Source organism: Capra hircus, chromosome 18, assembly GCF_001704415.2.
Source record: "Capra hircus breed San Clemente chromosome 18, ASM170441v1, whole genome shotgun sequence".
Taxonomy (NCBI): Eukaryota; Metazoa; Chordata; class Mammalia; order Artiodactyla; family Bovidae; genus Capra; species Capra hircus.
The window spans coordinates 59,529,961-59,602,049 of record NC_030825.1 but is presented as its reverse complement, the minus strand read 5'-3'; the positions used below and the strand labels follow the sequence as shown (position 1 = coordinate 59,602,049).

Sequence of the window (72,089 nt, the reverse complement as noted above, 5' to 3'; positions counted from 1 at the left end):
TGAGGCCTCATGCACACAGAAGCAGGGGGCACCTCCACTGACCCCACGATCCCCTTCAGGTCACACAGCAGGTCCTGATCCAGCCCCACTCAGAGCAGAGTGCCCTCCCCTCCCCCAGGGCTTGATCTCCACCTCAGAAGTAGAGGCTAAGAGCCCTGGTGCTCAATGCAGGATCCAGATCAGAATCATCCGCGGCCTGTGCACATTCCTGGGCCGAGGCCCAACGCGAGATCTTGAGGGGGCGTGACTTTTGGGGGAGGGGTACAAAACATGTCCTGGCAAAATGCCTCATGATCTCATTTGAAGTCTGGGTTGATCACTAGTGAAGGATTAAGGCCAGGCCACGTCCCACTTTCTTCTTTTAAAGCTTTACTGAGACTAACGAGAAGGGTTATGTGTACATATACCATACACCGTGTGATCATGTGACATGTGTACCCTGTGAAATATTTATCACAATCCACGAACCAACACATCCATCACCTCCAAACGCCCATGTTCTGTGTGTGGTGAAAACACTGACGACGGACTCTCTTGACAAATTCCTAGCATGCAGTAACAGAACAGGATTAACTACAGTCAGCATGCTGCACACACCTCCCCAGGACGCACTCATTTTACAACTCAAAATCTGTACCACCCTTCCACCAACCTCCCCAGCTCCCAGCCCCAGATAACCACCATCCCACTATCTGGTACTAGTGAGTTTCACTTTTTTACATTCTCCCAACCTCCCCAGCTCCCAGCCCCAGATAACCACCATCCCACTGTCTGGTACTAGTGAGTTTCACTTTTTTACATTCTACATATAAGCAAGCACATACAATATCAGTCTCACCCTGTCTGTTCTAATTCACTTAGCATAATATTCTCTACATTCATCCAAGCTGTCCCAAATGACAAAAATCTCCAACTACACGGGAAGGGATAAGAAAACCCTCCTCAGTGATCAATGCGAAGAAATAGAGGAAAACAATAGAATGGGATAGACTAGAGATCTCCTGAAGAAAATTAGAGATACCAAGGGAACATTTCATGCAAAGATGGGCACAATAAAGGACAGAAATGGTGTGGACCTAGCAGAAGCAGATGATATTAAGACATGGTGAGAATACACAGGAGAACTGTACAAAAAAGATCTTCACAACCTAGATAACCATGATGGTGTGATCACTCACCCAGAGTGAGAAACCCTGCAATGCAAATTCAAGTGGGCCTTAGGAAGCACCACTATGAACAAAGCTAGTGGAGGTGATGGAATTCCAGCTGAGTTATTCCAAATTCTAAAAGATGATGCTGTGGAAGTGTTGCACTCAATACGACAGCCAATCTGGAAAACTCAGCACTGGCCACAGGACTGGAAAAGGTCAGTTTTCATTGAATCCCAAAGAAAGGCAATGCCAAAGAATGTTCAAACTACCACACAATTGCACTCAGCTCACATGCTAGCAAAGTAATGCTTAAAGTTCTCCAAGCCAGGCTTCAACGGTATGTGAACTGTGAACTTCCAGATGTTCACGTTGGATTCAGAAAAGGCAGAGGAACCAGATATCAAATTGCCAACATCCACTGGATCATCAAAAAAGCAAGAGAGTTCCACAAAAACATCTACTTCTGCTTTATGAATAGACCAAACCCTTTGACTCTGTGGATCACAACAAACTGTGAAAAAATCTTAAAGAGATGGGAATACCAGACCACCTGACCTGCCTCCTGAGAAATCGGCATGCAGGTCAAGAGGCAACAGTTAGAACTGGACATAGAATAACAGACTGGTTCCAAATTGGGAAAGGAGTTCATCAAGGCTGTATACTATTACCCTGCTTACTTAATTTACATGCAGAGCACATCATGTGAAATGCTGGGCTGGATGAAGCACAGACTGGAATCCAGATTGCCAGGAAAAATATCAGTAACCTCAGACATGCATATGACACCACTCTTATGGCAGAAATTGAAGAAGAATTAAAGAGCCTCTTGATGAAAGAGAGAGAGTGAAAAAGTGGGCTTAAAACCCAACATTCACAAAACTAAGATCATGGCATCCGGTCCCATCACTTCATGGCAAATAACTGGGGAAACAGTGGAAACAGTGACAGACTTTATTTTGGGGGGCTCCAAGGTTACTGCTTACAATGACTGCACAAATGAAATTAAAAGACACTTGCTCCTTGAAAGAAAAGCTATGTCTATGACCAACATAGACAGCATATTAAAAAGCAGAGCATTACTTTACCAACAAAGATCTGTCTAGTCAAAGCTATGGTTTTTCCAGTAGTCATGTATGGATGTGAGAGTTGGAGTATAAAGAAAGCTGAGTAGTGAAGAATTGATACTTTTGAACCGTGGTGTTGGAGAAGACTCTTGAGAGTCCCTTGGACAGCAAAGAAATCCAACCAGTCAATCCTAAATGAAAGCATTCCGGACTATTCATTGGAAGTATTGATGCTGAAGTTGAAACTTCAATACTTTGGCCACCTGATGCAAAGAACTGAGTCACTGGCAAAAACCCAGATGCTCGGAAAGATTGAAGGTGGGAGAAGGGAATGACAGAGGATAAGATGGTTGTTGGCATCACCGATGCGATGGACATGAGTTTGAGTAAGTTCCGGGAGTTGGTGATGGACAGGGAAGCCTGGCATGCTGCAGTCCATGAGCTGACAAAGAGTCAGACATGGCTGAGCAGCTAAACTGAAGTTCATATGCCGTTACAAATATGTGTGTATATTTGCCTGGGTTACCAATGAGGACTTTCTTGGGAGCTCAGAAGGTAAAGAATCTGCCAGCAATGCAGAAGACCCAGATTTGATCCCTTGGTTGGAAAGATCCCCTGGAGAAGAGAATGGCAACCCACTCCAGTACTCTTGCCTAGAGAATTCCATGGACAGAGGAGCCTGGCAGGGTACAGTCCCTGGGGTCACAAAGAGTGTGACATGACTGAGTGACTAACACTTACACTTACATGTTTTCAACCTGGATCCTGGGGCTCTTTAATCAATAGAAATAGTTATGAGACCAGAGGGGAATTTCAAGAAAAGCTTTACTGGGACTCTTGCTGCAGAAGGAGAGACAGAAAAAGAAGTGTGTGCCCTTGCTCCTCTCAAAAACGGGGGTGAGCTGATCCCTTTGGTTAAGGCTGGAAGAAAGCTGAGGTGATCTGCCCCGCCTCGGTCCCCCTGGTGGTGCTGTGAGGAGGGGTCACGGGAAGTGACCTGATTTTGCTTCTGGAGCCTCAGAAATCAAGCTTAGTTTGTGGTCCTTTTACTTATTGTTCAGAATTGCTGCCCGCTCATGAATGTGGGTATAGTTTCTTTGTTCAGTTACACTTTCTTTGTGGCCTGTTGCCCGAGAAGATGTTCATCCAGCTGCAACAACTGCAGTAAAAGGTCCCAGGACCCAGCCTGTCTCATACACACATCACGGTTTCATCATCAACTCGGCTGAGAACAGACATTCAGGTTCTTTCTACAACACATGGCTGTTGTGAATCATACAGTATGGGTTACGGGAGTGCAGGTTACTCCTTCAAAATACTGATTTTTGCACAGGATTTCCCTGGTGGTCCAGTGGTGAAGAACCTGCCTAGCTCTGTGGGGGATGTGGGTCCAATCGCCGGTGGGGGAACTAAGATCCCATAGGCAGCGGAGTGACTAAGCCCGAGCACCACACTAGAATTTCAGTGCACTGAAACCAAAGATCCTGCAGGACGCAGGTGAAGCCAAATACATAAACAGTTTTTAAAAATTTTCCTTTTCTTAGCTACATAATTAGAAGTGAGATTGCGCGATCCTATGCATGTTCTATTTTTAATCTTTGGGTAACTCTGTACTGTTTTCCATGTACCATTGACATTGCCTTCAACCGTTTACAATCATTAACTGTACTGTGCATGACGCACGAGATCTGTAAAGACGATGAGAGAACAGTAGAGGAATCCACTGGGCTGGCAGCAACAAGTAGCAGCTGCGTCATCTCCAGAATAAGCCTCTGTACTACAGGTTGCTGTGGAGCTGATAATCCTCAGATTCTAAGAACAAGCCTTCACAGCATCATGCAAAACTTCTGCCATCAAAGCTGAGGCCAAATCATTACCCTCTGAGGCTGAAAGAAAATTCCAAACCTGCATCTGGGCCAACACACTCCCCAGAGACCTAGTAATAATCCACCCATCCTGTTATGCAATCCCCAGAAGGTTCCAAGCCTTAACAACTCCTGTGTTAATGATGGAATAATATACACGAAGACAGCCAAACACCAACCAGACTCAAGACACCTTATCAGTCACAGTGACCCCAGCAGCCCCAAACTATCATCACCAAAATCTAATAATACAAGATAGATGTGTAGGCTGATGCACACGCCCCAGTGCAGCTTCACCATCTTCCAAGGAACACGCCAACTTCTCTTTTTTTACATTCCATCTGAAATCTTCATTAGCAACTCAACCTAACAGAAAAAGTATAGGTAATCCGCAAAGTGATCTCTGGAATTTTAATGACAGTTATTCTATGGGCCTGATTCTAGCCCTCCCTAAAGACCCCACAGAATCCACTGTGTGGAGGGGGTGCTGTGGGGCACCTCCTGGATCCCAACACCCTTCTCTGCGACCACTGTGCCCATCCCCCTGCACCCACACCTCCCTGTGGGCTCAGCTCAGGTCTTGATTCTAACACACTGCAGGGTAAGAGTCCTCAACCCAATTCCACTTCCTTCCTTCCTCCACAGGTGTGATCATGCGTTTCCCAATGAAACCCAGTCATGCAAACCTCAGTCACAGCATCTGTGTCCCAGGGAAACTGAGCTAAGACACTATGGCATGCCCACCATTCCACGCAGCCCACAATTGGCCATGAGCCCACATCCAGGTCTTCCAGGTAGAACTGAGACCACCTTTGTCAACAGTTCCACACACCCCGTGATCCCACAAGTATCAATATCTTTCTCTTTCTCTCTCACACACACACATACGCACACACACACACCCATTCACTGGGTTCATCCAGAGCCCTACTCTTGCTGCCACAGCCCTCCTGGAGACTCTGACAAGCTCCCCTTCACTTTCCCCCAGTTTTCTACCCCTTCATGCATGGTTGACAAGAGGGCTAAACAGCAGAGACCAAGGGCATGAGCATCGCAACAGAGTGGCACACAAGCTGCAAATCCAAGGACACTCGGCACTCAGTACAGAGACCAAGAAGCTGGCCTTCCTGGGAAAACCTGCCAGCAACTTGGGACATCCGAAAATTTTACAGGCCCTTGAGATTTGGTTGGATTGAACTCATTGAAGAATTAACAAAGATAGAGAGACCCCAGTCTCACTGACCCCTGTTCTCCCCAGTAAGAGCTAACTGGAAGATATCCCAGATCTTAAAGGACAGGTGAGGGGAACTCCCTCATATTCCCTTGGATTCCAAACCTTCTGGCCACTCTAACCACAGTAAACTCAGAATCCCCTGATCTGAGCAGATAAACTGCTGGAAGGCAGAGCTGCTGTCTAAGATGGCAACCAGTCCCTGGGTGGACAGAACTTAGAAGACCTGGGGGCTGCAGTGAGCAGTGACACAGCAGACTAAAACATGGAGACACCTCAAGACACTACATCTATCGGGCTCATCAGGACTCCCCATATCTTTTTGCTTTTCAGTGATTAAGTGTCCACATGGGATAAAGATCAATTAGAGTTGAAATGTTCAGAACAGATACAGAAACCATCATCACCTACCCTGTCCCCTCTGTCTTCCCTGAGAATTTTTCAGCCCAACCCACATTCCCAGTCCTCACCCCCAGAGTGAGATGCTGTGAATATCCAGGGAGGAAGAGGAACACGGTGCATCCTTCAGTGGAGGAAAAAAAGCAAAGACTCCAAAGAGTCAAAGGACAAGGGCATTTCTGATGAAGGTGATTAATATAGAGGCAGGAAACCTGGTTAATGTGACAGAGAATATGGGAAGGCGACGGGGAGACCTGCTGGCCTAGACCTGAAGGAACAGAAAGAGCAAGGGCCACGGTGATTAATGACCAAACGCAGGTGTAGAAACTAAGATCCGAGACAGAGAAGGTTTTGTTGTCTATGAACAAGGACTAAGTGAATGTGACCAGGACAGACCATAAGAACGGGGTCAGCTCTCAGGAGGAGACACTGGCAGCGACCTGAGGGTGACAAAGGGCTGTGGAGCCACCTGAGGAGTCAGGATGCTGCCTTGAGGACACTGGGAAGCCAGTGAGGGTGGGAGTCCTCCCTGCAGATTGACCGTTATTCATAGAAGACATCTGCTGATAATCTATCTCACTCTAAGCATATGTTCCCGCCTCCATCCTACTGTTGTCCTTTTTCATTTTGCAAAACTGGGACCCATTTCAAATTCTAGTAACAACTGGGCTCTCCCTCCAAGAAGAACTGCCACACAGAGTCACACACCCAATTTGGCCAATCGTTTCAGCGGTCACTGGTGCTCAGATTCTGGACCCGAGGGAAACAGCATCAGATCACCTCATTGCTCACTAGTTACCAGATCACATAAAAGAGAGGAAAATGGAGAATCAGACAAACTGCTTAAATTAGGCCGTGACTCTTAATATGAAAGATCACTGACATTCTTCCTAAGTACTCATCAAAACAGTCTACATCTCTTTACTAGTTACCAGAAGAAAGCTTCGAACATATAACATCAAGAAGAAACAGCAAATGGGACTCAAACAGGAAACAAACCTAACGTGAATCAGCTTGTTAAAAAATTTTCCACTGAAGAATTAAGGTGTCAAGTGAAAAAAACACTTCTGAGAACACAGCATACTTAGAAAACAATGACATGAATTAACTACAGGAGGGCAACAAATCTTATTTCAGAAGCGAATAATTCTTTACGTCGGTATTGAATGACCTAATCTATCCCAAGCTACAAAAAGAATTACATGTAAAGAAAGGAGAAAGCAAAAAGGAAAATGATCACCAAGAACATATTTAATGTTCCTGGAAAAGGTGCTATGTAGTAAGAGAGTCAGTCAGTTCTGCACATGGATGTTATCTTTTAATACAAATAATTACAAAAGGCACAAGCCTTACAGACAGAACTTTAGCAATTCTCATCTGTATAATGTAAAGAAACAAGTTTTAAATTTATTAGATCCTAAAGCCAAAAATCAATGTGATGGTTTTGTCAGTAAGTCGTGTCAGACTCTTGCGATCCCATGGACTGTAGGCTGCCAAGGTCTTCAGTCCATGGGATTCTCCAGGCAAGAATACTGGAGTGGGTTGCCATTTCCTTCTCCAGGGGATCTTCTCCACCCGGAAATTGAATTCGGGTCTTCTGCATTGCAGGCAGATTCTTTACCGACTGAGCTATGAGGTAAAGCAAAAATCAATGCATCACGACTTCATAATCCTTATCCAACCAATTCAGCACTCTCCTGGATCCAGTCCCCTCCCTCACCTGCACACTACTTGTTTCCACCTCACTTAGTTCATCTGCTTCCCTACTTCTTTCTCCATCTCCCTTTCTCTTCCCCTCTGCTCTCCGGCTGTCCTCCTCTCTGCTTCTTCCCTGACTCCCATCTGACCTCTCACTGCCATCTGTTCCCTGTAAAATGCTTCTAATCCAGCCTCCTTGATGATCCTAAATCTCCTATGAATTTCTGCCTTTTCCTCCATCTCTGCCCTCCCTTCCTCCCAACTCTCTGGCACCCCCAAGTGGCTATGCTTCCTTTCACCTTGCTTGCTTTCTCAGCTCCTCCAATTACCGGATGAGTCAAAGTCTCTCAGTCCTGATGACTCTTGCGACCCCATGGCTGTAGTCCGTGGAATTCTCCAGGTCAGAATACTGGAGTGGGTATCTGTTCCCTTCTCCAGGGGATCTTCCCAACCCAGGGATCAAACCCAGGTCTCCCGCATTGCCAGCGGATTCTTTACTAGCTGAGCCACGAGGGAGGCTCGATCACTAGGAGTCCCCTTTCTCTCCTGCAAGGTTCCAACTCTTGTATCCCCTTTGCGGGCTCTGTGTGAACCGCCTCTCCACTGTCGCCCTCTTTGGGACCCCTGATTTACAGCCCCTCTACTTGAAGGCTATAGAAGGGGTCGGCAGAGGATCAGATGGTTAGATAGCATCCCTGGACTCAATGAACATGAATTTGAGCAAACTCTGAGAGATACAGGGGTCGCCAAGACTCGGACTGAACAACACCTTCCTATTTTGCTCACCTTTAACTCTCCGGAGATTGTGCTTTTCTCTAAACTTCTCTCCTTGCCTACCCGCAACCTTCAAGACTTCCTCTCTTTCATGTTGCCTTCTCTTGGCGAGTTCCTAACCAATTCTCTTGTCATCGATTCTTCCTCAGGCTTTTTTCAGTTTTCTTTTTCTCTCGAAGTTGATGTCTTTGCTTCTAATGACACCACACCCCACCCCACCCCACCCCACCCCCACTATTTACGGAAATGGCGGCTGAATAAGAAGCCCTCTTTCTGCAAGAGCCAAATTCCGGAATTTGGCAGGGAAGAACCATAGGGGTCAAGTGGCTGGCCTAGGTCACCCACCCCGACACAGGATCAGGGGGAAGGTCATTATGAAGACAAGGCCGAGGAGACACGGGCGCTGAGAGGGAGTGGGTCTCAGGAGCGGGGTGCGCTCCCCAGAATCCCAGGACCTGGGAGAGGACGTGGCCTCCAGGGGCCGAGAAGGCGAGGCTGAGGACCGCGGAGCTTAAATACCCACCTCGTGGAAGAGAATTTTATGGGGTGCAGGAAGAGCAGAGGGGACAGTAAATGGTTTTAAGAAGGAAGGAGATGCGAAATGCAGCGTTTCGGAGTTCCAAAAGCAGAAACCGGCTTCAGTGCAGACTTTAAACCAAAAGGGAGGCGCCCCTTCGCCGCTCACGGAGGCGTCTGAATTTGCTGGGGTTGGTGGGGCGGGCGCGGGGATGTAGAGGCAGCAGAGACCCTCAGACCCGGGGTACCGAGGGAAGCCGAGTGAGAGCGGCACGTGTGACTAAGAAGGAGAGAAACTCACGCCGCGCTGCTGAGACAGCTGCACCGACAGCTCTCTGCTTCCGGATGTGGGAAGCTGTACGGTCCGGCAGGGAAATGGCGGGGCGGCCTGGGGAAGCCGCCTAAAGGGAGACAAGCTGTCAGGGTGCGGGTGGTGGAGGGAAGCCGGGTCTGCCCTGCACCTTGGGAAGGTGAGGCGGGCGGGGCCGAACAATTCAATAGTGTAATCTCTGAGGAAGGGGACTGCAGGAAACTTCCTGGAAGGAAAGTTAAAAAGCAAAGGCATCACGCTGACAACAAAGGTCCCTATACTCAAAATAACGTAATGTCAGTCGCTCAGTTGTCTCCGACTCTTCGCGACCCCATGGAGTCGGACTCCTCTGTCCTCCAGGCTCCTCTGTCCCGGGAATTCTCCAGGCAAGAATACTGGAGTGCGTGCCTATTTCCTTCTCCAGCGGATCTTCCTGATCTACGGATCAAGCCATGTCTCCTGCAATGCAGGCACATTCTTTACTGCCTGAGCCACCAGGGAAGCTCAGATATAATGTAAGTGCGATGGAAGTAGTTGAGATGAGTGGCAAATTCAACTTGTCGTTTTTGGAATATCATGTAATTTTTTCCCCCAATATTTTCCATGCTTCAGTTGAATCCATGGATATACTGATAGGAAGGGTCGACTGTACTTTCTTCTCTCCAAATATCAAATTCCTAGCAAATATGTAATATCATATAGAGTTTCAAATTAAATTCACGGGTTTTTGTTTGATTTTGCTTTAACCTGTCACGAAACATACTGCCATTGAGTCTTTGGATGTGGCATCTAACCAAAAGCAGCTACATATGGTAACCCTCTGTACGAGAGGTGTAAATAGGTAAGAAGACATTTTTGTAGACTATTTTAAAAACATGATAAATGGCATTATCAACATTATTCACGACTTAAATATTATGTATACATTACTGATCATCTCCATTTCAACACTTATGTAAGGGGAACACTAGAAAATAAAAATTTTATCATGTTCTTATGCAGTGCTTAAGCAACTGAATGTTTTATCTGAAGAACCTATGATATAAAAATTAGAATCAAAGTTTTGCGGTTTGAATGCTGGTCCATAAAGAAGGCTGAACATACAAGAATTCATGTTTTTGGACTGTGGTGCTGAAGATGACTCTCGAGAGTCCCTTGGACAGCAAAGCGAGTCGTCTAGGACCATCAGTCTCTTGGAGTTGCTTTGAGGAGGACAGGAAGAACTCCATCTTGAGGCCTGTCAGCCATCTTAAGACAGCAGCTGAACTGGGCCTGAACTTTGCCCAAGAATGAGGAAACCATCCTTAAAGTAAAACCAGGTCTCCTTGGAGACCTCTCTCCCCACACATGGCAAAGATTGGAGTTAAGGTCAGGCTGCCCCGGTTAGATTAACAATGAAGATATCCCCCTTGAAGTAGAATTACTGTTCCCCTTTAACCTTGTTAGTTTTCTCTACACCTACATATTCTAAAACTAAGTCATACACATCAAAAAAAGTTGTGAACATGTGAACACTCACTTAGTGAGGGGTATAAAACCGAGTCTCTTGAAAATGTTGGGGTCCTTGTTCGGAACTGATTCCCCTGGGACGTACTGGGGTAATAAACTGTTGTCCACTGTCTTGAGTGTCCTCTGAGGTGTGCTTTGCGACTCTGGATTCTCATTTTTCCATAACAAATCCTAAAGGAAATCAACCCTGAATATTCCCTGGAAGGACTGATGCTGAATCTGAAGTTCCAATACTTTGGTTACCTGATGTGAAGAGCCAACTCACTGAAAAAGACCCTGATGCTGGGAAAGATGGAAGGCAAGCGGAAAAGAGGATGGGATGGTTGGATGTCATCACGGACTCGATGTACAGGAGTTTGAGCAAGTTCCAGAGATGGTGAAGGGCAGGGAACCCTGCCTGGTACAGTCCATAGGGTTTCCAAGAGTCCGACAGGACTGAGTGACTTAACAACGACCCACTCCAGTATTCTTGCCTGGGATCCCATGGACACAGGAGCCTGGCAGGCTACAGTCCCTGGGGATCTCAAAGAGCTCTGACTGAGCACTGCGACCATTTTATCTTTCTCTTTGATTCTAATGCTCATACAAGTAACCAGCATCCCTGAAAATAATCTCCTAAAATGAAGTCTTTGTAGTCAATTTACTACCACGCTCATATAAAACAGAAAAGGACAGTAATACGCCTCCCTAACACTCGAGAAAGAATTTCAGCTCAAGTACCAGTCCCAAAGCTGAAATTCTAAACTAGTTCCTGAACACGTGATTTGATATTCATAAAATTATCAAGTGCCACGTCATAATTAAAATGACTTTTTCCTTATAAATTACTACGTATTTCATGCTCTGTATTGTTAGGGACCAAACGACGGTCTCTAGGACCTGAGTCATGTTTACCAGAAAGAGACAGGATGTGCACTCATCCTGCCTGGCCAATCATGTAACGCCAGCTACTCCTGTAACTGAGACAAAGAACTGCCTGTATATAAGCCACCATACTCCTTTGTTCGCGGCTCTTGTCAGATTCCCTTGTGTGGGATGAGACTTGGGCCCTAGCGCACTAGGAATAAACAAACTCCCTTCTTGCATTTGCAATACTGTGGTGGACTTGCTCTCTCGGTCGGTTCGGAGATATGGGCTCGGAGCATAACATCTGGGGGCTCGTCCGGGATCTCCGTCCCACCGGGGAGGACAACTCTCCTGGTAGAAGGGAGTAACCTCGTTAGGAGATAAGAGCTCTGAGCACCGGTGCTAACATTGCAGAAACCCAGATTAAGTCCGGGGCCTAGTATCTTACTGGGGAGGCATCTGGCTGTAAAGTGCAGAGGCAAGTCAGCGTAAGGCCGGGGCCTAGTTTCGTGCTGGGGAGGCAGCTGGCTCTGTGAACATCCTGCAGGTAAGATTGAGTGCATTGTCGGTGGCCACCTTGTGTTTGTTATCTGTTTGTCTATTTGCGGTGTCTGCGCTGCTCTTTGTGTGCTCTGTTGGCTCCCAGTGTACTTTTCTGTGATCATGGGACAAACAACTTCTACTCCTTTATCTCTTATGATTAACCACTTCTCTGATTTCAAGTCTAGAGCTCAGAATCTTTCGTTACTGGTAAAGAAGAGCAAACTGGTGACTTTCTGTTCTGTCGAGTGGCCCACCTTTGACGTCGGATGGCCACAAGAGGGAACCTTCAATCCCCAAATTATCCAGGCAGTTAAAGAGAGGGTGCTTATTCCTAGTCCTGCCGGGCACCCAGATCAGACTCCCTACATTCTGGTCTGGCAGGATCTAGTGAGGAACCCGCCAGAATGGCTTAAACCCTTTGTTCTCGCTCCTCCTAAACCTCCCCGTCCCTCTTCCCCAACTCCAACCTCACCAAGCCCACAGGTGTTAGTAATGAAGGCTTCCGAAGAAAAAGAAGAAAAAAAGGATGAAAATCGACCAAAGCCGGTATTCCAGGAATCTTCTCTGTATCCTAATCTGATAGATCTGGAGACCGAATTGTTCCCACCCCCGTATGCGGATCCACATCCACCCTTGCTTTCACAGGTTTCACTGGGATAAGCCAGGAGGAGAACCGAGCCTTCAGCTCATCCCAGAGAAGGGGGCCCCGCCCAGGGAACTCGGGGAAAAACAAGAGAAATGGCCAACGTAGCGGAAGAAGACCCAGAAGTCCCCTTCTCCACTGTTCACGCATTTCCGGTCCGGGCGGGACCAGCCAGAGAGGGTGGAGAGCGGACATATCAGTATTGGCCCTTTTCCACTAGTGATTTGTACAATTGGAAAACCCAGACTCCCTCCTTCTCTGAAAAACCGCAGGGTCTTATTGATCTGTTAGAGTCTATCCTTTTTCTCATAATCCCACTTGGGATGATTGTCAGCAACTGTTACAGGTGCTTTTCACTACAGAAGAGCGAGAGCGGATCCTGACAGAAGCTCGAAAAAATGTGCCAGGGGTGGATGGGAGGCCCACAATACAGCCTAACCTCATGGAGGAGGGGTTCCCCTTGGTGCGACTCAACTGGGACTTCAAACGCGCTGAAGGTAAGGAGCATCTCCGGGTATACTGTCAGACTCTTATGGCCGGCCTTAGAGTGGCCGCCAGAAAGCCAGCTAATTTGGCCAAAATAAATTCAGTGAGGCAGGAACCAAATGAGAGCCCAGCAGCCTTCCTTGAAAGGATAATGGAAGCTTTTAGACAGTATACCCCTATGGACCCACAGGCAGATGAGTCACGAGCGGCAGTTATGTTAGCATTTGTAAATCAAGCAGCCCCCGATATTAGAAAAAAATTACAAAAGATAGAGAGGTTAAATGAACAATCCTTGCAAGATCTAGTGAGGGCAGCCGAGAGAGTTTTTAATCATAGAGAGACCCCAGAAGAGAGAGAGGACTGCATTAGAAGAGAAGAAAGAGAATTTAGAGCTGAAGAAAACCGTAAAAATCAAAAAGAGCTGGCCCAGATATTTTTTGCTGGGGTTAAAAACAAAAACAGGTTCCAGAAAGGGAAAAAAATTGGACTCAAAAACTGAAGAAAAAACAACAAGGCGTAAGCTTGAGAAAAAGCAATGTGCGTTTTGTAAAGAGTTTGGACATTGGAAAAATAAATGCCCCAAGAAAAATCTAAAAGAGGAGCCCAAGAACCCCAAAAACGAGACTCCCTCTCCAGACAGTCATATCCTCTACGCGGGTGAGGATAGCAACTAGGGGGGTCAGGGCTCGAAGCCCCTCCCCGAGTCCTGGGTAACTATAAATGTGGAGGGGAAACCAGTTGGCTTCATGGTGGACACGGGAGCCCAATACTCAGTCTTAAACCAAAAAGATGGACCCATGTCAAAAAAAGTAGCTGGGTGCAGGGAGCAACCGGGACTAAACGATATGGATGGACTACACAACAGCATGTGAACTTGGGGGCCCACCAGGTGACCCATTCTTTTCTGGTGATACCTGAGTGTCCAGCGCCCTTGTTGGGAAGGGATTTACTGTCTAAAGTAAATGCCCAAATTCATTTTGACCACGGACAAGTGTCAGTTTTAGATGGGACCGGGCATCCTCCTCAGGTCTTTTCTCTGACATTAAAAGATGAATACAGACTCTACTTGCCAGAGGCCCCAGCGACAATAAGCCCTGAAGTACAACCATGGGTTCAAAGATACCCTCAGGCCTGGGCTGAAACTGCAGGAATGGGACTAGACAAACAGAGGCCCCCTATCATTGTGGAACTGAAAGCCAGTGCTTCCCCGGTGAGGGTACGACAGTATCCCATGAGTCAGGAGGCTTGACAAGGAATTACTCCTCATATACAATGCCTCATAGACGCTGGGGTCCTGAAAAGGTGCCAGTCCCCATGGAACACTCCCCTGTTGCCTGTGAAAAAGCCTGGGGGAACTGATTTTAGACCGGTTCAAGATCTACGAGAAGTCAACAAACGGGTGAATGACATTCATCCTATGGTTCCTAACCCTTATACATTGCTAAGCAACTTGCCTCCAAACTACATTTGGTACACTGTTTTAGATTTAAAAGATGCCTTTTTTAGTTTGCCTCTTGCCCCCGCAAGCCAAGAGATCTTTGCCTTCGAATGGCAGGAAGATGGTGGTCAGACCCCTGTGCAGCTGACATGGACTCGCTTACCACAGGGTTTCAAAAACTCGCCCATGTTATTTAATGAGGCCCTGGACGAAGACCTCCGTGAGTATTGGGTTGAACACCCTACCATTGTTTTATTACAATATGTTGATGACCTTATGCTGGCGGCGGCTACAGAAAAAGAGTGCCAAAAGGCAACAGGTGACCTTCTCCAAACCTTGGGGACTTTAGGTTACCGGGCTAGTGCCAAAAAGGCCCAGATTGCCAAGCAAGAGGTTACATACCTCGGTTATAAGATAAAACAAGCCAGAGGTGGCTAACACAGGCTATGAAAGAAACCATCCTCCAGATCCCTGAGCTGGCTAACCCTAGGCAAGTGAGAAAATTTCTGGGAACGGTGGGATATTGCTGGCTATGGATCTTGGGGTTTGCAGAAAAGGCCAGGCCCCTATATGAGGGGAACAAAGAAAACAAGGACTGGAAATGGATGAGCCAATGAAAGAGGCCTTCCAAGAGCTCAGGCAAGCCTTGCTAGAGGCTCCTGCCCTTGCCCTCCCTGATCCATCTAAGCCTTTCCAATTATTTGTAGATGAAAAGCGGGGGATAGGAAAAGGGGTACTAACACAGAGATGGGGACCATGGAAGCGACCTGTAGCTTACCTTTCCAAGAGACTGGACCCAGTGGCAGCCGGATGGCCAACTTGCCTCCGTATCATCGCGGCCACCGCGCTCTTAGCCCACGATGCTGATAAACTGACTTATGGAGAGAGACTCTTGGTCTACACTCCTCATGCCATAGAGAGAGTTTTAAAGCAACCCCCAGGTAAATGGATTTCTAATGCCTGCTTGATGCACTACCAGGCCTTGCTACTTGACACCCCACGGATTCATTTCCAAACACCCTGCACTCTAAATCCGGCCACTCTTTTGCCCAATCTGGGGGAAAATAGCCCCCTCCATGATTGTGATGAGATACTGGCCGGAGTAACAGCAATGTGAAAGGACTTAACCGATACTCCACTGGATAACAGTGAGCTAAGATGGTTCACAGACGGCAGCAGTTATGTAAAAGATGGACAGAGACGGGCGGGAGCCGCAGTAGTAGATGACTCTGGACGGACGATATGGGCAGAGGCCCTTCCCCCGGATACCTCAGCACAAAAGGCAGAGTTAATTGCCCTGAGTCAAGCATTAGAGAGAGCCAAAGGAAAAAGAATAACTATTTTCACTGACAGTCGCTATGCTTTTGGCACGGTACACATCCAGGGCCCGATATATCAGGAACGGGGGTTTTTGACAGCTGAAGGAAAAGAAATTAAAAACTTGCCTGAAATCCGTAGACTTTTAGAGGCTGTACAGATGCCTCAGGCTGTGTCAATAGTACACGTACCTGGACATCAGAAGGGTGACAGCCCCACCGCACGAGGGAATCGTGCCGCAGACCTGGCAGCTCGAAAAGTAGCTGATAAAGATTTCATCACCCCTGTGTTGGCGATCGGACTTCCACCTCCAGGTATGGGAACTCTGCCCCCAACCCCTGAGTATTCATCCACAGACTTTGCTTGGATCCAAAAACACACCAACCTTCAAAAAGATAAAGATGGATGGTACCGAGACTCAGACGGCTACTTGATACTCCCTGCTCAGTTGGGACGGCAACTATGTGAGCATTTGCACTTGTCTACTCATCTGGGAGAAAAGAAGACTCTGATGCTCTTTCAAACTGGGTGCCTGTGATTTCCCCGGCACCAGACAACTGTAAAGAACATAATGCATGCTTGTAAGGCGTGTCAACAGATGAGGCCAGGAAAAGGACTACATGCAGGACTGAGATATCAGGGAGAAGGACCAGGGCAACACTGGGAAATAGATTTCACCGAGGTAAGGCCAGGCAAGTATGGTTACCGGTACTTGTTAGTGTTGGTGGATACCTTCTCAGGGTGGGTAAAAGCTTTTCCTCCAAAGGGAGAAACCGCGATGATGGTGGCAAAAAAAGATTTTAGAAAAAATAGTTCCCAGGTTTGGCCTGCCAGTGACCATCGGCTCTGATAATGGACCTGCCTTTGTGAGTCAAATAGTTCAGAGCCTTGCCCTAGCCCTGGGGACTAAATGGAAGTTACATTGTGAATACAGTCCACAGAGCTCAGGGCAAGTAGAAAGAATGAATCGGACTCTAAGAGAAACTTTAACTAAATTGGCTATAGAGACTGGCGGGGACTGGGTGACCCTCCTTCCCTTCGCCCTCTTCCGTGCACGTAATACTCCTTATCAACTTAATCTGACCCCATTTGAGATTCTGTATGGGAGACCTCCCCCTGTATGTCCAATATTTAAAGGAAAGAAACTACCGCCTCCCACGTTGGGGCAACTCCAAGAGGCCTTGATGGCCTTAAGCAAGGTGCACTCTCATGTCTGGAAACTGCTCCGGGAAATACATGTGGGTCAAAATAAGGGAACTATTCCCTCACATGACATTGGCCCAGGAGACTGGGTGTGGGTCAAAAGGCACCAAACCAAGGCACTAGAACCCAAATGGAAGGGTCCTTATGTTGTTCTTCTTACCACCCCAACTGCCCTAAAGGTTGACGGTAGCAGGCCTTGGGCGCATTGCAACCACGTACACCCAGCTGCTTCAGCAGAGCAAGAAGGCGCTAAGAAACAATGGGAAGCATCTCTGCACCCGTCCAACCCCTTGAGGCTAAAGCTTCGAAGGCGCCAACAGGACCAGGACAACTCGGCTGGGCCCTCTTGTGGATGACCCAGTTACTCTGCTCCGGAGTTGCCAGCGTGAACCTGCATCAACCCATCAAAATCACCTGGAAGCTGCAAAATGGACTAACACGAGAGGTGCTAAACTCCACTACCGCAATACATCCACCGAACACATGGTGGCCAGACTTGTACTTTGACCTTAAGCTGATGGTAAATGTGCCTTGGGCTAGGGGTTATCTCCGAGAACAAGGGTTCTGGGCATGCCCAGGCGCACCCAGGCATGACTGGAAGACCTGTGGGGGGGCACAAGACTCTTATTGTAAAACTTGGGATTGTGTTACTTTTAATGATGGACCTCGGCGCTGGGAAGTAGGAAATCGAGATTTACTTAATTTTCCATTCGCCAAGCCCCTCCCTAGGGTCCTTGGAGATCCAACTTTTAGCTGTGAAAGTTGCAATTATGCACAAGGCAAAATAAGGTCCAATCCAGAAAAAAGCAAAAAAGAGGGGACCTGGATCTCTGGCCTATCTTGGGGGCTACAGACGAGGGAATCAGGAGGGTTTGGGGTTGATGGGAATGGGATTATAGTAGTGAGCCAGGTCTTAGAGCCAATTCTTGTACACAGTATCGGGCCCAACAAAGTAGAAAAGCTGGCTGTAACCCCCCCGCCTAAAGACTTCCATGCCAACATCTTTGGCAGTGAGTCCCGAAGCAGAAGCGCTCACTGAAATAGATCCCCTATGGAAGCTGATTAGGGCAGCTTATGCCACCCTGAATCAGACCCATCCTGAGGCAACTAAATCTTGTTGGTTATGTTACAACTTAATTCCCCCTTATTACGAAGCAGTAGGCCTCAATGCCTCTTATGACTTGGCCAACAGCACCGATCCTCCTCAGTGTCATTGGGGGGACCAAAAGGTGGGTCTGACAATAAAAGAGGTATGGGAAAAGGGCTTATGCATGGGCACGGTGTTACCAGCAAAGTCTCCACTTTGTGTGCATGTCGTTGAGCCTGATGATTTGCCTGTAGCTCAACGGTTAATACCTCAAATGGGGGGATGGTGGGTCTGTTCACACACGGGGCTAACTCCATGCCTGCATAGCTCAATCTTTGACCCCAAAGAAGAATTCTGTGTTATGGTGGCTGTCATGCCAAAGATTCTGTACCGACCAGAGAAAGCAATATATGATTATTGGGCCCAGAAATTAACTCTAAATCCTCCAAAAAGAACTTATAAAGTTAAGAGGGAACCTCTTACCGCCATAACCATAGCAACTATGTTCGGTCTTGGAATAGCCGGGGCTGGAACCGGAATAACAGCTCTGTCCCTGCAAGGCCAAGGATTTAACTCCCTGAGAGCAGCCATAGATGAAGACATTACCCATATAGAGCAGTCTGTCAGTCATTTAGAATCGTCTCTAACTTCTCTATCTGAAGTAGTTCTGCAAAACAGGAGGGGATTAGATCTGCTCTTTCTGCAACAAGGGGGACTCTGTGCTACCCTAGGAGAAGAGTGCTGTTTCTATGCGGATCATACAGGAATAGTTAGAGAATCTATGGCCAAAGTGAGAGAAGGACTAGCCCAACGTAAACGAGAATGTGAGGCTCAATAGGGATGGTTTGAATCTTGGTTTCAACAATCCCCTTGGCTGACTACCTTAATCTCCACCTTGCTAGGACCCCTGCTAGTACTTTTACTAATGCTTACCTTTGGCCCATGCATTATCAATAGACTTGTAGCCTTTATAAAGGAATGCATAAATACTGTACAGCTGTTTGTGCTTCGACAACTATATCAAACTGTGTCTCAGGACCGAGAGGAAGATTCCTCTATATGATCTAAGGACAGGGGGGAATGTTAGGGACCAAACGATGGTCTCTAGGACCTGAGTCATGTTTACCAGAAAGAGACAGGATATGCGCTCATCCTGCCTGGCCAATCATGTAACTAGCCAGCTACTCCTGTAACTGAGACAAAGAACTGCCTGTATATAAGCCTCCATACTCCTTTGTTCACGGCTCTTGTCAGATTCCCTTGTGTGGGATGAGACTTGGGCCCTAGCGCACTAGGAATAAACAAACTCCCTTCTTGCGTTTGCAATACTGTGGTGGACTTGCTCTCTCGGTCAGTTCGGAGATACGGGCTCGGAGCATAACAAAAAGCAAAGGAGAAAAGGAAAGTTATACCCATTTGAATGCAGAATTCCAAAGCATAGCAAGGAGAGATAAGAAAGCCTACTTCAGTGATCAGTGCAAAGAAATAGAGAAAAACAATAGAATGGGAAAGACTAAAGATCTCTTCAAGAAAATTAGAGGTACCAAGGGAACATTTCATGCAAAGATGGGCTCAATAATGATTGGACTTGAAGCAGTGGATCAAATGTATAGCCCAATATGTGATCAGTGATTGTAATGATGTTACTCTAGATATAGGAGTAACTTCCCCTTCCAGATGTTCAAGCTGGGTTTAGAAAAGACAGAGGAACCAGAGATCAAAATGCCAACATCTGCTAGATCATCAAAAAAGCAAGTGTTCCAGAAAGACATCTACTTCTCCATTATTGACTATGCCAAAGCCTTTGATTGTGTGGATCACAACAGACTGAGGAAAATTCTTAAAAAGATGGGAATACCAGATCACCTGACCTGCCTCCTGAGAAATCTGTATGCAGGTCAAGAAGCAACAGTTAGAATTGGACATGAAACAACAGACTGGTTCCAAACTGGGAAGGGAGTACATCAAGGCTGTGTATTGTCACCCTGCTTATTTAACTGATATGCAGAGTACATCATGCAAAATGCAGGGCTGCAGGAAGCACAAGCTGGACTCAAGATTGCTGGGAGAAATATCAATAACCTCAGATATGCAGATGACACCAGCCTTATGGTAGAAAGCGAAGAAGAACTAGAGACTTTTGATGAAAGTGAAAGAGGAGAGTGAAAGGCTGGCTTAAAAGTCAACATTCAGAAAACGAGGATCTTAGCATCCAGACCCATCATTTCATGGCAAATAGTTGGGGAAACAATGGAAACAGTGAGAGACTTTTTTTTTGAGGGTGGAGTGCTCCAAAATCACTGCAGATGGTGATTGCAGCCATGAAATGAAAAGACATTTGCTCCTTGGAATAAAAGCTGTGACATATCAGAAAGCAGAGACATTACTTTATTTAAAAAGGTCCATGTAGTCAAAGCTATGGTTTTTTCCAGTAGTCATGTATGGATGTGAGAGTTGGAGTATAAAGAAAGCTGAGCACTGAAGAATTGATGCTTTTGAACTGTAGTGTTGGACAAGACTCTCGAGAGTCCCTTGAGCTGCAAGGAGATCCAACGAATCCATCCTGAAGGAAATCAGTCCTGAATATTTATTGGAAGGACTGATGCTGAAGCTAAAATTCCAATACTTTGGCCACCTGATGTGAAGAACTGACTCATTGGAAAAGGCCCTGATGCTGGGAAAGAATGAAGGCGGGAGGAGAAGGGGACGACAGAGGATGAGACGGTTGGATTGATCACCGACCTGATAGACATGAGTTTGAGTAAGCTCTGGGAGTTGGGGATGGACAGGGAGGCCTAGCGTCCTGCAGTCCATAGGGTTGCAAGGTCTGACACGACTGAGTGACTGAATTGAACTGAGACATGGGAAGATGCAACAAGAAGGAATACTTTTCTGGACCATAACTAGAAGAGAGGTCTGCAGAGATCTTTGACTATGGAGACCTAGTCCAGTAATAGCACATTGAGGACTTGTCAGCAAAGCCTTCTTCAGAACTGGGAAGGAGCCTTCCCAGCAACGTGAGACAAAATGTTCATGAAATGCCCCTCAAAACATGATCAGATGTATAGCCACAAGAGGGCCATGTTATCTACAAATTGGCACTTACCAAGGGCATGCTAATGAGTGAACGGCAGAGGCATTTACCCTATGCCTCCATGGAGACTGAACCCCATTCTGCTAAAGCTGTTGACTTTCAACAGCCCTGGAGGGACTTCAGAGTGGAGCGAGGCACTCTGCTCCAGGGACTCTGGTGGGACTGGCCTGTAGATAGTTGGATGTTTTTAGGAACAGACTTTATGGTCTCAATCCTTGCACCTCCTCCTATCTAGAGAAGTACTAATTCCCTTCATGGTGACATCAGATCCTCATGACTAACAAAAAACCATTTGTGAAATGAGTACTTCATGGTATTGAACTTCCCCTTCACCAAAACCTTATATATTGAACTTCCCCCACTGCTACTTTGGAGCAGTCTCTCACAGTGCTCAGACTATTCTCCTGATATGACCGTTTAGCAAATATCACTCTACTTTGGAGGGCATTTCATGACCATTTTGTCCCACATTGCTGGGAAGGCTCATTCCTAGATCTGAAGAAGGTTTTTGCTGATACACCACTCAATGTGCTATTACTGGACTAGGTCTTAATAGTCAAAGATCTCTGGACACCTGTCAGAGCTATCTGAGATGCTGCCTCCCTGGCTGCAGTCCTTATTTTCCCCAAATAAAACTTTACTTGCAACTCTCAAGTTGTACATCTTTTTGAGTTGACACACCCTCTTCCGACAACACGAGATGACTCTACACAAGGACATCACCAGATGCTCAATACCGAAATCAGATTGATTATATTCCTTGCAGCTGAAGATGGGGAAGCTCTATACAGTCAGCAAAAACAAGACCAGGAGCTGACTGTGACTCAGATCATGAACTCCTTACTGCCAAATTCAGACTGAAATTGAAGAAAGTAGGGAAAACCACTAGACACCATTCAGGTATGACCTAAATCAAATCTCTTATGATTACACGGTGGAAGTGACAAATAGATTTAAGGGATTAGATCTGATAGACAGAATGCCTGAAGAACTATGGACAGAGGTTCATGACATTGTACAGGAGGCAGTGATCAAGACCATCACAAGGAAAAAGAAATGCAAAAAGGCAAAATGGTTGTCTGAGGAGGCCTTACAAATCGCCGAGAAAAGAAGAGACATGAAAGGCAAAAGAGAAAAGGAAAGATAAACCCATTTGAATGAAATGCTCCAAGGAATAGCCAGGAGAAATAAGAAAGCCTTCTTAAGTGAACAATGCAAAGAAAGAGAGGAAAGCAATAGAATGGGAAAGACTAGAGATCTCTTCAAGAAAATTAGAGGTACAGAGGACAGAAACGGCATGGACCTAACAGAAGCAGAAGAGATTAAGAAAAGGTGGCAAGAATACACAGAAGAACTATACAAAAAGGATCTTAATGAGCCAGGTAACCATGATGGTGTGATCACTCACCTAGAGGCAGATATCTTGGAATGTGAAGTCAAGTGGGCTTTAGGAAGCATTACTGTGAACAAAGCTAGTGGAGGTGATGGAATTCCAGCTGAGCTATTTCAAATCCTGAAAGATAATGCTGTGAAAGTGCTGCGCTCAATATGCCAGCAAATTTGGAAAACCCAGCAGTGGTCACAAGACTGGAAAATGTGAGTTTTCACTCCAATCCCAAAGAAAGGCAATGCCAAAGAATGTTCAAACTACCAAACAATTGCACTCATCTCACCCGCTAGCAAAGTTAAGTTCAAACATCTTGATTAGAAGTCAGCTTCCATCGTCAGCTCCTTCTCCTCATTCGGCAGGGGAATTTTCTTGTCCTTACATGGTCAAGCTTGGACTCTTATGGCTCAATGGAAATGGACAAAAATTTGGTAAATCATCTCAGGTTTCATCATAATGTCACCCTTTCCTTTTATTTCTGTTTTTAGTGCACACAAAGAAGCATGTCCTTGGGGGTCATTAACTTACTGAGCCCACTGGGCAGGATGTGAAACTCATGCCACAGATGTTTTATTGTTTGCAGGTCCCATGCCTTTGCCACACAGTTTTGTTGTTGAGCAAACTTACTTTCTTGAGTGATCCTTTAACTTACAGAGTCTCCCATACTTTTTTCTTTACTTACAATCCCCTAGTGGGATTAACTATTTAATCACCCACTCTGTCTCTTTTCTCTATCCTTATCCACTTGATTTACCTTAGTCTATTTGCCAGTTTGGACGACCCAGGTTCCTGTGTTGGGTCCCCATGTGGGGAGGTCTGACAGCAGTCTTTATTTTTTAGCATGAATCATGCAAGTTTGAGGGGCTTGCTGGATGGTCTTCCATAGGTTAGGGTCCATTATGAACTTGTGAATCCATTGTGGCATCTCTCCTGGTGTGGGTGCTGTTACAGTGTGGTGTGGCACGGTGTGAAACAGGGCCTCAGGAGTCAGGACATTTCCACATGCACACATCTCCCCCGGGTGTGGTGTGGTCCAGAGTGAATCCTCACTCCTTTTCTGGATACACCACCTGGTATTTTGACAAATTGATCTGCAGTGACCCTCTCATGGCTTGAGAATCGCCTGCCTTTGCAGCTTGGTCAGGTGAGAGACATACACAATGGTGGGTTGCCCCAGGGTGAACTGCTAGGTTTCCTGAAGTCTGGCACAAGGAGTTACCACAGCTCGAAGGCTAGGGGGCAACCCTGAACACTCTGTTTTAGTTGAGAAGTAAGTAGTGGGCTGAGGAATGTTCCACGGAGCTTGAATTAATATGTGAGGCTCAGGCCTTGTCCCTCAGGGACCTACAGTATGCAAGGTTTAAGTCTGCTAGTTCCAAAGCTGGAGCCGAGACTAACCTTGTTTTTATCATTTCCCAGGCTGTTTGGTGCTCTTTTGTCGAAGTAAGAGCTGAAGATATGTTCTTTTAAAGCCTGAATTCGAGATCCTAATTCGACAGAATCCTGCCTTTCCCAGAAGCCCCTCAGCTCTGCGTGTCTTGGGTGTTCCCAAGCTGGCAGTTGACTATTTTCTGTCCGGCAGAGGATGAAACCCAGGTATGTGACTTGTTACTTACATACTTGAGCCTTCTGGGAGCCGTTCCATCCACAATTGGCCGAGTTCAGGGTTCTTATGGTATTTTTTAGACACTTTGCTTGTTGTGAGCAAGTCATCCACACACATTGCAGTAAGAGCCCGAGCCAACATTTCCCCAAACAAGGTAGGGGAAATCTTCAGTCCCTGAGGCAACACTGTCCAGCAGTACTGTTGGACTCCCTGTGTTTCTGGGTCCTGCCACCAGAAAGCAGACAGCTGCAGTGGTTCTTCTGCAGTAGGAATGCAGGGGAAAGTGTGCTTCAAGTCCAGAACTGAGCACCAGCAGTATTGTCCCACAGTAGCTGTGAGCACAACATATATGGATTACTTACTACAGGCTGCCAATCTTGGGCTGTCTCACAAATGGCCCTCACGTCTTGGACAATGATTCATACACTGCTGAGTTCACCTCTTTGGGAGGATAGGAGTTTTATATAGGAATCTACAAGGTTTAATTAGTCCCAGTTAAGCCAACTTTTCAAGAATTGTCTGAATTATCTTTGGGGTCTCTTGCCTCAGAAGGTATTGTTTTAAATTTGGTGTCCCAGTGTCCCTTTTTTTGTTTTATTTTGGCTGTCCTGCACAGTTTGCAGGATCCTAAGTTCCCTCACCAGGAACTGAACCCAGGCCACTGCAGCAAAAGTGCCAACTTTAACCACTGACCCACCAGGGAATCCCTCCAGTGTCCCTAATAACAGGATTTGTATTGGCCACGTGTTTGTCGGCCTTCCCTGGGGTGCTGTCAGTCCACACTTCCTGCCTTACCTTTTTGTATACCTGGGGAGGGGGAATCAGTCTCCTTCTCCAGAGTGTCCACAAATGTCATCTGCCTGCTTACCAGGTGCCCTGACAGGATGCAGAGGTCAAGCTGTTCTGGTGAAAAAATCATTTGTGCATTTAATTTACAGAAGAGGGATTGGACATGTTGGCATATATGAGAAATTGTGTTTCAGGTTGAGGTCCCCTAATCAGCATTGCAGAGGTTGTAAGAAAGAACAGCTTTGCACTTCTCCAGAAACTCCTGTGACCGGGATGGACTGAGTCGTTCTCTGTGCCATCTTGGTATCTACCACAGTATGCCGCACTGTAGCTATCAGAAGGTCAGTCAGCTTGTCCCCACTGTCACAGGTACCCAGGGCTCCTGGGGCATCATCAGAGTGTTCATCTCTTTCTACTACAGTGACAGGCTCCTGTCTGTTACTGCTTTCCTTCTTACTCCTTAGTCAAGGACAGTCTGTTTTCCAGTGCCTTCCTTACACTAAGCATGTTGTTCCCTTCCCCACGGTGGCTCACCTCTCCTCAGGTTACTCGTGCTCTGGGAATCCACTGCTGCCACCAGGTAATGTGGCTTTCAGTCTTGCATCTTCTTGCTTCTTTTGTTGTTCCCTGTTGTTGAACACTTTTAAAGCAACATCTGGCAGTTGAAAAGGGGTCATTCCAAGTGGACCATCTAACTTCTGTGATTTTCTTATGTCTGGGGAGCTTTGTCCAATAAAAGTTATGTTTACCATTCTCATTATTTTCAGAGGACTCAGGGTTTGCATCAAAGCAGTGCCTATAAGTATGATAAATTCTTTCTAGAAACTCTGATGGATCGTCATTGGGTTTTTGGTGTATCTCTTGAATTTATCTAAGCTCTTTTGCCTGGGTACTCCTTTCCAAAGACCTGCTCAGATACACTTACTGAAATGCTCTCAGTTCAGTTCAGTCTCTCAGTCATGTCTGACTGTCTGCGACCCCATGGACTACAGCATGCCAGGCTTCCCAGTCCATCACCAGCTCCCGGAGCTTACTCAAACTCACGTCCATTGAGTCAGTGATTTCATCCAACCATCTCATCCTCTGTCGTCCCCTTCTCCTCTCATCTTCAATCTTTCCCCGCATCAGGGTCTTTTCCAATGAGTCAGTTCTTTGCATCAGGTGGCCAAAGCATTGGAGTTTCAGCTTCAGCATCAGTCCTTCCAATGAACACCCAGGACTGATTTCCTTTAGGATGGACTGGTTGGATCTCCTTGCAGCCCAAGGGACTCTCAAGAGTCATCTCCAACATCACAGTTCAAAAGCATCAATTCTTCAGCACTTAGCTTTCTTTATAGTCCAACTCTCACATCCATACATGACTACTGGAACAACCATAGCCTTGACTAGATGGACCTTTGTCGGCAAAGTAATGTCTCTGCTTTTTAATATGTTGTCTAGGTTGGTCATAGCTTTTCTTCCAAGGAGCAAGTGTCTTTTAATTTCATGGCTGCCGTCACCATCTTCAGTGATTTTGGAGCCCCCAAAATAGTGTCTCACTGTTTCCATTGTTTCCGCAAGTATTTGACATGAAGTGATGGGACAGAATGCCATGATCTTAGTTTTCTAAATGTTGAGTTTAAGCCAGCTTTTTCACTGTCCTCTTTCACATTCATCAAGAGACTCTTTAGTTCTTTACTTTATGCCATAAGGGTGGTGTCATCTGCATATCTGAGGTTATTGATATTTCTCCTGGCAATCTTGATTGCAGCTTGTGTTTCATCCAGCCCGGCATTTCGAATGATGTACCCTTCATATAAGTTAGATAAGCAGGGTGACAATATACAGCCTTGATGTACTCCTTTCCTATTTGGAACCAATCTGTTGTTCCATGTCCAGTTCTAACTGTTGCTTCCTGACCTACATACAGATTTCTCAGGAGGCATGTTAGGTGGTCTGGTATTCCCATCTCTTGAAGAATTTTTCATAGTTTGTTGTGATCCACACAGTCAAGACTATTCAATGAAGCAGAAGTAGATGGGAGGACTATTCTATTTAAGGGGCAGGGTTTCTGGGAATTGGGCCTCTGCCTGCCTTTTGGCCTTTTATGGTTACCCTGTGAACTATCATTGTGCCTGTGCGTGTGTCGTTTAGGTGATGTGTTAGAGTGGGAGTGTAATGAGGCTTAAGGTCAACTGGAAGTACTCTTCCGCCATCTTGTGCCTAGTTTTTATCCTTTTTTTCCGCAATGACTGTGTCATCCCGTCCCCCCACTTCTTTTAATGGTTGTGCCCTGACCCCTTCCTTCTGTCTCATTGTGATCCTTTAGAATATTGAGAATGTTGTCTTCTAAGGAGTGATGTGGCTTGGTGCCAGAGGAAGAAAAATTGATCTTTATGGTTGAACAGGTTCTTCCATCGAGGTCCGGTTAACAGAGGGCTCATGCGAGAGGAGGGAGGGGGCCAAAATGGGCAGAGGAAAAGTTTGCATTTAATTTTTCTGTCTTGCCTAAACTGTTGAGTTTTTATTTCATCAGTGCTCTCTCAGGAGGCAGACATCTTAGTGTGTCCCACCTACTCTGAATGTGTGGGCAACAGGGATCAGGAGACAGAGTGACTGAGAGAAATAGAAACGTGAGGAGAACAGAAGAGTGGGTGAGATGAGAGGGCAGTGTGGAGGATGGGTGTTTCACAAAGAGATGGTAAGAATGAAAGAATAAAGAGTGAAAGTAGCAGATGGCAAAAAACAAAATGAAAGAAAGTTGGGATCTCTTGGGACATGAAGGAGTAAAGACAGAATAGGAGAGGAGCTCCTGATCAATATGAAAAGGGAAGGTTAGTCCCTTAGTCGTGTCTGACTTTTTGTGATTCCCATGGACTGTAGTCCACTAGGCTCCTGTGTCCATGGAATTCTCCAGGCGAGAATACTGGAGTGGGTTGCCATTTCCTGCTCCAGGGCTGATCAGTATAGTGAGGGTATAAAAGGGTGGAAGACATGACCTAGGGAGAGACTTGATGCTGGGAGAGAAGGGCTGGAGTGGGGACAAAGTGAGCAGAGGAAGAGAGGGTGGAAAGGTAGTTCAGCCACCAGAGGCGGGACAGAGTGGGGATGAAGGGCGTGTCACAGATTCAATGGTGGTAACCTGGAGGACTGAAAGAGAGGGACACAAGGAAAACAAGTCAGAAAGGTTGAGGGGGAACAACGTGGAGAGAGGCAGGACAGCAGAGGGGACCAGAGAGACAAACCAAATGAAAGGGAAAGACGTGGAAGTGAGGGGGTGCAGATCTGGACCCAGATGAGTGCTGAGCTGTTTGCTTATGCATGATTAAGTTGTGATGTATTTGATTTGTGGCTTTGGACTCCAAAAAATACCTTTTAAAATTATTCTGATAAGGATGAGAATTGAAAATGTCCTGTCTGTATGTGTGCATCTTGTAACTATTAGTATCATAATAGAGCTTCCATCTGCCATCCTGTTCAGCCCAGGGGACAGTGACTTGACTCAGACAGCTGTGGGTCACCCCTTCTGTTTCCTGGTGTGGAGTAGAGGACGGGGAGACTAGTGGAGCCAGAAATGACATCTGTCACCATGTGGTGCCTCTCTGAAGGAATGTTGCTGCTGCTACTGCTAAGTCACTTCAGTCGTGTCCAACTCTGCGACCCATAGATGGCAGCCCACCAGGCTCCCCCATCCCTGGGATTCTCTAGGCAAGAACACTGGAGTGGGTTGCCATTTCCTTCTCCAATGCATGAAAGGGAAAAGTGAATGGACTGTAGCCCTCCAGGCTCCACCATCCGTGGGATTTTCCAGGCTAGAGTACTAGAGTAGGGTGCCATTGAAAGGTGCTTTTATTCCTTCTGGTGACGGTTTTGCTTTTTGCTTTACATTGAATTGTTTCCTATAAAGAATTATTCTGAAATGTACTTTGCTGGCTTCCTATAATCCACTCATATTCTTATGCTATATTCTAAAAGCTTTTAAAATAGTTGGCTATGCTGGGTCTTAGTTGTAGCATGTAGGATCTTAGCCACTGGACCCCTAGGGTAGAAGGAACATGTCATCAGACATTTTTTAAATTAGAAAAAACTGTATTTTTTTTGTTCATTTAAGGTTAAATCAGGACTTGTATGCTTTCTCCTGTTTATGTTACATGTTGAAAAAGTTCGTTAGTAATAACTTAATAATTTTACACTTTTGATGAGTACCTGGTGAGAAGCATTACTAAGTAATACCAAGTACTTGGACTATAGTCTGCCAGGCTCCTCCATCCATGGGATTTCCCAGGCAAGAATACTGGAGTGGGTTGCCATGCCCTCCTCCAGGGGATCTTCTGGACCCAGGGATAGAACCAGGGTCTCCGAATTGCAGACAGACTGTTTACCATCTGAGCCACCAGGAAAGCCCAGTAAAGAAAGTTGATGATCATTTAACAGTCTCTTTTCTTCCCTTTTTTATAATGTAAAACAGTGAGCTGTGAGGTACTAAATAGACATTCACCTAAGTCCGTTCTCTGTAAATGAGAATCTGTCTATTCATGATGAGATAAATAGACATGTCTGTTCAGCATATTTCTAACCTAACTCCATTTCAGTGTTTTCCTGAAGAGTAGCTATGTTTTTGCAACTCAGTATTTTTTTTAAGTATTTTATATAGATTTTTCTGGCAAAGAGGAATTACATGGTTGTTATCTATGTGACTAGGGATTCCTTCTTTGCTCAGTGGTAAAGATGCCACCTGCCATGCAGGATACGCGGAAAGACCCTCTAGAGAAGGAAATGGCAACCCACTCCAGTGTTCTTGCCTGAAGAATTCCATGCACAGAGGCGCCTGGCAGACTATATAGTCCATGGGGTTGCAAAGTTGGACACTGAGCAACTAAACCACCACCAGTGTGATCAGATCTTGAAAGAGAGCTTTCATTTGGGCTTATGGACACAGAAGATGGCCCCAGTGTTTTTAAGTGGGATGCACACTAAGGACAAACTGCCCACTGACTAGCCCATCATGCAACCTCTCCAGAATTCAGTTATACCTGGTTCTTTCACTCAACTCAAGACAGTTTCAGAAATGTCTCCCTGGTGGGCCTCAGGGAGATTGAGAGACCCCTGAAGTGATTGGCTCAGTTGGGTGTGTGTCTGTTTGTTCACAAGGGTAGTGCCTACTTGTAATTCAAATTTTGAATGGATCCCAACAAATTCTCTGGCGCTCCAGTGGTTAGGATTCAGTATTTTCACTGCCTCTGGCAGGGACTTGAGGAACTAAGATGCACAAGTCATGTGGAATGCCAGTCCTTTCAGAATGAAAAACAAAAAATGCCAGAGTGCAGGCTGGTGGACTCATATGTCTTTCTCTGCATTAGGATAAACATGAAAAATTATGTGCTCCACGGGCTTCTAGCTGTCTGTCCTCTGGACATGTAGTCACAACCCCGCCCTAGGCACCAACCGTTTTCTCATGGTTCACTCTGCTCTGGTCACTTTCACCTTTTCTTTCTCAAAGTTGAGGTTCCTGTTCCTCTCCTTTGTCTCTCAGATCTTCAGGTCTAGGCTCAAAGATATCTTCCCATCCATCATGCAATTTTCCCATGGTTTTATGGCCTCCCTATCAACAACCACATCAGAACTGCCCATCTCCTTTGATTGAGTTTTCCTTCCTTTCTCTTCATCGACAGGCACACAATGTTTATTTTCTTCCCCGAATGCCTGCAACATGTCACTCTGGGGATGTCTGTAGGGATGTGAGTAGGGGTTAAGATTGAGTAATCCTTAGGAAAGAGCAAGGGATCAGGGCAGGTCTGGATGGTTCCATCTTTGTTCTGCAAAGTTCAAATGAACAACCAATTCTTGGATTTGCAGCTTATGTGCATTCCTGTTGAGACACCAGTGCCTGGAGGGAGGAGAGAGTGGAGCTCTAGAGGCACCCAGTGAATGGTGTGCATCCCAGGTGATTGTGGGATCAAGCAGTGTGTGGAACTGCTGGACATCTCACGTCTGATTGGAAGCCTGAGCCTGAGTGTATGGGTAGTTTCAGGATCAAGGAATGGGTGTGAGGTGCCTCAGTGGGTGGTGAAACTCAGATTTGCATGCCTGGGGTTTTAACTCGGTAATTGATAATCATATCTGGCACAGAAAGGAAGGAAGTGGAATTAGGCAGAGAGAATATTATCAGAAACCAGCCTTGAGCTGAGCTTACATGTTGTGTGCTCAGTGAAGAACAGGGACCTTGGCCCTGCAGTATTTATTCTTTTTGATATGGCAGAGTGGGAGTTAAGGAAAACTCCCATTTGCCTGCCATTCCTTAATTTCTTTCTGACTTTTGGTGTACAGAAAATGCAACAGATTTCTGTATGTTTAATATCCTGCAACTTTTATCAAGTTCACTGATGTGGGCTATAATTTTTGTTTTGGTGATATATATCCATAATGTCCCCAGACAGTGACAGTTTTACTTGAATTAAAGCGGTATTGGGCATCCTTGCCTTATTTTTTGATCTTAGAATGTTTTTAGCTTTTCAGTCTCAACTGTGATGTTAGATGTGAATTTTATGAAAAGGTCTTTTTTTGCATGTAACATTTACTTGACTGGAATCTTTTCTTACGAATGCCACACGTGTTAGTTCATTTCCGCAAAAATCCCACAATCAAAATGTTAATATGGTCTGGTATCACATGGATGAATTTACACTTATTGACTGTTTCCTTGTGCCCATGGCAGATCCACTTCCTCATGGTGCTGATTCCTTTTAACCATTTCTTTTACCAAGGTGTTTGGTGGAGGCCTTGTTGAAGAAGTTTTAGAAGCATCCTTCTCTCCAATTTTTTGGAATAGCTTGAGAAGAATCAGTGAAGTCTGATTTAGAAATCACCCTGTAAGCTGATCTGGTATTTTCTTTGTGGTTCATATTTTTCCATTTCATTGGCCTAGAGTTTTTTTATTCTTATGTATTTTGTGGTGTTGATTGTAATTTCTTTATCATTTTATTGATTTTGACCATGTTTTTTCTTGACTTCATCGATCTTTTTTATTATCTTCTAAAATTTACTTTCTGTCTATTCTGATCTCTTTGGGTTTTCTTCTTTTTCTAGGTATAAAGATTCTTTGAGATTTTCCTTATTTCCTGAGGTAGGTGGTAGGTATAATTTTCCCACATGTAAATTGTGTTTTCCTTTCATTTTTGTCTCAGTTCAGTTCAGTTCAGTTGCTCAGTTGTGTCCGACTCTTTGCAACCCCATGAATCGCAGCACGCCAGGCCTCCCTGTCCATCACCAACTCCCAGAGTTTACTCAGACTCGCATTCATCGAGTCAGTGATGCCATCCAGCCCTCTCATCCTCGGTCGTCCCCTTCTCCTCCTGCCCCCAGTCCCTCCCAGCATCAGAGTCTTTTCCAATGAGTCAACTCTTCACGAGGTGGCCAAAGTACTGGAGTTTCAGCTGTAGCATCATTCCCTCCAAAGAAATTCCAGGGCTGATCTCCTTCAGAATGGACTGGATGGATCTTCTTGCCGTCCAAGGGACTCTAAAGAGTCTTCTCCAACACCACAGTTCAAAAGCATCAATTCTTCAGCACTCAGCTTTCTTCACAGTCCAACTCTCACATCCTTACATGACTACAGGAGAAACCATAGCCTTGACTAGACGGACCTTTGTTGGCCTATAATGTCTCTGCTTTTCAATATGCTATCTAGGTTATTCCTTCCAAGGAGTAAGCTTGTTTTAATTTCATGGCTGCAGTCACCATCTGCAGTGATTTTGGAGCCCCCCAAAATGAAGTCTCACACTGTTTCCACTGTTTCCCCATCTGTTTGCCATGAAGTGATGGGACCAGATGCCATGATCTTCGTTTTCTGAATGTTGAGCTTTAAGCCAACTCTTTCACTCTCCTCTTTCACTTTCATCAAGAGGCTCTTCAGTTCTCTTCACTTTCTGCCATATGGGTGGTGTCATCTGCATATCTGTGGTTATTGATATTTCTCCCGGCAATTTTGATTCCAGCTTGTGCTTCTTCCAGCCCAGCGTTTCTCATGATGTACTCTGCATAAAAGTTAAATAAGCAGGGTGACAATATACAGCCTTGACGTTCTCTTTTTCCTATTTGCAACCAGTCTGTTGTTCCATGTCCAGTTCTAACTGTTCCTTCCTGAACTGCATATAGGTTCCTCAAGAGTCAGGTCAGGTGGTCTGGTATTTCCATCTCTTTCAGAATTTTCCACAGTTTATTGTGATCCACACACTCAAAGCCTTTGGCATAGTCAATAAAGCAGAAATAGATGTTTTTCTGGAACTCTCTTGCTTTTTCCATGATCCAGCAGAAGTTGGCAGTTTGATCTCTGGTTCCTCTATCTTTTCTAAAACCAGCTTGAACATCTGGAAGTTCACGGTTCACGTACTCCTGAAGCCTGGTTTGGAGAATTTTGAGCATTACTTTACTAGTGTGTGAGGTGAGTGCAATTGTGTGGTAGTTTGAGCATTCTTTGGGATTGAAATGAAAACTGACCTTTTCCAGTCCTGTGGCCACTTCTGAGGTTTCCAAATTTGCTGGCATTTTTTGTGCAGCTTTAAAAATTTATATATCTTGTCTTTGCACTTTTTCCCCTTGTAGTTTGATTCTCCCTCTCATAGCAGTCAGAGAAGATTCTTGATATGGTTTCACTTCAATTTACTGAGACTATAATGTTCTATGTGCAGTAATGTGTAATGAGCATTTTTAAGAACACCATGTGATGACAGAAATTCTTCCCTGTTCCTGACAAATCACAAAAGCCATATATTGTTTGGCTGTTGAGAAATCCTTTATGGTTGGTCAGCTACCAGAATGGCATGACTCGTAGATTGGAGGGCCATGGGTTAAAGGATACCAGACACAGAATAGGTACAGAGTTTGATGATGGCTAACTTCCCTGGTGGCTCAGATGGGAAAGCATCTGTCTACAATGTGGGAGACCTGGGTTCAATCCCTGGGTTGGGAAGATACCCTGGAGAAGGAAATGGCAATCCACTCCAGTACTATTGCCTGGAAAATCCCATGGAAAGAGGACCCTGGTAGGCTACAGTTCATGGGGTCCCAAGGAGTCAGACACGACTGAGTGACTTCACTTTGACAAACCTTATACTGAGCATCTCAAATATAAACCTTATTCCTCGACAAATCAGATCATGTACTTGTGGAAGCTAATTTACCTGTTGTGTAATTTTATCTAGGTGGGTGTGGCATATAAATTACATATTTCACATTGGGGGTAAGAGAAAGATTTCTTACAGGTGCTCCCCTACCAAGAGTCTGCTATGACTTTCATTATACTCGTCATTAAACTTTGCAGAGAAAGCAATGCCTGGAGAAAGATTAAAAGGTAGTATGTCAAAGTCAAGCATTCATGTTTAGCAAACAGGTCACACATCCCTGAGGAATCCCAGCCATGGAAGAAGCCAGATCTCTCGAGTATACCTCTTTTGGGATTAAATGAAGGACATAGATAATGTGGAAGGAGAACATGGTAGATAGACTAGGTTACATATCAATTAGGTGTTCAGTTCAGTTCACTCGCTCAGTCATGTTCAATTCTTTGCAACCCCATGAACTGGAGCACACCAGGCCTCCCTGTCCATCACCAACTCCCGGAGTCCACCCAAACCCATATCCATTGAGTCGGTGAGCCATCCAACCATCTCATCCTCTGTCATCCCCTTCTCCCCCTGCTCTCAATCTTTCCCAGCATCAGTGTCTTTCCAATGAGTCAGCTCTTTGCCTCAGGTGGCCAAAGTATTAGAGTTTCAGCTTCAACTTCATTCCTTCCAATGTACACTCAGGACTACTCTCCTTTAGGATGGACTGGTTGGACCTCCTTGCAGTCCAAGGGACTCTCAAGAGTCTTCTCCAACACCACCGTTCAAAAGCATCAATTCTTTGGTGCTCAGCTTTCTTCACAGTCCAACTCTCACATCCATACATGACCACTGGAAAAACCATAGCCTTGACTAGACAGACCTTTGTTGACAACGTAATGTCTCTGTTTCTTAATATTCTGTCCAGGTTGGTTATAACTTTCCTTCCAAGGAGTAAGCGTTTTTTAATTTCATGGCTACAATTACCATTTGCAGTGGTTTTAGAGCCCAGAAAAATAAAGTAAGCCACTGTTTCCACTGGTTCCCCATCTGTTTGCATGAAGTGATGGGACCAGATGCCATTATCTTCGTTTTCTGAATGTTGAGCTTTAAGCCAACTGCTTCACGCTCCTCTTTCACTTTCATCAAGAGGCTCTTTAGTTCCTCTTCACTTTCTGCCATAAGGGTGGTGTCATCTGCATATCTGAGGTTATTGATATTTCCCAGCAATCTTGATTCCAGCTTGTGCTTCTTCCAGCCCATGATTCTCATGATGTACTCTGCATAAAAGTTAAATAAGCAGGGTGACAATATACAGCCTTAACATACTCCTTTTCCTATTTGGAACCAGTCTGTTGTTCCACGTCCAGTTCTAAGTGTTGCTTCCTGATCTGCATATAGTTTTCTCAGGAGGCAGGTCAGGTGGTCTGGTATTCCCATCTCTTTCAGAATTTTCCACAGTTTACTGTGATCCACACAGTCATAGGCTTCGGCATAGTCAATAAAGCAGAAATAGATGTTTTTCTGGAACTCTCTTGTTGACTTCACAAGCTAAACAGTTTTATCACTTACTCGATCTGAAAATGCCGCACTCCAGTGTACCACTAACAGAGAATTCAGCTTGTTTTGTGAGGCCTTTAACAAGCATGACCAAGAGGAGCTGCCCCACGTCCAAGGTCAGGGGCAGCAGCTGAGAGGACCTATACCACGTCCAAGGTCAGGGGCGGCCGTGGAGAAGAGCTACCCCATGTCCAAGGTCAGGGGTGGTGGCCGAGAGGAGCTACCCATGTCCAAGGTAAGGAGCAGCGGCTGTGCTTTGTTGGAGCAGTCATCAAGAAATACCCCACGTCCAAGGTAAGAGAAACCCAAATAAGATGGTAGGCACTGAGAGAGGGTATCAGAGGGCAGACAGACTGAAACCACAGTCACAGATAACTATCCAGTCTGATCACACGGACCACAGACAGCCTTGTCTAATTCAGTGAAACTAAGCCATGCTGTGTGGGGCCACCCAAGAGGACGGGTCACGGTGGAGAGGTCAGACAGAATGTGGTCCACTGGAGAAGAGAATGGCAAACCACTTCAGTATTCCTGCCTTCAGAACCCTATGAACAGTATGAAAAGGCAAAAAGATAGGATACTGAAAGATGAACTCCCCAGGTTGATAGGTGCCCAATATGGTACTGGAGATCAGTGGAGAAATAACTCCAGAAAGAAGGAAGGGATGGTGCCAAAGGAAAAACAACACCCAGCTGTAGATGGGACTGGTGATAGAAGCAAGGTTCAATGCTGGAAAGAGCAATATTGCATAGGAACCTGGAATGTTAGGTCCATGAATCAAGGCAAATTGAAAGTGGTCAAACAGGAGATGGCAAGAGTGAACATCGACATTTTAGGAATCAGAGAACTAAGGTGGACTGAAATGGGTGAATTTAACTTTGACCATTTTATCTACTACTGCAGGCAGGAATCCCTTAGAAGAAATGGAGTAGCCATCATAGTAAACAAAAGAGTCCAAAATGCAGTACTTGGATGCAATCTCAAAAATGACGGAATGATCTCTGTTCGTTTCCAAGGCAAACCATTCAATATCACGGTAATCCAAGTCTATGCCCCAACCAGTAACGCTGAAGAAGCTGAAGTTTAACGGTTCTATGAAGACCTAAAAGACCTTCTAGAGCTAACACCCAAAAAAGATGTCCTTTTCTTTATCGAGGACTAGATGCAAAAGTAGAAGTCAAGAAACACCGGGAATATCAGGCAAATTTTGCCTTGGAGTACAGAATGAAGCAAGGCAAATGTTAATAGAGTTTATCTTTTAGTCCTCCATTAATAATGGTATAATTTCTAATAGATAATAAATTTTTGTTACTCTAAAGTGTTTTATCTCTTACTCATGATTCTCTTCTAAACCTCAGCAACCACAATCTTGTCCAATTATTTCAGTAGTTGGCACCAATTTACACTTGTTCTTGACTAAAAGGAAATGTGTCTTCTCTATCAATCAGAATGAACCACTCTTGCCTAAACAAATACAACTTCACCTTGGATAATCTCTCTTCTAGGATTATATGGTAATCAGTGTACCTACATCTTATTTAAACATTCATTCGCAACACTGATGAAATGAAACTAAAGACATGGTCTGGAGATAATGTGGGTTCATTTCTGGACTACCACAACAGGGCACTTATCACTGGGTCATGCTGGCGCTAGTGGTAAAGAACAATTTGATCCCTAGGTCAGCAATATACCCTGGAGGAGAGCATGGCAATCCACTCCAGTATTTTTGCCTGTAGAATCCCTTGGACAGAAGAGCCTGGGGGGAACTACAGTCCATAGGGTCACAAAGAGTCAGGCATGACTAAAGCACCTTAGCAAACACACATGGTGCATATAAAAGTTACATTTTCCCTATTCTACAAACTAAACTATGCAACAGAATTATGTCTTAAAAGAACAAAAAAAAACAGTCTAAATACATTAATGAAATGTTTATTCTTTGTCTTCTTCCTCTGGGAGGTGGCCCACTGGACACAGATATTTATTGGATTGGCCAAACAGTTTTGTTCAAATTTTTCTGTTGAGTTCTTCCAACAAACCTTTGTAAATACACTGAGGTCATCCTAACTGACCAGCAGCATTTGATTTTTGTGGGCACAGAGCTGCTGGATGGCCCTACTCAGAATTACTATAAGCAGAATCCACCTGCACCTGGTCTGCTGCCTGAGGTACCATCTCAGGGAGCCTCCTCTTAGCTGTTCCCCCAGAAATACAACTGGGACAAGGTGACTCATCCCACCCTTTGTGCCTGCCTGCACCTCGGCCCTGTCAACTGCAACAAGAATTACTGTAGCCATGCCAACAACCTAGGCCTCAATGTAGCAACACGGTGAAGAGATCTTTGAGGCGAGACAACGTGGATTCAAGCTCCAATTCAGTCACTTCCTGGGATGGGGTGCTTCTTTTCCATTCAAGTTCCTTCATATGGGAAACGAGAAACAACATCAGTACTTATTTTGGAGTTCAAGTTCAAAAAGATAGCATGCATAAAGGATTAAAACAGGGATTCTCAAACTGTGATATAAAAGTGATTTTGAGTTGAATTTAACATCAGTTATCAAGGAAAGTATTTTCTGTTGGGAACAAAGAACACATCTCACTTTCTCTGCAAGATCTTTGGGCTCTGAATGTGAACACAACACTGAGAAACAGCAGGATGGCTTGCAAGCATTTCGCACTGGAGACTATTTCCCTGTCACAAAATACAGTTGGAATCCATAGTCATTCCCTTCACTGTGTGCTTGTACAACTCTACTCGCTTGACTTTCAAGCACCTGATCACAGCCAACTCCCAAATTAAACATTTCATTTCACCATTTTGCCATTTCAGTTTTTCGTGGAAGTGAACCCCACCGCTAAAGAAACTCAGCTTCTTCAGTGCACCTACTTTGTACATGTCATGGCATTTATGAGCATACTCAGGTCACAAAAGTTTGAAAACAACCCACTGATTCATATATACCTTGGTGTAAGGAGGACAGACAGCTTCTGGGAGTACCTGTTTATTTACCAGGTGGGATGCTGACCAACCCATGAATCAATGAATAAGGCCATAGGGATCTTTTATATTTACTTGTGAAGACCAGTGAGCCCTGATTAAAGGAGCCCCACAGGAATGGGGAAAACAGAGACTTCACTCTTAACAGGTGCAGACGAAGCCTCATGCACACTGAGACGAACCTGAGATGAAGAGCAAAACACAATCATTTGCTAGGATCCTGGATGGTGTGACCTGCCTGCTGGTCTTGAAGGATCTCCGGGGGGTGGGAGGTGGGCTGTGGCTCACTGTGGGGACACAGATCCTGAGGGCAGAACTATGAGAGAGCACTCATCTGCGTGAGGTCTCCATCTTGGCCCAACACTGGCTCCACTCAGAACCTGTAGGCTACAGCAATGGGCCCCTAAGGCCAAAGGATGAAAGGGCCAGGATGCAGCCCTAACCATCAGCAGACAGGCTGTCCAAATGGTTCCTTTACACGTCTTTCAACGTAACTCTACCCACAAAAGGGTCAAGACCCAGTTCTAACCATCACTGTGCAGGCACAAGCCTCCACACCAGACTCACTCCAGCAGGGTTGTTGGTCAGCTGCTCAGCCGTGTCTGACTCTTTGCGACCCCATGGACTGCAGCACGCCAGGCTTCCCTGTCCTTCACCATCTCCTGGAGTTTGCTCAAACTCATATCCATTGAATCACTGATGTCACCCAACCCTCTAGTCCTCTGTTGCCCCTTTCTCCTCCTGTCCTCAAACCTTCCCAACATCAGGGTCTTTTTCAATGAGTTGGCTCTTCACAGCAGGGGGCAGACACCAAAAGCAAGAAAAGTAGAGACCCACAGCTTGCAAACCAAGTCCAAGTCCCTGGACCAAGCTAGTCTTTTTGGACATCAGCCCAAATTTTTGGTTGAGAACTGAGTATTGGGCTCCCGTATCCACCATGAAGCCGACTGGTTTCCCCTCCACATTAATAGTTACCCAGGACTCGGGGAGAGGTGCCGGGCCCTGACCCCCCTAATCACTATCTTGCCCTGCATATAAGACGTGGGTCCCTGAGGAAGATTCTTCCTTTCTTACAGTCTTTTTCTTCAGATCTCTCTTGGGGCACTCATTTTTCCAGCGTCCCTTCTCTTTGCAGTAAGCGCATTGGTCTCTCTTTAGGGCAGGTCTAGCTGGTTTTTCCTTTCCTCCCGACCGGGTGTCTTTAGTTCTCGGGGCTTCGGGCCCCTTTCTCGTCCCCGCAAAAAGGACCTCAGCCAGCTCTTTCTGATTTCTCCGGTTTTCTTCAGCCCTATATTCCCCTTCCTCCTGTCTAATCCGTTCCTCATATTCTTTTTCTTCCCATCTAATCCGTTCCTTCCTCTCCTCAGGGGTGTCTCCGTTATTAAACACTTTCTCAGCTGCCCTTACCAGATCCTGTATTGACAGTTCCCCCAGCCCTTCTATCTTCTGTAACTTTCTCCTGATATCTGGAGCTGCGTGGTTCATGAAAGCTAACAGAACTGCTGCGCGTGACTCATCAGCCTGGGGGTCCATGTGCGTATACTGCCTAAAGGCTTCCATTAACCTAAGAAGGCTGTCGGGCTCTCGTTTGGCTCCTGTCTTATCAGATTCACCTTAGATAAATTCCTCAGTTTCCTGGCGGCTGCCCGGAGGCCGGCCATTAGAGTCTGGCGGTAGACCCGAAGACGCTCCCTACCTTCCGCGCACTCAAAGTCCCAGTTCGGCCGCATGGAAGGGGAACCCTTCCTCCACTAAGTGGGGCTGCATGATCAGTCTGCCATCCACTCCGGGAACGTGTTTCCGCGCTTCCGACAGAATTCGCTCCCGTTTCTCTGCGGTGAAAAGCGCCTGTAACAGCTGCTGACAATCATCCCAAGTAGGATTGTGAGTAAACAGGATAGTGTCTAAAAGATCAATAAGGGCTTGGGGCTTTTCAGAAAAAGAGGGGTTTTGAGCTTTCGTTATATAAGTCGCTGGTAGAGAATGGCTAATATTGATAATTCCGTTCTCCGTCAGGATTTGCTGGCCCAACCCGGACAGGAAGCACTCGAACAGTAGACGAAGGGGCCTCTCCGCTCCTATAGTCAGACGAGTCTCCGCCCCCTCGGGTCCTTCCGCGAGTTCCCTTGGCTGGCCCCCCTTCCTGCTGCGGAGCCGAGGGTTCTGAGTTCCCTCTTTGTTCTCCGGACGACACCTGAGGTACCTGCAGGAGCAAGGGTGGCGGGATATACGGGGGAGGAGAGATTTCAGTGTCTAAATCAATCAGACTAGGGTATAGAGAAGATTCCTGAAGTATCGGTTTCTTCTGGCTTTCCTATGCCTCCCGGTTTTCTTCCCTAGAGGTCTCCATGACCAGGACCTGTGGAACAGAAGCACTGGGGGGGTTGTGAATAAAGGGTTTCAGCCAGACGGGAGGGTCTTCTACTAGATTTTCCCAGACCAGGATGTAAGGAGCTTGGTCCAGATGGCCACGAGGGTCAGGAGCCATTATCTTTTCTTTAACAGCCTGGATGACCGGCAGGCTGAAAGTTCCCTCCAGTGGCCAGCCGACCTGAAATGTCGGCCACTCAGATAAGCATAGGGTTTTTAGCTTGCTCTTCTTTACTAGCAGGGATAGATTCTGAGCGTTGGACTTAAAATCTGAAAAATGGTCAGTCATTACAGATAGCAGTGTAGAATAACTTTGACCCATGGCGGCAACACCCACAATGAACACACAAAAAGCATGGCGCCGGCACACAAAGACAAGCGACAGACAGTAGACGAACAAATATCAGCCGAAAACACTGAACTAGGTTTATCCCAGATTGCTGTTGTCCTGTTCCCCAAAGTTACCAGAAGGGCGTCCACTGCCCACCAGACTCAGGATCGGGAGAAATGTTTTCCCCTGTTCCTTTACACAACGGCTCACAGAACCAGCTGCCTTCCAGCTCGAATGCTGGGCCCCGGACTTATGATGGCCGGGCGACTCTTTCGCCCCCTGACCTAATGCCGGTGTCCAGATATATTTCCTCCTAGTGAGGCTTCCCTTATGCCTGGAAGGTGTTCTTCTCAGTCAGGGGATCCCGGACGAGCCCCCAAATGTTATGCCCAAGGTCCCAATCCCCAGAACTGAGAGAACAAGACATCCACAGCAATGCAAACACAAAAAGGAAATTTATTGCTAGCTCAAGCCAGGGCCCTTGTTCCACTCTACTGCGTTGGATGAAACTTGGGCCCTGGCTCGAGCTAGCAATAAATTCCCTTTTTGCATTTGCATTGCTGTGGATGTCTTATTCTCTCAGTTCTGGGGATTGGGACCTTGGGCATAACATTACTCACTCTCCTCCATGACAGAGGCTCTCTGAATTACAGGCTTTGCAATCACAAGTTTCTGATGCCGATGGTTTCTCCATCTTCTCAGTTTTAAGAAATCCTGACACTCAAGGGCACATAATACCTCAATATGAAGGTATTAATCTTTTTTTACATGCAACAAATGAAAAAGGCTGTAACTATGTATGGTCCACATTCGCCTGTTACTAAAGAGCTTCTAAATGTTGTGGCATCTTCTATTGGAAATTTTATTCCCTATGATTGGTGAACTTTAATAAAAGCTCTCTTTAAACCAGGAGAATATCTTCAATGGACAATGTGGTTTCAAGATATAGCCAGAGATCATGCTAACAAGAATGCTCGAGCTGGCACTCCCCCAAACCAAATTACTTTTGAAATGTTAACTGGTGCCAGACAATTTGATACCATAGAAGCTCAAATACAATGCCCTCCCTTATTGCATGAACAATGGAAAACAGTGGTCCTTGAAGCCTGGGATCGAATTACTCCTCAAAGAGAGCCTACAGGTAGCTACACTAAAACATTACAAGGACCTAATCAACGTTATGCTGGTTTTTTAGCTAGATTAGAAATTGCTATTTCCCGTACTGTAATCAGAGAAGAAGCCAAAAAAAAGCTAGAGAAATTACTTGCTTATGAGAATGCAAATCTGGAATGTCAGAGAGCTACGGTTCCAATTCGTGAGACTGGGACTATTATTATTTGAAGGCTTGTTGTAATCTAGAATCAGAAACTCAAAAGATGCCAATGCTAGCTAAGACAATGGCTGCTACCTTCTAGAAAGCGAAATGAAGGATACTTTACATGTGGAGGAAAAAACCATTTAGAAAGGGACTACCCTAAGAAGGCTAATAAAAAACTTAGAAGAATCTGCCCTCGCTGCCATAGAGGAATGCATTGGGCCAAAGACTGTAAATCTAAATTTGATATTGAAGGAAAACCTATTCCGGGAAACTCCAAACAGGGGACCCCCACCCCCACACACACCGTAGGTCCCCTACAACAAAAACCAGGGGCAACTTCTATCTTTTCCCTCAAACCTCAACATCTGGCAGTGTTGTGGTCGATATACCAGCCCTAAATGATTTTTCCCTTTACCCTCAAGCAGTCCCTTCTACAGTACCTACCGGACTTTCTGGACCCCTGTCCCCACAAACCTTCGGTCTTTTACTTTGCCAATCTAGTTTGACTACTAAAGGAATTACTGTTCACCCTGGAATAATTGATTCAGATTATAAAGGAGAGATTCAAATGATGATGTCATCTCAGATTCTATGGCAATTCAAAAAGGGGGACAAAATTGCTCAATTACTTCTGTTGCCTTACATTTCTATTAACTCCTCTAATAATGTACAGACAAGCAGATTTGGCAGATCAAAAACAATCCTTATGGACATCACTGGTATCTCAATATGCCCGACCAAATATAAATATCAAAATTAATAGTACAAGATTTTCTGGTCTCCTCGACACTGGATCTGATATTACTATTATTTCCAAACACTTATGGCCCCAAACCTGGCCTATAGAAAAAATCTCTTGCCAAACTGCAGGAATATCTCAAACCAAAGTACAAGAAATTTATCAAAATATTCAAATCTACCCATATGAAGGACTGAAAGGCCAGCCCGCAACATTAAGACCTTATGTGTTGGATGCACCCCTTAATCTAATAGGAAGGGACTTACTTATGCAATGGCAGGCTCAGATATACATTCCACATTTTTCCTAGGGGCCACTGCTCATTTAACAAACAAAGCAATGATTAAAATAACTTGGAAGAATGATGAGCCTATTTGCACAGAACAATGGCCCCTCATGAAAGAAAAATTACAGGCTACTAAAGAACTTATACACAGACAAGTAGAATTAAAACATTGAGGAATCTTACTCTCCTTGGAACTCTATTTTTGTTATAAAAAAGAAATCTAACAAATGACATCTCTTAACAGACCTTAGAAAAGTTAATGCATCTATGAATCCCATGGGTGCACGACAACCAGGGATCCCATCCCCTACTACTGTTCCTCAAAATTGGCACATTATTATTACTGATTTACAAGATTGCTTTTTAAATATACCTTTACACCCTTTAGACTGAGAGAGATTCACTTTCTCTCTCCCTTTTCCTAATCACATCGGGCCTCATAAAAGATTTCATTAGACTGTGTTACCTCAAGGTATACTTAACAGTCCTATTTGTCAAAATTTTGTAGCCAAGGCTTTACATCCAATGTGACAGCAAGTCCCTCATGCATATATCATTAGTAATATACTGTAACTACAAAAAGGAGAAGTGGTATTTTTGACACTGAATGGCCATGATATTCATTCTTTAGACTCTAGAAAAAACTGATTAAATCTTTTTGGAAATTACAAAACCGGTTCTTCTTACATGTGCAGTTAGGAAAAGGTAAACTTGTTAAAATACTTTTTTAGCACTCCAATTCTGCCTCGGAAACAAAATCAGGCCTAAGAAAAAACCTAAAGTTAACTCTTATCATGTCCTTGGGATACACAGCCCACTCTATCTGGGACTCCAGCCATAAAGAAATTGGTGGAACTCAGGGAAAAAAAAAAAAAAACATATATATACACACACACACACACACACATATACACATATATCAGAAAGATATTTTAAATGTCAAGTGGAAAACTATGTCTGTCTGTCTATCTAAAATTATCTATGTCTCAATGTATGTCTTTGTTTTTGGATAATATGAAATTAATGAGCTCTATTTAAATTCAAGTTCATGTCAACTGAAAAATATTCAATATTAAATGTTTATTTAAATATAAATATAATCATTTGTTAATCTAATTAAGACATGTCTTAAATCATTATATAATACTTTTATTGTGCCTAGATTTAAGGTAAACTAAGTTTGTCAACAAAAAAGTAACTCACTATATATATATAAATATATAAATGAGATGAAAACTTTTAGATAAACTCTAATAAAAATATATTTTCAAAATGTCTACCTAATCTCTTAGGATTGGGTTAACCTAAACTCATAAAATTGTACTAAATGAAATAAGAAAAGTTTATTAAATAGCAAGATCATTTCCAAATAAAGTAAGATTTTAGAAAATTAATTACTGAACACTAACTTCCTCTTATAAAAAGTTTTCCTTACAGAAAAACTAGAGATTTAAAATATTAATAAATATGCATTTTATTTGCCATAATAATAAATACAAACATATAAAAAAGGTTTCTGACAAATGAAAGAATTTTACGGCAAATGGATGGAACTCATTGCTTTGAACTTTCTTCCTCTTCCTTCTTAGATGTCTCAATCGACACAAATTCTTTTATATGGGCCACAGCTCTCCGACATGAAACTACACATTATAACCCACCTGTTAGCTTACTTTGCAATAATGAGAACACCTAATTCTATAAAAGCAGACAATGGCCCTGCCTGTATTTCTAAGCATTTCAAACAATTTTTACATTCATCCTCTATTAGACAGATTACAGACATTTCTTATAATCCACAAACACAAGACACAGTTAAACAAACACATTACACACTGAAACTACAAATAAAAAATTAAATACGGGGGAATACACAGGAACACTTTTATCTTCCTTATCCAGAGCAGACTTTACTAGATTCCAATGCAATATATTCTTTAAGCCTATAACTACTGTTAATATAGCTTTGTTTTAAATTTTTTTAACTTACTGCAAGGAGATATCTTGACACGAGCAGAAAAAAACATTTTGAGAAATTGAAGGACTCTTCTTCTTCCTCTGCCCATTTGGTAATAAGACAGGTTGAATGGGCAATGGAAATATGGGAAATTAATCTTATAGAGGGGCATGCTTGTATTTCCCCAGATGAACTCACATGGCTTCCTCTTTGGAAGATCCGACCCAAGGGGGCCCCTGGCCTTCAATATAAAGAAATGAGACAACAAAAACCCCAGGAGGAAGAAATTCCAATACAGGCCATGGTGGCTCTAAAGATCTCCAGAAAGCACCGCCCTCAGCAGCATCAACCTTATGATCTCCCATCTTGGGCAACAAATAAAAACCCTTACTAATCAAGCTGAAAATCTGGTTTCTCAATAGAGAATGCCTCAGAGTCCTGAAAATGTTTTTGTTGCCCGGTTTGCTTTGCTTGCTGGCACCTCCCCCCAACTCAAGCTGAACTAATCAATCACACTGGGCTTACATATCCAAACCCCCTTTACTTCAGGTTGTAGAATGGACAGAGAAAGGGCCAATCATATTAACCAATGACTCCATACATATGCCTTCTCCCTGGAGCCTTAAAGGGCCCTCACACCCTGAAGAAGAAGTGAAACTAACACCTCTCTAGGTTATGAAGTCCTTCATGTATGGGCCCAGCAAACTTATGCATAAACGTTAGCAGACAAACTTGGGCTTTTGCCCTGCCTCCAAAAGAGGACTTTCAGATGTTGCTTAGATTATTTATCGCCCTTTCTTTGTCTGTGAACCATGTTTATACTACTGAAACTTTAGGGAAAGAGTTAGGGAAAGAACAAAGAACACTATCCAAAGCGTTTACTAATAAGAACTTTAAATATACTCTGGTTCATTGGGACAAGTGTCAGGCCAAATCAGGAAAATTAATGTTTGTGGCTAATCATACAATTGTCGAATGGGGACCCCATGATAAGTGGTTTTCTAACTGCTCAGATGATATTAACAGCACTGCCTGTGATTATGCTTCTCAAGTAGCATAGAAGGTTAGTAACACTATAATGCAACATTACCATGACAAAGGACTTCTTGGGTGGCTTTAGGGTGGAATGGCACCCACCTCATCGTCGAATAGTCCTCGATAACCAGATTGGGCCTGAATAATGGGACACCTGGAAATTTGCTGCAAGCACCAAAGAACTTAGGACTTGGACTGGACATTTCACAGGGACTAATTGTAGTCACAGAAACTATTTCTTTCATAATAATCAATCATATTTCATACAAGCTTGTGTTCCCCTTCCTTTTGTTCTAGCTATAGGAAGTTTACAATTCAATAAGACTTTTACGTTCGTAACTTGTATAAATTGCAAATTATATACCTGTCTTAACTCTTCTGTTTCCTTAAGAAATGAATCCCTCTTGATTCTTCGATCTCGATGTAGCCTGTGGTTACCAATAAATCTCCAGCGGCCCTGGGAAGAAGGGCCCATGGCTGGACTTGCTTCCCGGTTACTTACTAAACTGCTCCAGTGATCTAAACGATTCATTGGATGGCTGATTCTTGGCATTTGGGGATTAATAGCTATTTGCACCACTGCTGCTATCACTGGCATTGCTTTACAAACCTCAATTCAAACACATAACTTTATCCAAAATTAGACTAAAGATGCTCATACTATGTGGGCCACTCAGGCTCAGATAGATGAGGATATTCAAGATGAAATACAGGAACTAAAATCAGTCATCAACTGGGTTGGAGATCAATTAATACATGAACAAAAACAGGTGATGCTAAAATGTGATTGGAATTCTACTCAATTTTGTGTTATAGATGTTCAATTCAATAATAGTACCTACAACGGGGAACAAATCAAATTTCATTTACAAAACATACATGACAATGCCTCTCCGAATGTACAATTATTACAAAAAGAAATCTTTGAAACCTCTTCTAAAAATCTGCCCTCTTCCACTAATTTGCAAACTTTAGCTAACAACTAGCTGATCAATTATCTGGGTTAGCCCCACACGGATGGTTTCAAAGCATTATACACAGCACTGGGTCTGGAACTGTAATTTTGGTGATTGTCTTGACAATTATATCTGTCGTTCACCATTGCCTTCATGCAAAATTGTTAGAACTAAACAAACTCAAAAGGTCAGAACCCTTTTTACAAATAAGTGGGAATTGTCAGGGAATGTTTAACAGGAGGATTTCAACGTGCTGTTCCTCATCAGTTTCTGTTGTCAGAAACCAGTGAAATAGCACGCCGCTCCCAGGACTGAGGTCATGGATGAGACAGGCTTGAAACGCCTTCAGTGAACGTTCTCATAACAAAACTGCTTAATCTCAATCCTCTTTTTTGAGATATGGATTGTCTCCTGACCTTGTGACCATTATTAATCCCTTGTTCCCTTGGTAATGGTTGCTGTATGTTCGTTTGTATTGAAGGAAATTTCTTGTACAACAGCCTATATACACTCACAGAAAGATCATTAAAGCACCTTTGCTCCATCAGAGTTTGGATGCCCGTGTCTTTCTCTCTCTTTCAATTTCTTATCTTCAACACCTGACCGCCAGGTTCCAGTCCATTAAAGGACCCCAACACATTCCAATGCAATATACTCTTTAATCCTATAACTATTGTTCACTTCAGTTCAGTTCAGTCGCTCAGTCGTGTCCAACTCTTTGTGACCCCATTAATCGCAGCACGCCAGGCCTCCCTGTCCAGCACCAACTCCTGGAGTTCACTCAGAGTCGCGTCCATCGAGTCAGTGATGCCATCCAGCCATCTCATCCTTGGTCGTCCCCTTCTCCTCCTGCCCCCAATCCCTCCCAGCATCAAAGTCTTTTCCAATGAGTCAACTCTTCCCATGAGGTGGCCAAAGTACTGGAGTTTCAGCTTTAGCATCATTCCTTCCAAAGAAATCCCAGGGTTGATCTCCTTGCAGTCCAAGGGACTCTCAAGAGTCTTCTCCAACATCACAGTTCAAAACCATCAATTCTTTGGCGCTCAGCCTTCTTCACAGTCCAACTCTCACATCCAAACATGACTACTGGAAAAACCATAGCCTTGACTAGACAGACCTTAGTCGGCAAAGTAATGTCTCTGCTTTTGAATATGCTATATAGCTTGGTCATAACTTTTCTTCCAAGGAGTAAGCATCTTTTAATTTCATGGCTGCAATCACCATCTGCAGTGATTTTAATACAGCTTTATTTGCTTAAAAATTTTAAACTTGCCTCAAGGGGATACTTTGACAAAGCAGAAAAACATTTTGAGGCATTGAAGGATACCTCCCTTCCTCTGACAATTGGTATCAAGATGGGTGGACTAAACAATGGAAATCTGGAAAATTAATATTACAGGGAAAGGGGTATGCTTGGATTTCTCCAGATGGACCCAATGAGATCAGCTGGCTCCCTTTTCAGAAGATCCGCCCCAGGGGCGCCACTGGCATTCAAGATAGAGAAGAAATGGTGAAATCCCCAGGAGGAGGAATTTCCAATACAAGCCATGGTGACTTGAAAATTTCCAAGAAATACTGCACTCGAGGTCATCGACCTTATGATTTCCCCACTTGGGGACAGATAAAAACCCTTACTAATCAAGTTGAAAATTTGGTTTCTCAACAGCGAATGCCTCGGAATCCTAAAAATATTTTTGTCACTATGCTTGCTTTTGCTTCCCCTGCTCAGGCTGACTTGATTAATCACACTTATTGGGCTTATATACCTAACCCCCCCCCTTTATTGCAGGTTGTAGAATGGACAGATACAGGACCGGTTGTATCCATTAATGACTCAGTACATATGCCTCCTCCTTGGAGCTTGGAGGGGCCCTCTCATCCTGAGGACGAAGGAAGATTAATTAACATTCCTCTAGACTATTAAAATCCTTCCTTTATGCATGGGCCCAGCAGAATTATGTATTAATGTTAGTCGACAGACGTGGGCTTTCATCCTGCCTCTTCTTTAATCATACATACAACAGTTATTTCTATCCAATGGAGAACATGACCCTATTTCTATGCATTGTTCCTAGCACACCATCAGTCCCTGGTAACTCTCCCTCTCCTCCTACGAAAAGCCCAGGGCTTTTAACATCTTGCCTACTCTGTTCAAGGTCAGTTGGTAGAACATTATGTTTTATAACAGGCTGGACTATGTACAGAAGAGCTTCCTGTTCCTACTGACCACGATGAGTCATGTCCTAGTTTTATATTACTTTCTCCCCTCCCTATTGCTAATTCACACATACTATTGAATTTTGTAATTCAGGCTGTGTGTTTTTCCAGGGAACATGGATGTGAATGAATTGTATCTAATGAAGCCGATCCCTTCATCTGATTGATTCCTTCCCAGAGACCATCGTGAAACACATGTAGCAAATGCATTTGATCAATGTCAAAGCCAAGCTCTTAGAGCTCACCACACAACAGGCCAATAAACTGAGAGAATACTTGTTGGGAAAAGAATAGTGACTTTATTCAGAAAGCCAGGAGACCAAAAAGATGGCGGACTACTGTCCCAAAGAATCATATTTGCTGAGGTAGAATTCAGGTTTCTTTTACACGAAAAGATCTCTATAGCTTCTCTTCAAATATGGACTTACTACAGTTGCTGAGTACCTGAACTAAAGTCATCAGAGAATACATAGAGTGAAAAAGGTAAAGGATTTGCCACAACCACTGAGTCTGGGAAGTATGGCTCCCCTATGTTCCTATCTTGTGACTTTTGGGTAAGATCCTTGCCACACACGTTACATTGCTGTTTGTTTTCTCCAGGATAAATACTCTGATACTACTGGTGAGATGTGAGGATAGGGTTATTTATTTATTTTTTAACATTTGTGAAATTGGTGAGGAATCTTTCTAGAATGAATTCATGTTCTAAAGACCTGACTAATCAATACATATATATCTGGCTTCTATCCAGTATGAATTTTCTCATAAAGCCTAAGATGTTGCCACACTCATGATATTTGTATGGTTTCTCAGTAGGATAAATTCTCTGAGCAACAGTAGGGTGTGAATTTTGAAGACTTCTACCATATACCACATTCACATGAGTTTCTCTCATGTATAGATTTTCTGATGTTTAGTGAGTGCTAAGACCTGAGAAAAGGATTTTCCACACTCGAAACATTTGAAAGGTTTCTCTATATGTATTCTCCAATGTTTTGTAAGGTGTGAATTTTGACAGAAGAACTTGCCACACTCATTACATCTGAAAGGTCTCTTTCCAGTATGAATTCTCCAGTGAAGTTGAAGATGTGGTTTTTGACCAAAGACTTATCCACACTCATCACATTTGTAAGGTTTCTCACCAGTATGAACTGTCTGATGACTTAAAAGGGTTGACTTTTCAGGAAAGGCCTCACCACACTCATCACATTTGTAACGTTTCTCTCCAGCATGAACTGTCTGATGCCTTAAAAGGTTTGACTTTAGATGAAAGGCCTTGCCACACTCATCACATATGTAAGGTTTCCCTCCAGTATGAACTGTCTGATGCCTTAAAAGGGTTGACTTTAGATGAAAGGCCTTGCCACATTGATCACATTTGTAAGGTTTCTCTCCAGTATGAAATGTCTGATGACTTAAAAGGGTTGACTTTTCACGAAAGGCCTTGCCACACTCATCACATTTGTAAGGTTTCTGACCAGTATGAACTGTCTGATGCCTTAAAAGGGTTGACTTTATACCAATGGCCATTCCAAAAACACCACATTTGTAAGGTTTCTCTCTAGTATGAACCGTCTGAAGACGAGCAAGCTTCGAACTTCGGCCGAAGACTTTGTCACATATATCACATTTAAATAATTTCTTTCCTGTATGAATGTTCTTAGGTCTCCTGAGGTATGAGCTGTCAGTAAAGGCCTTGCCACACTTATCACAAGGTTTCTCTCCAGTATGAACTCTCTGATGCCTTAAAAGGATTGACTTTACATGAAAGGCCCTGCGACACTCATCACATTTGTAAGGTTTCTCTGCAGTATGAACTGTCTGATGCCTTAAAAGGGTTGACTTTAGACAAAAGGCCTTGCCACACTCATCACATATAAAACGTTTCTCTCCAGTATGAACTGTCTGATGACTTAAAAGGGTTGAATTTTGGCCTAAGAGTTTGTCACATATATCATATTTAAATAATTTCTTTCCTGTATGTATTTTCTTATGTTTCCTGAGGTGTGAGCTCTGAGCAAAGGCCTTGCCACACTCATCACATTTGTAAGGTTTCTCTCCAGTATGAACTCTCTGATGACCTAAAAGGGTTGACTTTACACGAAAGGCCTTGCCACACTCATCACATTTGTAAGGTTTCTCTCCAGTATGAACTGTCTGATGCCTTAAAAGGCTTGATTTTAGACGAAAGACCTTGCCACACTCATCACATTTGTAAGGTTTCTCTCCAGTATGAACTGTCTGATGACTTAAAAGGGTTGACTTTACACAAAAGGCCTTGCCACACTCATCACATTTGTAAGGTTTCTCTCCAGTATGAACTGTCTGATGACTTAAAAGGGTTGACTTTACAAAAAAGGCCTTGCCACACTCATCACATTTGTAACGTTTCTCTCCAGTATGAACTGTCTGATGCCTTAAAAGGCTTGACTTTACACGAAAGGCCGTGCCACACTGATCACATTTGTAAGGTTTCTCTCCAGTATGAACTGTCTGATGATTTAAAAGGGTTACCTTTAGACGAAAGGCCTTGCCACATTGATCACATTTGTAAGGTCTCTCTCCAGTATGAACTGTCTGATGACTTAGAAGGTTTGACTTTAGACGAAAGGCCGTGCCACACTCATCACATTTGTAAGGTTTCTGTCCAGTATGAACTGTCTGATGCCTTAAAAGTGTTGACTTTAGACAAAAGGCCTTGCCACAATCATCACATATATAACGTTTCTCTCCAGTATGAACTGTCAGATGACTTAAAAGGGTTGAATTTTGGCTGAAGAGTTTGTCACATATATCACATTTAAATAATTTCTTTCCTGTATGAATTTTCTTATGTTTCCTGAGGTGTGAGCTCTGAGCAAAGGCCTTGCCACACTCATCACATTTGTAAGGTTTCTCTCCAGTATGAACTGTCTGATGACTTAAAAGGTTTGACTTTAGACGAAAGGCTGTGCCACACTCATCACATTTGTAAGGTTTCTCTCCAGTATGAACTGTCTGATGCCTTAAAAGGATTGACTTCAGACGAAAGGCCTTGCCACACTCATCACATTTGTAAGGTTTCTCTCCAGTATGAACTGTCTGATGACTTAAAAGGGTTGACTTCACACAAAAGGCCTTGCCACACTGATCACATTTGTAAGGTTTCTCTCCAGTATGAACTGTCTGATGACTTAAAAGGGTTGACTTTACACAAAAGGCCTTGCCACACTCATCACATTTGTAAGGTTTCTCTCCAGTATGAACTGTCTGATGACTTAAAAGGCTTGACTTTACACGAAATGCCGTGCCACACTGATGACATTTGTAAGGTTTCTCTCCAGTATGAATTGTCAGATGACTTAAAAAGGTTACCTTTAGACGAAAGGCCTTGCCACACTCATCACATTTGTATGGTTTCTCACCAGTATGAACTGTCAGATGACTTAAAAGGGTTGACTTTACATGAAAGGCCATGCCACACTCATCACATTTGTAAGGTTTCTCTCCAGTATGAACCTTCTGATGACGAGCAAGGTTTGAATTTTGGCTGAAGACTTTGTCACATATATCACATTTAAATAATTTCTTTCCTGTATGAATTTTCTTATGTCTCTTGAGGTGTGAGCTGTGAGTAAAGGTCTTGCCACACTCAGCACATTTGTAAGGTTTTTCCCTGTGTGCTTTGAGTTCTTCTCTTATTCCTGAAGGATTCATGAAATCATTTCCATATATATTAGAAACACTGGTTTGGACACAAGGAGGAATTCTTTGAACTGGTGAAAATGAGAAACTGTTGTTGACAGAACTCTTAACTTCATTATATTCAGAAATTATTCTGCCAGTTTGAAACATCTGCAGTTTATCCTGAAAGTTAAATCCAAAGCTCTTTCCAAAGGGCTTGATGCCTGCATCCTTCCTATCATACGAATCTCTTCCATCAGGCACATTTCCAAAAACGCTTATAGGTGTGCCTTTGTAATTTATTTTGTCATCACTCCCCTGACACTCAAAGTCACACCTATTTTTCTGACTTTCCCAAAGATGAAAAAGTTTGATTTCACAGCTTTCAGGGCTTCCCAGCATCAATGTTTGGAATGTTTCTAGTTTATCACTGTTCGCTGTGGGTTGTAAATGCTTGATCACATGTGTAGGAGGGATATCTACAAGATAAAAAGAATCATAGGTATCCTGCTCACAATAACTCAAAAATAAATGTTTCATGTTGAATATATATTACACCAAAAGTAATACATCAAGTTATGAAACACCATAATGATCATCTTAAGTCTTTAGAAACACTAAAGGAATAGAATTCTTAACTTAAGAAAGCATAACATAAATTCACAGTTAAGGTAGCCTAGTTTTAAAAACCGTATGCCAAACACTCACATTGGACAATCTTATGCCAACTCTCAAACAGAGTGTTTTTCTACCAGAACCCTTAGGAACGTATCAATCAACAGCTGTCTCAAATTGAAAACAAAATATTATACTATCATTGTATTCTGCAAACTTACTGTACATAAATTCTAAACAATATATTATATATTGTAACAGTAAATAATCCAAAACCAAGCTTACCCAATTAATAATTAATTTTTCATAATTGGTTGTTTACAATTGAAAACAAATGAGAAAATGAAGAATACTACTAAAACAATTTTTTGAAACAATATAGTTTTCTAAATCTGCTATAGAACTACGTACCCAAATAGAAAAGGCATTTTATATTGTTAACAAGTGGTATGTGTCAGCTGTATTGCAGAATACACGCTAAAAGACCATCATCTGTAAATGACACATAAATTAAGACGTAAAATATTCACCGGTTTTCTAACAGTCAATAAACAATGCAACCCCCACCTATATTGTTGTTGTTCAGTCGCTCAGTCGTGTTTGCCTCTTTGGGACACTGTGGACTGTAGCGAACCAGAGTCCTCTGTCCATGGGATCTCCCAGGCTAGAATAGTGGAGTGGGTTGCCATTTCCTTCTCCATGGGATCTTCCTGACTCAGGAATCAAACCTGCATCTTCTGCATTAAAGGGTGAATTCTTTACCACTGAGCCACCAAGCAAGGCTAATCTCTAGCCATGCACTATTCTTAATTACCTAGTTTAATGGCACCAAAATATAATAAGTTAAAAGTGAGTGCTTTGTGTATTTATTGACTAGGGTCAGACACAATATTGCTGAAAAATGTTGCAAGTGAAATGCATACAAGATATAATGTAGTTGAGGTTTGACAGAAAACAAAATTCGGTAAAGCCACTATCCTTCAATTAAAAAATAAAATTTTAAGAAGATATAATGTAGAGCTAGAACAAATAATTTCACAATTTGTATGGATATACAAAAAACCTCAAATAGCCAAAGCAATCTTGAGAAAGAAGAATGGAACTGGAGGAATCAACCTGCCTGACTTCAGGCTCTACTACAAAGCCACAGTCAACAAGACAGTATGGTACTGGCACAAAGACAGAAATATAGATCAATGGAACAAAACAGTAAGCCCAGAGATAAATCCACGCACCTATAGACACCTTGTCTTTGACAAAGGAGGCAAGAATATACAATGGTTAAAGACACTCTCTTTAACAAGTGGTGTTGGGAAAACTGGTCACCACTTGTAAAAGAAAGAAACTAGATCACTTTCTAACACCATACACAAAGATAAACTCACAGTGGATTAAAGATCTAAACAGATGACCAGAAACTATAAAACTCCTAGAGGAGAACGTAAGCAAAACACTGTCCGACATACATCACAGCAGGATCCTCTATGACCCACCTCCCAGAATATTGGAAATAAAAGCAAAAATAAACAAATGGGACATAATTAAACTTAAAAGCTTCTGCACAACAAAGGAAACTATAAGCCAGGTGAAAAGACAGCCATCAGAATGGGAGAAAATAATAGCAAATGAAGCAACTGACAAACAACCAACCTCAAAAATATACAAGCAACTCCTGCAGCTTAATTCCAGAAAAATAAACGACCCAATCAAAAAATGGGCCAAAGAACTAAATAGACATTTCTCCAAAGAGGATATATAGATGGCTAACAAACACATGAAAAGACACTCAACATCACTCACTATCAGAGAAATGCAAATCAAAACCACAATGAGGTACCATTTCACGCCAGTCAGAATGGCTGCGATCCAAAAGTCTACAAGCAATAAATGCTGGAGAGGGTGTAGAGAAAAGGGAACCCTGTTACACTGTTGGTGGGAATGCAAACTAGTACAGCCACTATGGAGAACAGTATGGAGATTCCTTAAAAAAACTGGAAATAGAACTGCCTTATGACCCAGCAATCCCACTGCTGGGAATACACACCAAGCAAACCAGAATTGAAAGAGATACGTGTACCCCAGTGTTCATTGCAGCACTGTTTATAATAGCCAGGACATGGAAGCAACTTAGATGTCCATCAGCAGATGAACAGATAAGAAGGCTGTGGTACATATACACAATGGAGTATTACTCAGCCATTAAAGGAATTCATTTGAATCAGTTCTAATGAGGTGGATGAAACAGAACCCTATTATAGAGTGAAGTAAGCCAGGAAGAAAAACACCAATACAATATACTAACGCATATACATGGAATTCAGAAAGATGGTATAACGATAACCCTATATGCGAGACAGCAAAAGAGACACAGATGTATAGAACAGGCTTTTGGACTCTGTGGGAGAGGGAAAGGGTGGGATGATTTGGGAGAATGGCATTGAGACACGTATAATATCATATATGAAATGAATCACGAGTCCAGGTTTCATGCATGATACTGGATACTTGGGGCTGGTGCACAGGGATGACCCAGGGGGATGGTACGGGGAGTGGGGAGGGAGTGGGCTTCAGGATGGGGAACACGTGTATACCTGTGGTGGACTCATGTTGATGTATGGCAAAACCAAAACAATACTGTAAAGTAATTAACCTCCAATGAAAATAAATAAATTTATATTTAAAAAGATGTAATGTAGATAAAGTCATATCCTAAAGAACATGACAGAATATAGATATTACCTTTCTTAAACAAATAAATTTTGAGTATTTACTATAGAACATGTACTACTGACAGCACTAATTTGCTTTAAAGGCTTGAGGTAAATTAACATGTTTTTCTCTAATCAGAGCAGGAGACACACCCAACTGGCCCACAAAGTGGTAAGAGAACCAGGATATGAATCTGAACCTACTGGGACAACTGAAAAAACTTATTTGTAGACATGAGCACCCAACAAATGAATAGGCTAGAAAATATTTCAAAAAAAAAAGAAAGAAACTTAGAAGGAAAATATCAAGGAAGATACAAGACAAAAGAAGTCTGTTTAACTATTATTCAACCACCCCATCTCGAAATGGGTTGAGTCATCATGGATGCACAGAGTGATTTAGGTCATGTCCTGAGAAATGTGTTCAATAAATGATCAGAGATTATCTTTACAGTGAGAATAGGTAGAACGTGGAGGGATGTGATAGGTAAGAACAATGTTTCCACCCACATCAAGGTACTATGTGAGGACTGGTCAGGACTAAGAAAGGGCCTGCATAGAGCATAGGGTACACAGGTTTATGTCAGATATCAGCTTGTGACTGCATCTCTTTGTGAAAATAACTGAGAGTGCAAACTAATATACTGACCTTAAAAGAAAACAACTGGTTCAGCAAGTTTATGGGCATTATACTACAGGTATGGGACAGAAACAAGAGAGATTTTAAAAGTGACTGTGATATATGGAGAAAGCAGGATAATACCTGTTATACTATTTATAATGTAATGTATCCAACTGTGATTTTGTAAGTTACAATGGAATGTTTATATTCAAGAAAAACATATACAATATTCCAGGATATTGTGAAAGAATCTTATTAGCAGAAATCAGAAGGAAAATCCAGGAAAAGGCTATCTAAACCTGGGTTCCTCTGCCAAGTATGATTAACCTCTCTATTGGACATTTACTTCATTTCTTCTTCCACACATGGTCATCTCAAGATCGAGGAGTATCAAAGGAAAGGAGGGATTGACACTGACTCTGGAAGACCTTCCCAGTTACAAAAGCCTTTCTGAGGCATCCAACTCTTTTCTGTAGAAAAAGGCTTTTTTCTCCTAGACCTTCCCTGAGTTCAAAAGAGCAGATTCAAACAGTTACTAATACATTAAAGGACATTAAAGGATCATACCACGATCAAGTGGGATTTATTGCAGGGATGCAAGATTTCTCAATATCCACAAGTTAATCACTATGATACACCACAGTAACAGTCGAAGACTAAAACCATATGAGCATCAATAGACGCAGAAAAGGTTCTGACAAAATTCAAGTGCCATTTCTGATAAAAACCCTTCAGAAAGTCAGCACAGATGGACCCTACCTCAACATAATTAAGACTGTATATGTCAAACACACAGCTAACATCATACTCAGCAGGGAAAAACTGAAAGCAATCCCCTTAACAACATGAATAAGACAAGAATGTTCACTATTGCCACTTTTATTCAACATATTTTTGGAAGTCCTAGCCACAACAATCAGGAAAAAAAAAAAAACAAATAAAAGGAATTTAAGGTAAAAAAAATAAAGGAGAAGTAAAACTGTCACTATGATGCTACACACAGAAAATCCTGAAGATGCCACCAGATGACTACTAGACCTCATCAATGAATAGAGTAAACTTGCTGGATACAAAATATACAGAAAATTGCTGCATTTCTATACACTAACAATGATATGTCAGAAAGTGAAATTAATGAAACAATCCCATTCACCATCTCAGAGGAAACAATACAATTCTAAGGAATAAACCTACCTAAAAAGTCAAAAGAACTGTACTCATAAAACTATAAGATGCTGATGACTGATACCAAAGATGACACAAACAGATGGCACAAACATATACCATGTTCTTGGATTGAAAGAAGTAACACTGTCACAATGACCATACTATCCAAGGCAATCTACATAGTCAATGCAACCCTTATCAAATTAGCAATGACATATTTCATAAAACAAAGAAAAACTTAATTTCTACCAAAATACAAAAGACTCTGATATCTAACATGATCTTGAGAAAGAAGAACAGAGCTGGAGGAATCATGTTCCCTGAGTGCAGACTATACTACCAACTGACAGTCAACAAAGTGAAAGTGAAGTCGCTCAGTCGTGTCCAACTCTTTGTGACCCCATCAACTGTAGACTACCAGGTTCCTCTGTCCATGGGATTTTCCAGGCAAAAATACTGAAGTGGGTTGCCATTTCCTTCTCCAGCAGATCTTCCTGACCCAGGGACTGAACCTGGGTCTCCTGCATTGTAGGCAGATGGCTTTACCATCTGAGTCACCAGGGAAGTGATATGATGATGGCACAAAACAGAAACACACATCAGTAGAACAGGACAGAAAACCCAGAAATAAACCAATTTACTCAGAGTCAATTATTCTATAACAAAGGAGGAAAAAATATAGAATGAAGAAGTCTCTTTAATAAGTGATGCTGGGATAAATGGATAGTTACATGAAAAAGAATGAAATTGCAACATTCTCTAACACCACATACAAAAATAAACTCAAATTGTGTGAAACATCTAAATGCCAGACCAGATACTATAAAATTCATAGTGGAAAACAAATGCAAAACACTGACATAAATGTCAGCAAAACTTTTTTGAATCTATCTCTTAGAGTCATGGTAATAAAAGCAAAATCAAACAAATGAGACCTAATTAAATTTAAAACCTTCTTGCAAAGCAAAGGAAACCAAAAAAAGAACAAAAATTCAACTTTTGCACTAGGAGACTATATATGCAAATGATGCTATCTATAAGGGATTTATTTCCAAAATATACAAACAGTTCATACAGCTTCATATCAAAACAAACAACCCAATCAAAAACTGGGCAGAAGATCAAAACAGATACTTCTCCAAAGGAGACAAACAGATGGCCAACAGTCACCTGAAAAGATGTTTGATGTCTCTACTTATGAGAGAAATGCAAATCAAAATCACAAAAATGTATCACCTCACACTGGTCAGAATGACCACCATCAAAAAGTCTACAAACAATAAATGCTTGAGAGGGTGTGGAGAAAAGAGAACCCTCCTACACTGTTGGAAGGAACATAAATTGGTACTGCCACTATGGAGAATAGCATGGAGGTTCCATAAAGAACTAAAAATACAGCTATCACAGGAACCAGCAATTCCAATCCTGGGCATATATCCAGAAAGGATGAAAACTAATTCAAAATGATACATGCACCCCAATGTTTTTAGCAGCACTATTTATACCAGCCAAAACACGGCAGCAACCTAAATGTTCACTGACAGACAAAGGGATAAAGAATATGTGGTACATATATACAAGGGAATATTTTGAAGTGAAAGTAGCTCAGCCATGTCCAACTCTTTAAGACCCCATGACCTACAGCTGCCAGACTCCTGTCCATGCAATTCTTCAGGCAAGAACACTGGAGTGGGTTGCCACCTCCACAGCATAAAACACAATGAAGTAATGCCTTTTATAGCAATATAGACAGACTTAGGGATTATTTTAAGTGAAATCAGACAGAGAAAGACAAATATCATAGGATATTATATGTTAAACTGAAATAAATGATACAAATGAACTTATTCACAAAATAAACTCACTGGAATAAAAAACAAACTTATGGTTACCAAAGGGGATAGTACAGGATGGTGAGGGGGCAGGAAAGGGAGAGATAAATTACCAGTTTGAATATTTACAAACTAATGTATATACAAAATAGATAAAACAACAAGAACCTATGATACAGCTCAGGGAACTATATTGAGTATCTTGTAAACTGCTGTATACCTGAAACACAAAACTGTAAATTAACTATACCTAAAAAGTGGAGAAGGAAATGGCAACCCACTCCAGTATTCTTGCCTGGACAATCCCAAGAACAGAGGAGCCTGGTGGGCTGCTGTCTATGGAGTCGCACAGAGTCGGACACAGCTGAAGCGACCTGGCATGCATGCATTGGAGAAGGAAATGGCAACCCACGCCAGTGTTTTTGCCTGGAGAATCCCAGAAATAGAGGAGCCTGGTCGGCTGCCATCTGTGAGGTCACACAGAGTCAGACACAATCGACGCGACTTAGCAGCAGCAGCAGCTGCATACCTAAAAAGAATGGTTCAAACAAAAACAAAAACACCTCTTGCAGAAATGTTCAAAGATGTTTCACAAGGCTGTAAAAACTACTAAATGGGGGAAGGAGTCTATGAAACAAGACATGTTGAAAAAACTGAATACCCACCAGCAAAAAACTTACTTGGAACATTATCTTACACTACAGACAAAAACCCGAAGAATTGATGCTTTTGAACTGTGGTGTTGGAGAAGACTCTTGAGAGTCCCTTGGACGGCAAGGAGATCCAACCAGTCCATTCTGAAGGAGATCAACCCTGGGATTTCTTTGGAGGGAATGATGCTGAAGGTGAAACTCCAGTACTTTGGCCACCTCATGCGAAGAGTTGACTCACTGGAAAAGACTCATGCTGGGAAGGAATGGGGGCAGTAGGAGAAAGGGACGACCTAGGATGAGATGGCTGGATGGCATCATGGACTCAATGGACAGGAGTCTGAGTGAACTCCGGGAGATGGAGATGAAAAGGGAAGCCTGGTGTGCTGCGATTCATGGGGTCGCAAAGAGTCGGACACAACTGAGAGACTAAACTGAACTGACAGACAAAAACGAACTCAAAATGGTTCAAAGACCAAAACGTAAGCCCCAAATGTATAAAAATCCTAGAAGTAAACGTGCAGGAAATGTTTCTGGAAATTGGACCCACAAATGATTTACCAGATATAACACCAAAAGCACAGGCCACAAAATAAAACCAGATATTAATAAATTGAACTATATCAAAATTATAAACTACTCTGCATTAAAGTGCAGTGAGTTTGAAAAGACAATCAACAGTAAAAGAGAAAAGATGTGGAAATCATACATCCGATAGTAAGTGAGCACAAAGACTATACAAAGAATTTTAAGAGGGACTGATCACCAGTTCCACCATAGGGACCATTTCCCAATCAATCATCCAAAGCATTGCAAATACAAAACAGAAATACTAAGAGTAACACAGAATTTTGAACTCAATGATAAAATAAAAAAATACCTACAATGAACAGAAGAACAGTGCACCCAATAGCCTCATAGATATGAGAATGTGAACTTGGACAAAGTTGTCCTGGGATAAATTCCCATATCATTTACAGAGGCTAAAATATATGGTCCTTGATACACATCAACAACACTGTCATGGTGCCCTTGACAGAGTCTCCAAAGCCAGAAAATAACCTGGAAAGATGTATCAGGCTCTCATGATACTTTCTCATCATCCTAGAACATACTGACCACTCTACTGGATAGCTTCAAGTGGTGACTTTGTACAGAGCAAGAAAATAACATTAGGAATAGTGTCTCCATCACAGTTTTCTGTTACCTACTAAATCCACTACACAGAGACTCAGAGGCTGCCAATTAAACATAGGTGGATTATCACAGCAAGGAAACCAGATAAAATTTCAGACCCTCAGGAATAGATTTCAAAGAAATTGAAGAGGTAAAATGATACAAAGTAAGGAGAATGGAACATCAGGAACAGCTGACATTCCCAGACTGGGTAGAGCAGCACAAGAGTAAAACTAACACAACATGAGGGTCAGACATTACAGCATCTTGAGATGGGACCATGCGCTCAGCCTACAGATGGCAAGCTAAGAGCGCGCGAGATTCACATACGCTCCCCTCGTAGGATCTAGGATCAAAAAGATGATCTCTCTACCCACTCTTACATTTTCCTAAGTAACAACCACAGAGGATCCAATCCGCCAACTTGTCCCACTCCTAAACAGAAGAAAACGGTGCTTTTGAGATGCTCGTTTTTCTTTACATGTTGTAGTTCTGGCTACTTTTACATCACTCCCCACTGTCCAGAGCTTTTTCTCAGGCTCCAACGTGGAGATAATATTCAGATCAGAAACAGAAATTCTGGGACTTCCCTGGTGATCCAGCGGTTAAGACTCTGCATTTCCAATGCAGGAGGTGTAGGTTAGATCCTTAGTCAGGGAACTAAGATCCCACATGCAGAATGGTGCAGCCAAAAAAAAGTAAACAAGCAAGAGGAAACAAATAGATATTGAGTGTTATCAGAAGAAAGAAATCTAAAGTGACGTGAATTTTTTTAAACACTGAGCAAAAGTCAAAAGGCAGAAAATAGGAAATTGGGTTTTTAGGTATTTTTTTTTAACATCTGCCAGTGAGCTCTGTACATAATTAAGCTCTGGGACAACCTTAGATACGACATGAAACAGACACAGCATCTGAAGAGGGTCAGTTTAACCTTGTGAAGCTGTGTCATGCCCCAGTCACCAGAACTCTCACATGAAAGACATCAGGGCCTCCCAAGGGGCACACAGGGAAAATGCAGATACCCAAGGGCAGCTCTGGAAGGAAGTCATCCTCACCCACAGACAGCAGGTTCCTGTAGGTCTCCAGCATCACATCCCTGTACAAGGCCCTCTGAGCAGGATCCAGGAATTCCCACTCCTCCTGAGTGAATTTGATGGCCACATCCTCAGAGGTCAATCGTTCCTGAAATGAAACCACATGTCACCAAAAGGGCCATGAAAAGTTCTCATTTTCATGCAAAAGAGAAAGGGTGGTAAGGGGTATGAATTGACTTGGTTGAAGTATGTGTTCTAACAGATCCACGCAGGGGTATCTGGAGAAATTATGGATCTCTAATTTTAATTTCTTATGCTTTTTCCTAAGACCTTATGAGATCCTCCAATTAATATGGATTTTTCATCATTGTTCAAAATCCATGAAATATACAAAAATAAAGCTCAACACTGTTTTGGCTATACAAAAGTGTCAGATATTATGTTCTAGCCAGTGAGAGCAACTCATTATCTCAATGAGGTACAGCATGAGTGGTGTCTTCAGAGATGACAAAGTCCACGGCACTTTTAATGGAAAGGTCAAAATTTTCAGCTATGATGTTGATAACAGCAGCAAGGACCAAATGTCTCAAGGCTTCCTGTTGCTCTAAATTACTGTAGTATTACTCTAAACATTAAATAAGTACTTTACAGGCAAGAACCTGTCATCAACATAATAGCTCATTAAAGAACCATGTGTTCCCACCTTATAGAAGAAGACCTGTGTCACAGACACTCTGAGAAACTTGACTCAGATCAAGAAGGTAAGAAATGTTACATGAAGCACCTGAACTCAGAAGCTTGAGCTCAGCAACTGAAGCTTAAGCATCTAACAGTGAAGTAATACAGAGAACATTACAAGTCCTTTGACAGAGGGCTCCTAAAGAAAACTTGAAAGAAGTCCAAGGTGAGCCTCCTCCCTGCCACTCTGTCTTCTATGCAGGGGGAGCAGCTCTCGGGCCTCAGGCCTTCATCCCTTGAAAATGGACACCTGTGCCAAATTAGTCTCTACCCCCTCCCTGATTGGGAGAATGTTCCCCCTGTTGAGTGATCACTGTCCACAGAGATGGTGAAGGACCAGAGACACTGACCCATGAGAGCCACAGCAGCTTGGCAGCCCCAGGTCCCCAGATCATCTCACTTATTCTTAGCCACAGCTTCCAAACCAGTGCCATTTCAAAGGACTTTGACACAGCAGCCAAGTTCCCTGGAGCTGGATTTGCCACAGCAGGGGTGGCTGGCTACGGGGCTGGAAGTGGGACTTTGTTCGGGAGCTTCATCACTGTTATGCCAGGAACCCTTCTCTGAAACAGTAGCTCTTCCACGCGATGGGCTTGGCCCTCTCAAAGGCCATGGGGCTCTTTTGCCTGATGGTGGTCTAGCTCATCTTCTTCACGATGTGAAGGAGCTCTTTGCACCTCCCATAGTTCTTTCTCCTGTGTCTGCCCTGTATGTTCCCTTTCCTGGAACTACCCAGGCAGCCTGAGGAAAGTGGTGGGCTCAGGGTTTGACAGAAGGAGAACAAATAAATATTGTATTAATATGAAAAAAAAAAAAAGTCCAAGGTGAACAGTGTGGAATGGCATGAAAGGGCATTATAGACGTGAATACAGAAACACAAGTGTTAGTAATTTACTATTTAAAACACTAACAGGATGGTTTAGAAAATTTCAAGGCAACAGATTATACTGATAACATAATTTCAACTGAAAGAAAAAGGTGATATGTAGTTTTTAAATCATGCTGTCTTTTATCTAAATCACAGACTTGCACTTGCATGCATGCTTATCTATAAAAAATTAACTGACATGAGAGGATTCATCTTTGACAGATTTTTTTGGACAATTATATACCATCCTTTTATTCACATGTGTTTCAGCATCTTTCAGATGATAAAAATGTATCCTTTGTACTCAGCTGAGTTTGTCAACAGGATTCTATACTAGGCTACCAAAAGAAAAACTGGTAAAAAATTAAACACAATTATGATTTGAACTCAAATCATAATAAAATTACCATACACAAAGATACAAATATAATTTTATCCATTTAGATTTACATAGCAAGGCATTAACAGAAGCCAAAGACTTTCTTTGCCTTTTTTTCCATTTCCAATAAAACAGTGATTTGAAATTAGCAGAGTCATTAGATTATGACCAAAACAAAATATCACAATACCAAGTAAAAAACTTCTTGCAGAATTAAAAATCATGGCAAAAAAAGAATATGGAAAAAAAATACAGTTATTAAGCAAGACTATCTCAAGAAACATCATGATAGGAAGGAAATATTCAATACATTCCTTCTGAAATTACAGTGGCATGAAAGGAGCTGTCCAGGGTGCCTGTCTTTCACCACCATATGATGCACAGGAGCAGGGGCCACTAGAAGAACTACCAGGAGGAAAAAAACCAAGGCAAGAGACACAGAGTTTGTCAGAGAGTTGAAACAGGTAGTACTCACTAACCCAAGGACATGGAAAGATGAAAAGTGAAAGGATGGAAAAAGACAGTCCATCCTAAAGAGAGCAGGGGAGACTATTATATAAGACAAAATAAACTGAAGGAAAAAAAAGTGCAATGAGATAAATATTGTGTAATGATAAAACAGTCAATTTACCAAAAAGCTGTAACAACTAAAAATATATATACATCTAACATTAGATATCTAAGAAAAATGAAGCAAATATTGAACAGGCATGTACAGATCACACTGCCCAAGAAAAGCAGAAAACACATGTATCTCAAGGACACAGAAAACATTCTCTATGAGATACCACGTTAGGCCAAAGTTAACCATTTTAAGAGACTGATACCATAAAAGTATCTTCCCTAACAATGATGAAATAAACACAAGAAAAAAAGAAAATTCCTCAAATGTGAACATTAAACAACTCACTCTTACAACACAAATGGGCCCAGGAAAAAAATCACATGGAAATTTTTAAATACATGGATAATAACGAAAAGACAACATTACAAAATTTATAACACACAGAGAACACTGTACTAGAAGGAAAGTCTGAACTGTTAAATGCTTACAGTAAAAAAAAGAAAAGATCTTAAATCTGAAATACATTTAGACCTCTAGGAAGCAGAAAACAGAAAACAAACTAAACTCAAGTTTAGCAGAAGGAAACATGTAAATAAGAAAGATTAAACCAGAGATACAATAGAAAGTAGAAAAATATAAAAATCAACAAACCATCAGTTGATGTTTTGAAAAAACTGTATAGGAAAACCCCCACTTTGATAAAGGAAATGAGAAAAAAAGATTCAAATAACTAAAAACAGATATGAAACAGGAGTGATTACAACTGAGGTCAAAAAGGTAAGGAAGTATTATGACCAATAATGCCTATAAATGACAGAATACAGGAGATACTGGCAAATTCTCAGAAACATACAAACTATTTTATTTATTAAGAAATAAAATATTTGAGAAGTGTTGAAAGTGAAAGTGATAGCCACTCAGTTGTGTCTGACTCTTTGTGACCTCATGGACTGTAGCCCACAAGGCTCCTCTGTCCATGGAATTTCTCCAGACAATATTGGACTAGAGAGCCATTCCTTTCTCCAGGGAATCTTCCAACCCAGGGAGAGAACCTGGGTCTCCTGCACTGAAGGCAGATTCTTTATGATTTGAGTCACCAGGGAAGCGCATTATAACTAGAGAGATTTAAAAAGTAGTCAGAAACCTCTAAGAAAAATACAGGACCAAATTCTACCAAACATTTACAGAAGAATTACCACTAATCCTGCTAATTCTATGGAGCAAGCATGATTCTAATAGTTTGCTGATTTCCCAAAGACACAAGAAAGGAAAACTAGAAACCAATATCCCTGACGAGTACTGATGCAATATTAAAATACTTGCAAACCAACTTCAACACATATTAAAAAGATCTGGAGAAACAGACACAGAGAACAGATGGAGGTGGGAGGGGAGGAAGGAGAGGGTGAGATGTATGGAGAAAGTAACATGGAAACTTACATTACCATATATAAAGTAGAGAGCCAATGTGAATTTGCTGACTGACTCAGGGACTCAAACAGGGGCTCTCTAACAACCTACACGGGTGGGATAGGGAGGAAGATGGGAGGGAGAGGACATATATATACCTATGGCTGATTCATGTTGGTGTTTGGCAGAAAATAACAACTTCTGTAAAGCAATTATCCTTCAATTAAAACAATTTAAATAAATAAATAAAAAGATCTGACACCATGACCAAGTGGATTTCATTCATATAAGGCAAGGAGAAGTCAACACACAAAAATCAATTAATATGACACACCACATTGACAGATTAAAGGGGGAAAAAAAAAACAGGATCAACTCGACGCAGAAAAAAACCATTCGACAACAATTTGACAACCTTTCAAGATGGGACACTCAACAAACTACAAAGAATAAATTATACCAACATCAACATAATAAATGCCATTATGAAAAGAGCATAGCAATGGGGAAAGAATGAAAACTTTTTCTCTGAGATCAAGAAGAAGCCAAGGATGCACACTCTGCACTGCAGTTCAACAAAGCAATTAAACCCTTAGAGCAATTAGATGAGATCTTCTTTCCCACATGACAAAGTTTCATCAGTAGAAAACATTAAGATTTAAACATGCTATATCAAAACAGATTCTTTAATAACCACACAAAGGGTCAATCAACCAATTAACTCATTATCAATACTGCCATGACAATCTTTGTAGAAGCAGAATAAAACATCGTGAAAGTCATAGATTATTCAAAGAGCGAACAGCAAAACTCTTGAAGAAGGAAGATGGAGGTCTTTCTATTTCAACACCTATTACAAGGTAATCAAGGTGACGTGGTACTGGTATAAAAACAGACAAATAAACCAACTGAACACAACACAGGACTCAGAAATAATTCTTTGTGTATATGTAAGGTATATTCACAAGGATGTCAAGATACACAAAAGGCAAAGGACAGGCTCAATTGATCTGATTCCCAGATTTAACCAGCTATTGTGCATACAAACACTTGACTTTCACATGCAGTTTCCTTACCCTGGTTGAGAGAGCAGACAGTGCATCCAGATAGGCCCTAAGCAATCCCTGCTGCCCAACAGCACTGAGACCCCTTCTCTAACCCATGGGTGAGAAGCCCTGCCCAGGACGGTGCCCAGGGGAGCCTCCTCACAAGGGCCAGGTCACCGAGTCATGGGGAGACCGGATCTAAGTGGAGACGACAGGGCCTGAGGGAAGGCCCCGGATGACTGTGCATGTACAGGAGTCACACAGGACACTCCGGAGTCAGACATGATTAGTGAGTCTAGAGAAGGGCATTTCAGGAAGGACAGATGAAATATGACCTTACCTGAGAGCGAGCCATGCCTCACTCATTTTCTTTCCTCTTCTTTAACTTCAGGGCTTCCCCAGGCAACACGAGTCTTCAGAGGTCTATCATGAAAATTGAAAACATGCTGTTTAATGCTTAGAGTCAACACATCCCCTTCCTGAGCCCCAACCACACACACACAGGGAAGCCCTCACCATGAGGAACAGATAGGCCCCTGTGGCCAATGTCTCAGGAGGGACAGTTAACTTCTGCAGAGAGACCAACATGGGACTTTCCCACACTTTCCCTCGGATCACACTCCCCTCCTGCTGAGGCCTCATGTACACAGCAGCAGGAGGCACCTCCACTGACAAGGCAATCTCCTTCAGGTCACACAGCAAGCCCTAATCCATCCCCACTCAGAACGGAGCATCCCCTCCTCAGCCCAGATCTCAGCCCTCAGGACTGGGAGGACTCAAGAGTCCTGATGCTCAGTGAGGGATCCAGACTGGAATCAACTGGGGCATCTTAAACAGTCTCGAGCTGTGGATCAACACAAACTACCTGAAGGGGAATCTCTGGTCAGAGGGTACAAAACATGTGTGTTGGGAGCTCCATTAGACATTACTGACAAAATGGAGGCACGGCCCTAACTCCCTCTTCCTCTCCCGCAGGCATGGACCTGGGATGAAGGAGTTAGGTCTTCTGATTCTGATTGTTTTTCCCTTTCCTCGGTTGTGTTACTGAAAAGAAGGTTAAGGTGCTTATTGTCCTTGAGAGGAGCATGAGAAGGCACAAAGCCTTCTGTAGTTGTGCCCAGAGAATAAGCCATAAAGTTAACCACTGACCTTTGTTCAAGGATCTTTATAAAGAGTATTCCAGGATGAGCAAGTAGGCCACAGCTTGAGGCCATGGGTAGGATTGTCATCTGAGACCTATTTGTGAGGGAAATGTTTATGGCAAAGGAAGTTTGCTGAATGTAGGGTTTTGGAATAATTAAGAATAGTTAGAAGCTAAAAATTTAAGCAATGTGGTAGTGCTAGCATGTTTTACAATAGCTTACACAGATTAGGAATTTCAGAGATATTAATAGCTAAAGCCTTCTTAGGAGATAGTGAACTTAAGATGCTAGGGGCAAACAGGATTTAGAAAGATAAGAAATAAACTGAGGAATGTGTTATACAGCCCAGACATAAGCATGAGTTACAGTGTAATCACAAGTTAAAGTAACCAGGATTCTGAGAGAATCACTGAAGCAGAAACTCTGTTTGAAGGGCAACAATGTTTTATAGAGACAATAAATCTGGGTGAGGGGAAAATTGAAAATTCCAAACCTCTGACCTAATGGTTTTGTTAAAGTATAAAAGAGAATCTGAAGCTTGCAATAAACATGCAGACCCGTACCTTGAGTCAGAGGCTGCATCATTCTCCACCGACACCGCTCATCTCTTCAGGCTAATTCCTTGGCTGCTGGAGCTGGACTCCGGCACATGTGTATGCAAAATACGTCATCAATGAAACATGAAGCCTGGACTGAGCACCATTCAGAGGCGAAAAGCACCCCCTCCTCAAGTCTCTTTTTCTTTCCCAGCCTTACTAAGGTGCAGCTAACAAAAATGGTATAAATGTACTGTACAAAGTGATCATGTGATAGACTCATACACTGAATAATTATTATAGTTGAGGAAGTTACACTTCCACCTATGACTACACTGTATTATTTCTCTCTGGGCAAATTTCAAGGATACAGAAACACTACCAGCAGCATGCAGTACCTCAGATCCCCAGAACTTACTTATTTTACAACGGAAAATCTCTACTCTTCGACTACCAGTGTCCCATTTCCCCCTCCACCCAGCTCCTGGTAAAAGCCTTATTACTCGATGGCTCTATGAGTTTGACAATTCTAGTTTCCACATAGTGTCTGTCCTCGTTTGTCAGGCTTATTTAACTTGGTATAATGTTCTCTAGGTTCATTCATTCTGGCATAAATGCAGGATTCTTGATTTTTATATTTATATACAGAGAAAACATAGTTCATGAATATACAGTATATAAAAAATATTTCTATACCACACTCTTGTAACCTATTCTTTTGTCAAGAGACATCTGGACTGTGTCTATGCCTTGGCTACTGCAAATCCAGTCACACTCACGGGACTGTGGACATATCCTGAAAAACTGATTGCTTTTCCTTTGGATATCTGTCAGAAATGGATTTGACACACTGTAGGCCTCTTCTATGTTAATTTGTTAAGGAACGTCCATTTTATTTTCCAGCATAGCAGAACCATTTACATTACCACCAGCAGTGCAGTTAAGATTCCATGTTTTCTGTACTGTGCCTGTGTGTGTGCTTATTTTGGGAGGGACAGGAGTGGATAACACAGAACCCAGCCTGGCAGCAAGACAGTTGCAGCTGCATCTTCTAGAGGACAAGCCTCCAGGCTGCAGATCACTGTGGCATCGCTGCCCTCTGATTTTTTGAAGCCATCCTCCCCTATGTCACAGGACTTTATGACTCTTCTCAGGTTGGACCCAGAGATCCCTACCGAATAGGACACCTTATAACAAGCATTCTGTGATCTTAACCTTAGTACTCCTGTTTTCCCAGTGGGACTCAAACAAACTTACAAACTTTCATGGTATCCAACAGAGTCTCCACAGAGCCCATAATGAGACTCTAACCCTCTTATACAAACACAAAGCATTCCAAGCCCTGATAGCTCATGCATGAGGGCAAAATACAAAAGAGGACACCCAAGGATCCACAGACACAAGACACCATATTTTCATTTACAGTGAGTGATCCAGGACAAACATCGAAATCTCCCAAAGACTATGAAAAAGAGGGATAATTCCAATGATGCACATGGCCCACCTGAAAACTCAGCATCTTCCAAGGAAACACTCCAGATTCTCTTGGTATCTTCCCAAATGCACATGAACCTTTCTGCACCGGCAACCCCAAGTACACAATGATACCAAAGTTGATGAAAAAATGACTGAGATTTTCCTGTTACTCTACAGTGCCTGCCTGCTAAAAGAGCAACAAAAGCCAGGGAGTGGAGTGGATGGGGGCACCTGCTAGAACCAGCCCCTCAAGCCCAAGGCTCCCATCCTCCTGCACCCACAGCTGCCTGCAGGCTCAGCCCAGGCCACCGTTCTAACAGTGGAAAACACTTCTCTTGGCTGAATTCCACGTTCTTCATTGCTGCTCACGTGTGGTCATGAGTTGTCAAATCAAACCTGTGCAGGCACATGTCAGCTTCAGCACTGCTGTCCCGGGAACACAAGCTCAGGCAGTAGAACCTCAAACCACTCCATGGGGCTCTCCAACAAACCCCCTTCCAGGTGCTCCAGCCTGAATGGAGACATTCTCTTCCAACAGATCCACACACCCCTTGTCCCTGCAACTACACTTGGGATGGCACACGCTCCATTCACTGGACTCACCTTGATGCCCCAAGTACTGCCACAACCCTCGTGCAGACCCCACCAGGCTCCCT

The 72,089-nt window shown here is 43.1% G+C and overlaps 1 protein-coding gene and 2 pseudogenes across 5 annotated transcripts; 1 reads left to right on the top strand and 2 right to left on the bottom strand.

Moving 5' to 3' along the window:
- On the top strand, nt 13,865–16,905 carry LOC108638011 (annotated as a pseudogene).
- Nucleotides 37,516–70,742, bottom strand: LOC106503894 (zinc finger protein 793-like). Of its 4 annotated transcripts, XM_018062965.1 has the most exons (5): nt 69,985–70,742; nt 68,620–68,702; nt 63,295–63,421; nt 40,294–40,454; nt 37,516–38,017 (listed from the first exon to the last, which is right to left on the bottom strand). In XM_018062965.1, the coding sequence occupies exons 2-5, from the start codon at nt 68,632–68,634 to the stop codon at nt 37,913–37,915; spliced, it is 408 nt and encodes a 135-aa protein (XP_017918454.1). In that variant the 5' UTR covers nt 68,635–68,702; nt 69,985–70,742; the 3' UTR covers nt 37,516–37,912. The 4 variants fall into 4 exon arrangements, 1 of the variants encoding a protein (XP_017918454.1); XR_001297575.2 differs by having other exon boundaries at nt 37,516–40,800; XR_001919548.1 differs by lacking the exon at nt 40,294–40,454.
- On the bottom strand, nt 50,459–53,948 carry LOC102174562 (annotated as a pseudogene). Its single transcript, XR_001919545.1, has one exon. The product of XR_001919545.1 is annotated as a zinc finger protein 665-like (transcript).

Bases quoted from the DNA above. Each gene is read 5' to 3' on its own strand.
- LOC106503894 (XM_018062965.1), bottom strand. The intron at 40,455-63,294 runs GTGAGGATGACT...GATTGTCAGCAG, and splicing joins CAGGAACCTGCTGTCTGTGG to CTGTTACAGGCGCTTTTCAC. The intron at 38,018-40,293 runs GTAGGGAGCGTC...TCCCATATGAAG, and splicing joins GGACTTTGAGTGCGCGGAAG to GAACTTGAATGGAAAAGAAG.